A 53884-nucleotide genomic window follows, 5' to 3' on the forward strand; every position below is an offset into this window, starting at 1 on the left:
TTGATTAGTAGCGTACATTTAATCATCTAACTTTGGCCAACTCCATTACGACTTATTAGAAACTATTGACCTTTTTTGAAAAAAAAAATAAAATAAAACTTATAAAAACCTCTAAGTCAAAGTTTTAATTAAAAAGTTGAGAAGAATATTTAGAATAAAAGCATGACAATCTTCACTCCCACCCTAAGCCAATAACAATCATAACCTTCCCACTCCCAACCCCCCCTTTTAATCCTTTGAAATTGTTACCACCCCCTGCTTCAAATGGCAATCGCGTTTTAAATACTATTTATTCCCCTACAATTTCAATAACGACCTTGCGTCAATCCCCCCCCCCCCCACCAATCTCAGTGGTATCGCGAGTGAATTTAGTTCTAAATAAAATATTTAGTTCTGATAATATCAAATAATGATGCTATAATTGTAAATAATTATATAAGCAGGTGAAAAGCAGGGAGAGTGGGACCCTAAGGCTAAAGGAGGAATATTGATGAAAAAGAGAATAAAAGGACTTAAGCCACCTAATCTTAAGGAGCGGAAGAGTTAGAACATTATAATTTTAATAATTTAAGGCTTACGAAAAATATTAATCAGGTTTGGACGTCGTAGCGTAAATATAACAATCTCTTATTTATGGGCTTCGTTTATAACCGCGCCAATCGCGTCGCAACATATGATTTTCAAATTTTATCATAGCGTTTATAGGCGTAAAACGTCTCATCGCATCGCTCAGTCCTTATTGCCCATTATTTATTTGCTTATAAAAATTTACCCAGAATTTAAACAAATCGCGCGGTTTACTTCAAGCGAGATCTTAAAATTATAAATTTTCGTATTTTTTTAAAATGGTTAATTAGGCCGTGATTTGGCATAAAAGAAAAAAAAAATTTTTGACAAAAAATATAGAAGAAGAAAAACAATAAAACAAATAAATTAAAAATTTTTTTTATTTTTCAAAAAAAAAAAATTCAATAATTCAAATAAAATTTTTTATTTCAATTCCATAAACAATGATTATATCTTTTCTAATTTGAGCAATTTCTTTAGTTCCGGGCAAAAATGGGCAAAAAATTCTGTCGTCGATATTTTCTTCATTTAAGAATATGGGAATGGAAAGGGGATTGATCCATTCTCAGTCAGATTCAAAATAAATATCGCCCAAAAATCCAATCATTTAAATCCCGATAATTTCCTTTTTTTTACAATTTATTTATAAATCAATAATCCTTCACCCAACTATCCTAGTACGATTTTTAAATGAGATTTTAGGTCTATTTTAACCATCTCACCATTGTTTGCGGTTTTATAATTAAGTGTTTACTTTTTTTTCCTATATTTTATTTTAAAACTTTAATGTTTGATTCTCTCATTTTAAACATTCAAAATTTTGGAGTTTAGAAGTGGATAATAACATATTTATTCCCTATATATATATAAAAATTAAAAAAAAAATTAATTATTGAAGGTAAGAAATATGTAGTGTTGTTAAAAAGCTACTATTCGGGCCGATTGAGATTATAACCAAAAAATAACATCATGTAAGCCTAAAGATTTTGCTCATAGCTGGCAGAAATGCTGGGACATCAGAAGAGAAGAGAAGTGAAGAGAAGAGAAGAGAAGAGAAGAGAAGAGAAGAGAAGAGAAGAGAAGAGAAGAGAAGAGAAGAGAAGAGAAGAGAAGAGAAGAGAAGAGAAGAGAAGAGAAGAGAAGAGAAGAGAAGAGAAGAGAAGAGAAGAGAAGAGAAGAGAAGAGAAGAGAAGAGAAGAGAACATTGCTTATATACAATTTTATCTAAAATCTTAATCTGGCCGTTTGAAAAAATCGACCCAAATCGAGCTTTTTAACAACACTAGTAATATGAGATAATTACGAGAAGGTGTTGTTTTTGACAATAATTTTTTTTTTAAAAGTAATTAAAATTAATTTGATCTTAAAATTTAAAATTTAAACCAAATAATCGTGAATATTTATTTTATTTTAAATATTTTCAGAATTTTATAAATATTTATAATTAATAAAAAAAAAATATATATATAAATCTATAATTTATAATGTCAATATTTATTATTAAAAATAAAATATTATACACAATTTGTTATAAAAATTTTTTTAAAAAATATAAAATTACAAAATACAAATTTTTTATCAAAAGTTATAAAAAAATATAATAAGCAACTGTAAATTTGCTTAATAAATTTATATTTATATTTTTTTTGCAAATTTTAATTTTAATTTTTAAAAATATTCCATGTTATAAAAAGAATACAAAATTTAAAATAAAATAAATATTTTGATATGTGATATTCTTTTAGAAGAAGCATGTTAATTTTACAAATTCAGGTAAAAATATTTTTATAAATATTTATTTAAGAACTGAATATAAAGATATAAAAAAAAATATATAATATAAAATAAATATTATATAAGTTTTCCTAATGCTCTGTATGAATAGGTTATGCGACCCGGTTACTAACTAGTGTTGTTAAAGGGCTCGTTTTGAGCCGATTTTAAAAAATGGCTAACTCAATATTTTTTCCAGAACAATATTACGCAGGCCTGAAGATTGTGTTCATAGGAGGAACAATGGTGCAAGAACATAATATTATCGTAATCTCGAGGTTTAGGCAATATTTTTTTTTCTAGCTAAAATATTGAGTTAGCCGTTTTTAAAAATCGGCTCAAAACGAGCCATTTAACAGTTTCTGCATTATGGGCAATTATACTATAGATTTTCTTATGGTTAATGTATTTCATTGAGCCCTGCCCTTCCCTCCTGGCATTTTAGCCTAGTGATTTTTACCAATCGCTTATTTTGAATAATTTTCATAACAACCCTCTCCGAAAATACCACCAAGGATATTATTGGTTATCTTTTAGGATAAAAAAAACAAATTTTTTGCTATTACAGCTGACTGATAAGTCTATGATGTATCGAAGCAGGTATAAACTCATAAAAGGGGCAAAAGCCGAAATTCTGCCTGGCCCTTTTATTATTTTCCGGAAATAGATTCGCAGATTCTCAAAAATATGGAATGAGTAATTTGAGCAATCTTTAGTTGTTGATCAAAGCAGAATGATCCAGCCGGTGGTTGCAACCTTGAACCCTATACAAAGGGAAATAAATATAAAATGAGTGTTATACTGTGTATTTTTATATAAAAATGAGTTAAAAGATTTGTGATCTAAAATGAGTTAAAAGATTTGTGATCTAAAATTTGTCAAAATTTTAGGCATCGTAAGTTCGAAAGGCTAACCCTTTTTTTTAACCAAAAAATATTACTGAAAGAATGTAACTTTTAGGTATGATTACTAACTTTTCTAGATTAATCTTTATCAACATAAATTTCTGTCACTAGTTAAAATATTGAGTTAGCCGTTTTATAAAATTGGCTCAAAACGAGCCGTTTAACAACACTACATCGGGAAAGGGGTTTGGGAGATTTATGGGAAGGAGGGAGCTCTCTCCTTCATAAATTCTGTTGCCAGTGTTTCGACCAGATTTTTTACCGTACTTTGATAGGAGTTTTCAACTTAATTGAAGTTAATTCGATATAATATTATTTATTTTTTAAAAAAAATAGATATATATACTTATTGCTAAATATGGTAATTTTATCATTTCCTAAACCTATAATTTTTAAAATTAAATAATATTTTTTTAATTTTTATAAATAAATGATTTGTCGCGAAATTTTAATATCCAAGAATTATATTTTATTTTTAAACATAATTAGCTAGAACCTAAATAGGAAATTTTAATTTAATTTTTAAAAAAAAATTAATTCGTAATAAAATTACGCAAAGCTCACAATGGAAAGCAAAACGTGATAATAAAAAAAAGGATATTCCCAAAATTTAACAACAATTATAATTTTATAAAACAAAAAAAAATTCGCTAAAATTCTTAAATAAATAAATCTTTCTCTAAATTTAAGCCGATTGATAAGCGCCTACTAACACGGAAAGAGGGGTGGGGTATAGATATTGTCATTGAATTTTTAAGAGGGAGGTGGCTTAAGAAGGTATTCTTACACACATAGTTGGATCCATTTTATATCTTTGCTATCGGGAGAGGAAGGTGCAAAGTCCTTTACTGAGGGAGGAAGGGTGTCTAGCTATTTCACATACTTTGAAAAAAATAATAAAAAGATAGTGATGAGGGAATCTCATATAATGGGGCTGCGAAATGTCCCAAACAAGATAATACGTCCGGGAAATTAATTAGAGTCATCTTTTACATAACTTCGGAGCTTCTATAGAAACTTTATGAACTAAGGCTGCGTCCTCACTGGGGAATTTCATCAATTTAGCATCTAATGCTGATTTCTAGTTTTAAAAGCGATAATATGTTGAACATATTATTTTGAAAATTTTTCAAGAGACAGCATAGTATGGGAAATAGATCCTTCAATAAAAGTTAGAAAGGACTTACAAAGATAAATTCCTAAATCATGCGTTTTGTAATGCTCAAACTCTCAAATATTTGTATCCCTGGTCATGCGCTAAACTGCAGAGCTTGAAAAAAGTGAGCGACTGTTTAAATTTAACATTTAAATCTCATAGGACATAGTTTTAAATACAAAATTCTAGATCCCTTTAAAATCCAATTTAAAATTTAGTCCAAATCCACGTAAAATAATTTGAAAAAATAAAAAATTTTCCATTAAAATTCTTATAAAAAAAAATAATTAATGTTTGTTATATCAATCATTCTTAAACTAGTTTTTTTTTTATCCCTTATAAAATTCAATTATAAAGTTTTGAAGATATTATGACAGTTATAATAGCAATAGTTCTTACAGTGATTGATTAAAGGGCTCTTTAGTTTACGAAGGCCTTTTAATTAGCGGAAGGCGTATCAGGTCAACTTTTCAGGGCGAAAAAAACATTTTATGAAGTTATCTTCCCCTTCACGTTAACGGGGAACCATTTTTTCCTACCTTTTGCAATGAGTTGTCGATGGAGACTTCCGCTACGCCTATGATATTTAGAATTGCAAATTATAATAAGTAGATACGTTTTCAGGAATTTATGTAGTTTAAGGTCGAGCCTAAGCGTATTTGAATGCTATTTTTTGGTGAATTTATTACACTTTTCATCGTAGTTCTGATTTGAATATTTTAGGGTAAATAGCACATTACGGGGGGGATCGATATCTTACGTTTTAGTAGCGCCGTTATCAGGCGGAGTTGGGGGACTGAAGATTTTTTGAAATACTTTTTTTTAGATAAGGGTTTTCTTTACTTTGGCAAATTTTAAAAAGGAGTTTCCACAAATTGAAAATAAATTATTTATTTTTCTTCTCTTTCATTTTTTAAAAAAAATATGATTTCTTTATTCATTATTTTCTTTTTATTTCCTTTTCTCGCTTCCTTTTCGCATTTTTTTATTTTCCTTTCTTTTCTTTTCTTCTTCTTCTCTTCTCTCTCTCTCTTCTTCTTCTTCTTCTTCTTCTTCTCTTCTCTTCTTCTTCTCTTCTCTTCTCTTCTCTTCTCTTCTTCTCTTCTTCTTCTCTTCTCTTCTCTTCTTCTTCTTCTTCTTCTTCTCTTCTTCTTCTCTCTTCTTCTTCTTCTTCTTCTTCTTCTTCTCTTCTCTTCTTCTCTTCTCTTCTCTTCACTTCTCTTCTCTTCCATTTCTTTTATTTCTTTTTCTTTCATTTTATCATTTTCATTCTTTAGAGAACTGGTACCTTTTATATTGTTGTCTAATTTAAGCTCATTTCTAAAATAATATTTATGTGTAAGGAGGGAGAATAAGCGATAAAATTCTTATAAAAAGGGATAATAATATTATCAATTTAATTTGTTCAATTTTTTTAAAGAAAAAATATTTTATAGGTTTTTTTTTATTATATTTTATAGTATTGCGTTATTTATTGTTAGGTTCTTTAAATTATATTACCTTTCTTCTTTTAATTAAAATTAGTGTTATATACAAAAAAAAATATATAATATAAAATACATTTTATTTTCCTTTGAAATAGGGAATATAAAAAATAATATTTTTTAATTTTAATTAGTTTTTTTTAAATATTTTTTTTTGAAATTTAAATGATATTAAAAATAAAAATATTAAATTAAAACCTTTATAAAATATATTAAAAAATTTTTTTTTAAATATAAAAAAAAAATTGTTCCTTTTTTTTGTGTTAAACATTTTTAAAACTTTCTTAACTTTACTCATCATCAGCTTTTGATAATAACTTTTGTTTCAACTCAATAGTTTCATTGATTTCCTATTAGATTTATATATAAAATCGATATATGTTTCGTATTGGTGTATTATAATAGCGCAATGTTATAAAAGGGGAGTGTGTTATGAATTATCAGGGTATAATCAGTTATCAGGAATCATCACTTGAGGATTCGGCTGAGATTAGGAATATCGATTCAAATTTAGATCGCCTAAGGATGAGATATTTTTTTTTTTTAATTTTGAAACCAAAAAATGTATAGAATAGTACCTATATCCTATTAGATTTCGTCGAATTTCGCTATAAAATGTTACGTATTTTCTAATTTCATAAATAGCGCTCGTAATTGAACTATAATTGGGATATTCCGAATATCGTTATGAAAATTCGCTATAAAACCCGCTAAATTTACGACTTATCTGTGTCGTAAGTGTTTAGTGAGTCTGAGATTTTAGCCAGTGCTGTAAAACCGAACCCTTAATGCTTAATATTTTACTAAACCCGAACCCTTTTTTTAAACTTCGGGTTCGGGGTTCAAAATTTTCTTCTTATAAATTAAACTCTTTATTAAAAAAAAAATATAATAAAAATAATTGATATGTTAGTGGTAATGAGTTATTTTTTCAACTTTAAGTCATTTTTTGAGCGCGTTTTTTTTTAAATCATAAAAATTTGATTTTACCGGCAATGCAGTCCAGCATGATTAGATTACCTATCTACGAATCGTAGATAATTTTAACGTTAAATTTCGAGTCATTTTATAACTTATACGAAATAATCTATGGGAAAAAATTAATAATATAAATTATATTGAGTTCAAATAGTTCACGATAAAATTATCCGACATTCTTAGGGTAGGTATTCTAAACAATGATAGAATACATTTGCAACAAAATCCAATAACATCCTCAAAATATGAATTAAAGTTGAAGTAATAACACATTGCAGGAAAAAAAACACGATATCCGCTATCATATAATATATAAAAACAGGTAAACCATTTAACATATACCCAAACCGGGTTCAGAGATTTTTAACCGAACCTGAACCCTTGTTTTAGAAGGAGGGTTCGCAGCCGCTTTGTTTTAGCATACTTTGATACTAAAATCATAACTTCTGGGATATTTTTTGTAAACTCTGTACATAAAGTACAACTTCTATGTATGATGTATATGTATAGTAGACACTTTTGCCCTGAACTTTTAAACCATCATTAATTTGTATTTAGATTCTTATATTCGATTTCTATAATAAATTTTATAAAAATTAGGCAAAAACGACGAAATTGTCCGAAATTCACCGGTTAGTTAACTCTATTACATGCTAGAACACGATTTCGGTAAAATTAGATCTTTCAATCATTAAAAAAAAATACGCGCCAGGATTATTTAAGCGTTTAAATTTTGTTAGAGCAGAGTTCTGAGTTGCTAAAAAATCCTTACTATATTACGTTTTTTTTTACTCCTTATATATTTTTTAAATTTAAAAAAAAAAAATCCTGGAAAAACTATAGTCGACTCAAGCCTAATTAATCCCATCTCCTCCCACCTTATAAACCTTTCATAACTAGTGTTGTTAAACGGCTCTTTTTGAGCTGAATTTTAAAAAATGGCTAACTCAGTATTTCATCTAGAAAAATATTACGCATGCTCATAGAAGGAACAAAGGTTTAACACATAAATTATAGAAATCTCGAGGCTTAGGTAATATTTTTCTGGCTAAAATATTATTCATAACTTTATCAACTAAAATAAATTTTTGAGCAAATATTATGGTCTCAAATTATAAAATATACATATTTTTTTTTAAAATTATTATAATACTATATTTATAAATAATTACAATTAAATTATATTGTTTATTTTATTAATTATATTATTATCAATTATCGGAATATAAAAAGAAGTGAATTAAATTTATTATATACGATTTTCAACCTTCCTTTTTTTTGCTATATTAAAAATATTTAACATTAAAAATTTTTTTACAAAAAGACAAGCCAAATTCTCGACTTCAATATATCGTCGGCCTAGAATTGGAGTCAACATTTAAAATTTAAAAAAATATATTTGATCAATTTTGACATTAACTTTGGCAAAAATTAATATTTTTTTAATCTAGTTTTTAGTTTTATATATATTGGGAATGAAATAAGTTATTATCCACTTCTAACTCAAAAATTTTGAGTGAAACACTCCAACTCTAGACCGACTATATATTTATATTAAACAAAAAGTTTTAGATTAATTTTATAAAGTAGAAAAAAAAGAAAAAAAAATTATAAGGAACCTCAAGTATAATTAGGTTTTCCTTCTCTTATTTTGAATTTATATATCCTTTTCCCTGCTGACCATTTATTTTTCGTGTTTATTTTTTCCTTTGTTTTTTAATTACGTGATACGCGATAAAGCGCCTTCGCCCCTCTCAGCGTTGCAGATACAACATAGCTACGCTAGGTATTATCTCATCTCCATCTAATTGAATTTATAGAAATTAGAAGGGGGGGAGGGAATAAGAAGCCTTTTACAGATTTGTGGGTAAGCCGCATGCTGATTGACAGGGAAAGAACCCAAAAATAGACAGCCCACACCCATACCTACAGCCCTATTCGCATTTAAAAGTAAAAGGGACAGGCATTTTATTAATTTTTATAATTAAAAACGAAAATGAAAAACGAAAATGAAAAACGATTATGATATAGTAATTAGGTAATTTAGATTAGGCTTAGACACATTTCTCTTACAGCTTAGACATACACTCAATTGTCTCGTTCAATGTGGTTATAAATATATAAGACGCGAATAAAATTAATAAAATTATCCAAAATTTTTTATATTTAAAAAAGATTCTTTTTTCACACCTAGAACCGTGAGATATTTGAGTTATATAAAATTTACGGTCTGTTGGATATACCTTAACTCCCTGGAGTATGGTATGAGGCAAACGAACACATGTGCGGGGATTTTGCATAGACCTCATTGCCTTGTTTATAGTAATTATGATCTATTAGGAATTTGCCGAGAAAAGAATAGTCACACTTTAAAAAAAACTAACTGCTTGATTTTGAAAATGAGCGAAATCCCAAATCAAGCTCATAACTCAAAAGAGCCCCAAAACTGAAATTTCGAAAGTCTGTAGCTTTGATTGGCAATAGTTTTAAGTTATTTTACAAATGCCATGTCCCATCCATCACCTGGAGGTGTTTATTAACTTTTAAATCCTTTTATTTTGAAAAATACGCTTTTTTTTAGCTTTGTTACATTTGTAAAATAAAACATTTATTAAAGAATAACGACTTATAAACAAGACTACTGATAAAACTCGGCTTGACCACCTCTTAACTTAACCATAAATGACGTAAAAATTTTGTTATGATTTAGCTTCAATCCGTTTAGAATACAAGATAGACATCTATATGAACGATCAACTTGTTGTTCATTGTTGATGTCTACACTATTTATTTTTATAACATTTAATTAACGAAAGATAACCAGATGGAAACTAATATTAATTAATATTCCCTTATTTAATTAAAGTAATTTATTATCAATAATATAAATATTATATAATTGTTATAAATAGTTTTATTATTTTCTTTGTATGAGTCATGAAATATTTTTTTTTGTTTGAAATTTTATTTTTAATATTTTTTTTTAGTTTCGCGCAGTCATCTTGAACGTCATTATATAAATATTTTTTTGTTTGAAATTTTATTTTTAATATTTTTTTTGTTTCGCGCAGTCATCTTGAACGTCATTATATAAATATTTTTAATATTTATTATGTAAAAAAAAAATAAATAATAATTTAATATTTATAAAAAAAATAATAATAATCTTATATAAACTAAAAAAAAGTGGAAATTCATTATTATTATCAATTATATTTTTTTATTGTTTTAAAGAAAAATAAAACCAATTTATTCAAAAAAAAAAGGGGTAAAAAAATAAATAAATATACTGTTAAGTTAAACATTTCTGTACGGTGAAATTTTGAAATTGGTGCCGTGTTTATACAAAGCAACCTGGTTAGTGCGGTTGTCGTAATATCATATAGTGGTATTTGAGTCTTCGAGTGAAAAATATCATATAGTGGTATTTGAGTCTTGAAGTGAAGTGTACATCGTCTTCATCTACATCTACGGTAAAATATCATATAGTGGTATTTGAGTCTTCGAGTGGAAAATATCATATAGTGGTATTTGAGTCTTGAAGTGAAGTGTACATCGTCTTCATCTACATCTACGGTAAAATATCATATAGTGGTATTTGAGTCTTCGAGTGGAAAATATCATATAGTGGTATTTGAGTCTTGAAGTGAATTGTACATCGTCTTCATCTACATCTACGGTAAAATATCATATAGTGGTATTTGAGTCTTCGAGTGGAAAATATCATATAGTGGTATTTGAGTCTTGAAGTGAAATCGTCTTCATCTACATCTACGGTAAAATATCATATAGTGGTATTTGAGTCTTCGAGTGGAAAATATCATATAGTGGTATTTGAGTCTTGAAGTGAATTGTACATCGTCTTCATCTACATCTACGGTAAAATATCATATAGTGGTATTTGAGTCTTCGAGTGGAAAATATCATATAGTGGTATTTGAGTCTTGAAGTGAAATCGTCTTCATCTACATCTACGGTAAAATATCATATAGTGGTATTTGAGTCTTCGAGTGGAAAATATCATATAGTGGTATTTGAGTCTTGAAGTGAATTGTACATCGTCTTCATCTACATTTGCGGTAAAATATCATATAGTGGTATTTGAGTCTTCGAGTGAAAAATATCATATAGTGGTATTTGAGTCTTGAAGTGAAGTATACATCGTCTTCATCATCGACATCAGCTGTCCATTTATTTTTTTTTTCCTTTCTCTACTCTCTCAAAATAAAAAAAAAGTCTTATCGTACGGAAGTGCTGTCCGAATTTTACGAGTTATAAATCTGTTACACAAAATTTGTCCATTTATTTTTTTTTCCTTTCTCTGCTCTCTCAAAATAAAAAAAAAGTCTTATCGTACGGAAGTGCTGTCCGAATTTTACGAGTTGTAAATCTGTTACACAAAATTTGCCCAAATTTTTGTCGTATCTTTAGACTTATTAACTGTAGATGTACATGTGTATTATTGGGTTGTTTACACTATTAATAATATCATATCTATTAACATTACAAATAACAAAAATTTTTATTTTGAAATTAATTATAAATTTTTTATAAGGTCGAAATGAAAAGTTTAAAATTTGTAAAATACTGGGAAATACAATATAATATTTTTGGGGCATTGGTTATATTAGTAATATGGATGTGTAGCTTAATATGGGGAAGAAAGTTGAGAAGAAGTCGAAGTGTGAAAATAAAGGGGCAGACATTGACTATAGAAGGACATAATGGGGAAGAGGATGTTATGGGAAAGGTAACATGGTTCCCAGTGCAGGAGTTAATTAATGGGTGGACGGATAGCGAATTAGATAAATTAACCTATAGGCCTGAAAGGAGAGATTCATATACTAATCAGAGATTGGGGACATATAGGGGACCTAGAGAAAGTTCACAGGGAAGGAGAGGAGAAATGAGACCTAACTTTGATTCAAGAGTAAGGGGGAGAATGAATTGTTATAATTGCGGAAGACAGGGACATATGGTCAGAGATTGCCAAGAAACGAAATGTTTTGAATGTGGAAAATATGGACATATAGCCACGTTTTGTTCAGGAAGACGTGATAAGCTACGATGTGCAGGTTGTGGTCGATTTGGTCATAATAGGGAGGAATGCAATGTGGGTAATTTCAAAACTAGAGGCGGTTTTCCGCAGAGGGACATGGGGCAAAGTGCTCCAAATGTTAGAATTATAGAAAGTGAAAAAAATAAAGAGGTAGGAATACCATTTTTGGCTGTGAATAAAGAGCAGAATAGAATCTGTTTCCGTTGCCGGAAGGAAGGACATGGGGCGAGAGATTGCGAGTATTTGTGACTATATGATGGCAAAGAGCATGCCGCAAAGGTCGGGGGCTTTGGGCGAAAGAGATGGAAAGATTAGATTATAGTGAGAAAGATTGGGTATCAAAGGGCATATATATGATACAAGAGGAAAGGATACATGATCCTTGCCCTAGAGTTTGGATAAATTTGAATGGAAATATGGTATCCATGTTATTTGATACCGGGGCAGCCATATCCGTGATGGGATATGAGAAATATCAGAGTATTTGGTCGGAAGGGATAATTAAACGGGAGGACATCAAGATCCGTCAGTTGGATGGATCAGAAGTCGCAGTGATGGGAAGGGTGGAGTTAAAGGTGGTATTAGAGAATAGAGTGGAGATTTTGGACTTATGGATAGTAGATCGAAAAGTAGAGTCAGTAGTGGGATGGGATTGGATCACCCGAATTGGTCCAGATTGTGGTTTTTGGGGGGTATTCGCATGGTGTGGTGTATTTTTACCTGTTGCAAGATATGAAGAAAATAGAGATATGAATTTGTGGTATGGAGAGAGATTGCCAGGAATTGAAACCTTTTTGGAAGGGGAAAGGAGAAGAGAGGATAATAGGGTTGTTAGAGACTGTAGGGGAGGTTTTGGGGGGAACTATAGGGGAGATATTGGGGGGAATTTTAGGGGAGGTATTGGGGGGAACTATAGGGGAGGTTTTGGGGGGAACTATAGGGGAGATATTGGGGGGAATTTTAGGGGAGGTATTGGGGAGAATTATAGGGGAGGTATCGGGGGGAACTATAGGGGAGGTATCTGGGGGAACTATAGGGGAGGTATCGGGGGAAATTATAAGGGAGGTTTTGGGGGAACTATAGGGGAGGTATTGGGGAGAATCTTAGGGGAGGTATTGGAGAAAATTTTAGGGGAGGTATTGGGGAGAATTATAGGGGAGGTATCGGGGGGAACTATAGGGGAGGTATCGGGGAGAATCTTAGGGGAGGTATTGGAGAGAATTTTAGGGGAGGTATCGGGGGAAATTATAAGGGAGGTTTTGGGGGGAACTATAGGGGAGGTATTGGGGAGAATTTTAGGGGAGGTATTGGAGAGAATTTTAGGAGTTGTCGCGACTTTGGGAGAAAGGAAGAAAGAAATGAGACTGAAGAACAGAAAGAAATTCATGATCAAGGAAAGTTTGAAGCGGAGCTGGAGAGATTGGCAGATGGGAAAATAATGTTGCCAGAAGAAGAGACTAGAGAAGATGATGATTTGGAACAAGGAAATACTAAGGGAACACATAGCCAACAAATGGAAATGGATGGAAAGGAAACGAGACGACGGGAAGAGAGGGAATTGCGGGATAGAGAGATAGAATTTGGTATGATCAAAGTACAAGAGGGAGTGAGAAACTTGATGAAAAATTACAAGGAGATTTTTGATGAGAAGTTGGGTTGTCTCCGAGATTATGAAGTGGATATCAAATTAAAGGAGGGATATGTGCCCAAGTTTTGTGCATTACGTCGGATACCGTTCGAATGGCGAAATGAAGTAGACAAGGAATTGGAGCAGTGGGTGCAGAAGGGCATTGTTTGTCCAGTGGAATATAGCGAATGGGCAACACCGTTAGTACCCGTGAAGAAGGCCAATGGAAAGCTTCGTTTATGCGCTGATTTTCGGGTCACGCTAAACCCGTGGGTTGTGGAGATAAAATATCCGTTACCTCGGATTGAAGAAATATTAGCTAATTTAAGGGGTAGCATATATTTTTCAAAGGTGGACTTTTCGAACGCTTATTTACAATTGAAGGTGAAACCCGAGGTACAAAAGCTATTAACGATCACGACTCCGAAGGGATTGTATGCCTTCTGTAGATTGCCGTTTGGACTTAGCGTGTCGGCTCCAATTTTTCAAAGAACGATGGCGGCAGTTTTTCAAGGACTAGAGGGAGTATTTTACTACATGGATGACGTATTAGTGATGGGAAAGACTCCCGAGCAACACGAACGAAGATTGGAGGAGGTGTTCAAAAGGATCAAGGATAAAGGATTGCGGGCAAGCGTTGAAAAAAGTGTGTTGGGAGTATCAGAAATCGTATATTTGGGGCATAAAATCAATGGGAAAGAGGTCAGACCTTTAGACAAAAATATGGCAAATATAACAAGCATGTTGAAGCCTAATAATAAAGTGGAAGTACAAGCTTTCTTGGGAATGGTGAATTATTATCACCGTTTTGTGGAAGGCTTCGCGCAGATAGCGGCGCCGTTGTATAAATTGTTAAAGAAAGGAGAAAGATTTGAATGGAAGATTGAACAGGAGGAGGCTTTTGAGGAGTTGAAATTGAGGATTGGAAGGGAACCAGTACTAGTATGTTTTGATAACGATGTGCCAGTGATATTGGCCGTTGATGCTTCAAATAGGGGTGTGGGTGGAGCGCTATTACATTGTATAGACGAATTGGAGAGACCTATTTTATTTTTCTCAAGAATCTTTAGAGAGGCCGAGACAAGATATTCAGTGATCGAACAAGAAGCGCTAGCGGTTATATTTGGATTGACTAAATGTCGGGAATACTTGATCGGACGTCGATTTGTCATATATACGGATCACAAGCCCTTGGTTCATCTTTTCAGAAAGGACAACAAGGAGCTCATGTTGTCGCCTAGGTTGCAGCGATGGCTATTGCTGGTAGGCAGTTTCGACGTGCAAGTGAAATACCGACGAGGAAGAGAAAATTACTTACCGGATATTCTTTCTAGATGTGGAGCGGGAGAGGATTGCGAAACGAGTAGGTCGAAAGATATGGATGAAGAGGATGAGCACGGGTTGATTAGAGCGATAGTCGGAATATCTAAAGGAGGACCAGTTGCATGGGAACAACTCAAAAATGCTACTTTAAAAGATCGCGAGTTGACGAGAATCAAAGCGTGCATATTGGGTCGGAAGCAATGGCGAGATGGGGACAAGAAGTTCAAGCAAGTGGAGAAAGAGCTAACGATAGTGGACGAGTGTGTGGTACGAGGAAGTCGGGGAGTGGTGCCGTCCAGATTGCGGGAGGCAGTAAAGACAATGATCCATGCTGGACATCAGGGTATGGAACGAATGAAACAATGGGGGCGGGAATACGTATGGTGGCCTGGCATGAATAAAGAAATCGAGAATATGGTGAGAAGTTGTGAAATGTGTAATTCATGGGCAAGTATGCCTCGAAAGGACAAGAAAAGTATTTGGCCTAGGGCTACTCAACCATGGGAAAGAGTACACTTAGACTTTTTCGACTTCGAAAATAAAATATATCTCCTCGTAGTGGACGCTTACTCAAAATGGGTAGAGTATCAAGAAGTAAAGGGGTTAACAACGCAAGTGGTAATTAAGACGTTAAAAGATCTTTGGGCAAAGTTTGGGGTAGCGGAAATAGTCGTGTCGGATGGAGGACCCGCTTTTATAAAATGTCGGGGAGGCATCGGTGCATATATTGGGAGAATTTAACCGTTAGGATAAGTATTTATCGAGGATATGTTAATGAGGATGGGCGACCGATCTCGCCTTTGAATTACCGAAGCATAATAGACCATTCGCCTCCAATACGCCGAAACAGTAGATCGCCCCCGGTCCAAAGGGGAGTGTCCGGAATAATAACGAACAATTTAGATCACTCCGAATTACCGGAGCCCCGGCACCTCAGCATGCGCTCGAGGAGGAGACGTTCTTGTTACTTGTGTGGTTCGCCTAGTCATTTGCGAATGCGGTGCCCCCGTGGGCCAAATCGTAGGCAAGACTTAAATGATAATAGGGAAACGACGAGCCACAGAAGCCGAAGCCCGGGAAGGAGCGACGCACGCCCAGTTAGGACCATTTTGCCGCCTTTGACGATAGGGGCAATGCCGCAACAAGATCCATCCATAACTGCGATGGGGCGACCGGTGGGGATTATTGAGCCGTTTCGAGAAGAAACGCCGGAGGCGAGTCCCAGGGCCTATTACGCTGAAGAGTGGCCGATGGTTGATTTGTCGGCCTCTGAGATTCAGGAATTGTTGGAGGATGTAATGGGACCAGAATAAATTTTACAAATTTTGTAATAATAAAACAATTTTTTTTTTAAAATATCATTTTCCTTAATAGATTTTCGGGGAAAATACGATAAGATATTTTACATCATATATTTTTTTTTATTTATGTTAACATATGTAGAGAATAATAAATAATTACATTTTGATTTTATGTACAAAACCCCCTTGTTTATCTTTGTTAAACAACAATTTTAATTTTTTTTGTATGTTCAAGGGTTTTCATTTAATGGGGGCGTGTTATAAATAGTTTTATTATTTTCTTTGTATGAGTCATGAAATATTTTTTTTTTGTTTGAAATTTTATTTTTAATATTTTTTTTTAGTTTCGCGCAGTCATCTTGAACGTCATTATATAAATATTTTTTTGTTTGAAATTTTATTTTTAATATTTTTTTTGTTTCGCGCAGTCATCTTGAACGTCATTATATAAATATTTTTAATATTTATTATGTAAAAAAAAATAAATAATAATTTAATATTTATAAAAAAAATAATAATCTTATATAAACTAAAAAAAAGTGGAAATTCATTATTATTATCAATTATATTTTTTTATTGTTTTAAAGAAAAATAAAACCAATTTATTCAAAAAAAAAAGGGGTAAAAAAATAAATAAATATACTGTTAAGTTAAACATTTCTGTACGGTGAAATTTTGAAAATAATGAATTATAATTATAGTATAGTATAGTATACCACAAAATAAGAAAGAAACTATAAAAATAAAATAAATATTTTATTAAAACTGGCTTATACATTTTAAAACTTTCGCTAATTTCGTTCATGAACTTTGTTCAAACAAAAAATAAATTATTCACTACATCTAAATCCCTCGTTGGAGATCTTTAAACACAAGTTAAAATTAAAAACGGATATTTTACCATAATTCGAATACTTTAAGTTAAAACGGGGGGTTTTATTAACGTCGCAGCAGACTACTAATAATATCATTATGCGAGATTGAAGCGACAATCATCTAACCCTGAATTCATCACCAATAATACAAAAAAATTATAGCATATTTCTTATATATCCCAACGAATTCGCGCTAACTATAAATTCAGCGTAAGGCTATTTTTTAAAATACATCTTCTTTCTTTCTGACAATTTTTTTTAAATTTCTAATTTAGTTCATATATCACCCAAATAATATTTTATTTGTATTTCACTAATAATTAATTAAGTAGGGGGAAATTGGGGTATGCTGGGTATTCCATTTATAAATCTAATCTATTTTTTGAGAAATTTAAACCTTTTACAGAGGAAAATAGCGTTTTAGCATAAAAAGTAATCTAGCCAAAACGTTTATATTTATAAATAAGACTCTAAAAATCCCTTTAAGTAGATTTTTTTAGTAATAGGTGGATTGAAGAAATCATTTGGCGAGACCCTATTTTTTTTTTAATTCCTACAATTTTCCAGAATTCTAAAACATTGAAATAATATGAATTTAATTGAAATTTTTAAAATTAGGGGACAGTAATTATTGCATATTTATATTTAATTTTTATTGAAGCAAAAGGAAAATAATCTTTAATACTTTTTATATAATTTTTCATTTTAATAATTACTATTTTTTGTAATTTAATATTTTAATTGGTGCGTATATTATAATATTATTATCAGTAATAAAATTAAAAAGATAAAATTTTGTATCTCAAATTTACATTTTTTTTAAACAATATTAAAGATCTATATTTTATTTATTTTTTTTACAGAAATTCATAAAATTTTTAAAAAATTTCCATTTTTTAATTTAATATTTAATTTGTGCGCATTATATAATATAATATTATCAAAAAAAAAATTAACAAGGTAAAAATTTTTATTTTAAATTTATAGTTTAATCATTTAAAGACTATATATACATTAGTATCAAATTATTTTTTCCGGCAATTCAACTTTAAATCATTTTTCATGCGCCTTTTTAAAAAAATTTAAAAATCTGATTTTTTACCAGAAATGTGGGAGGTGCCGTCATGGGGGGGTCACGTTTGGAATACCTGCCCTATGAATTTCAGACAATTTTTCTAGGAAACTTTAAAACTTTAATATGGAAAATTTATGCAAATATTTTTTTTATATAAATTATAAATGAACCCAAAGGTTAACAACAAAATTATCTACAATTCATAAGATAGGTATACGATAGGATATATTTCCGGTATGAAACAGAGTTTTAAATTTTATAAAAACGCTCTCAAATAATAATTTAAAATTGTGAAAAATAATACATTGTCAGAAAAAAACGCATTAACGCGTACATACATATATATAAGCCGCCGGTAATTTTATTAACGTCGGAAAGGCCACTTAGATGAGTGTCGCGGCCAGGCTCGCCGCTAATATTTTTATGGCGGCGGTGTGGCGTGCATAATTTTTTAGAATGCTATTTAAATTAATATTATTTAAATTTTTTGAACATTAACATTAATTTAATTAAAATATGAAATGTATTATATAAGCATATAATAAAATAGATATCATTTACATTCATTATTCATAGATCATATTTCAAAATTACACAAACATTAATTGTATATTAATTTTTTTTTTATGAACTTACACGTTTTAATACCACCCTTATTTGTTTATTGCCGGCTTTAATTTATGTTTTATGAGTATCTTATTGATTGCTTGTTGATCTTAATATAATGTAAAACTTTATTTTGAAAGTTAAAATTTGTTTCATTTCAACTCTAATTATTTTTAATGTTTTTTTAAAAAATATCTTTTTTAAATATATAAAATAAACATTAAAAATCTAATAGGACGAAATTATGTCTTTATTTCTAATGCTGCTTAGATTTAATGCCATTTGATTCTATAAACAATAAAGGAATAATTGATTTTCTAAAGGTTTTAAAATTTAAATAAATTGTTCATAAATATATAAAAATATTATATTTGATTCCTCGTCAGAATTGCCTGATACGACCCATTTCGTCGGAGTGCACTAGATGAGGTTTACTCATCTATAAAGGCGCATGCTAAATAAAAATTATCTTCTATCATTTTTGATGATTTATGTACAAATCATTTCAAGCGTAGAAATTGAATCACGTTTTGTCTTCATGATTTAAATGAAAATTTAGATTTAAAATAGTGTGGATTGGCATTTTATGGGTCAATAAATGTCCATTGGTGAATGGACCAATTGGAGTAAAAAAATAAAGTTATTCAAAGAATTATGTTTATTTATCCTTTTTTTGTGACTTGAGTAAGCATGTTTCTATTGATATAATGAGAGGAAAGTAGTAGCACAAATATAATACTTGATAAGGAATTTAACCATAGTCCATGGTATAGTTGTGAGACCATCAGGTCTTCATCATCTGAAGAAAGGTAAGAGGTTCTAAGATATTGGTTATATTTAGGCGCTTAAATCTTTGGTTGAACCAACTATCACCTATCGTTGAAACAACATACCCACGCAAAGTACGCGAACATTGGTTCATAAAAAAATTTTTTAAATTAAATTTGCCAGAAACGGTATATTTTTTCTATAAAATATATAATATATAAAATATTTAAAATAGCCTATACTTTGGGAATTTAAGATTATCTTTTATTTAACCAGTTTTTATATTAATTGCATTTATTGAAATTCCGCTATGTTTTTTGTACACTTTCTGTATCTCTTTCTATTGGACATAATAGTTATATATTTTTTTCCACGAACTCTTATATAAATTTAATGAGTAGTAAGCTATGTCACTCCTTTTTATTTATATAAAAGTTCTCGAAAAAATAGTCTGAAATTTTCACGTGACAATGGATTTAGGTTAAATCAGATTTTTTTTCTTTCTTTAATATTTAAAAAAAAAATTAAGCAAAATGATATAAAATTGAGGGATTCCAAATAATCACGCAACTCCGATTCCGCTAGGACGTACATCATTTACTCTAACATTTTAAAGAAAGCAAATATTTTAAACATTTTTTTTTTGAAATTTTTTGCTGGGGCAAATTTGAGCCCTATGTATAATAATGATATAATTTTTTATTATATAGATATTTATGCGTCAAAATTAATAATACCCCCCCCCCCCCCCAGATCTTCTGCCCTTTAAACTAATAACGCTGAGCTACCCCCTCATCTCCACGATATATAATAAAATGGATTCGAACTATTTATGACTGAAAGGATAGCCACCTGAGTTGACACCCTAAAATCTTTATGATACTATTACATTTTACCCTCCCACTACCCCCCCCCCCCCACAAAGACGGCCCTAAGCTCCGTGTGCTCAAACTGGATTAGAATTTGCATTGAGATGACAAATGATCTATATAATGAGCTCATATCATACGTCATAACCAATCCTTCCAAACTTTCTATAAAAAATCTAAAACTTGATTTACTTCTAGTATCGTTAAAAGTAATAAAAAAAAATGTAACGCTAGTTACTTAATCTTACATAATCTTACACATCAAACACTCCTGCCAGTGTGATCTGCATAGGTCCTATTTCATTAATCCCGGCCCGAAATTTTTTTTTCTAGAAAAATTTGTTCCCGCCTAGATCCCGAAGAAATTTTTCTTTTATTTATCCCTAAAAGCCGGACCAGAAATAAAAATTATTTGCCGAGCCCGGCCCAATAATTTCTTTCAAATAAAAAAAAATATATTATCTTCTTTGTTTCTTACAAGAAATTTAAAAATATATCAATTTTTATTTGACAAAATGTAATGATATCATATTTAAAAATTTAAGCGCGAACCTGGTTTTACCCAAAATTTTTAAAAAAAATATTAGCCCCGACTTAACCCGAACCGAAATTTTTTTTATAAAATCGTCGGGTATGGCTCAGACCATGATTTGAAGATATCTAACTCCTATAAAAGTCTAGGAAAGTTTTAAAGAGAACGCTTTTTTAGACTGAAATTTTGAAAAGAAAAGCCCAATGATACATGAAGATAATTATTATATTATTATTTATTTTATTTTTTTTTTGTTTTTAATAAATATTATATTTGTAAAATTGTATTTTCATTTAAATTCCTTTGATTAAAATTTGAAAATCGCGATACTATATTAATCAAAAGTAACTTTTAATAACACTAGTTCCATGGACAGTTACTTTTTAAAATCAAATTATATTAATATTAGTTACTTTCCTATTGAATTTATATAATGCTAAAAAAAAAAATTTTTTATCTGAAAATGAATCTTAAACCATTTTATATTCGTTTACTTTTTAATATATATATATACACTTTATCTAAATTATGATATTAAGGAGAGTAAATATTAACAATGGTTCAGTTTTGGTAATAGCTAAAAACAGGTCAATTATCGATATACATGCACGGGCCAAATAAAATAAGCTACATTGATAAATAAATAAAAAATCCCAAAGATGAGGGTTATAGCTATCATCTAAAAATTAAGTTACCCTCTTTTATTTTAGCCTGTTAAAAAATTGATAAAAAGGAGTGAAATTATCGACAATAATCATGTATCTTTCCATCCCCAGAATTCTATGTAATATTTTACAATTATATCGCAATATAGGTATTTGCTTGCTTCGCATTAATTTTAACTCAAATATTACCAAAGTATTTAATAAAGTAATTTTTTTTAAAAAAAATTTGGATGTAAATCCCACGTTTAGTGCCTTTTTATAATAAAAAAATTAGAGTTGTTATTATAGCTTTTCTCCGTATGAATAGTTATAGAATTTTTAACATACAAAAAAAAATGAGTTATATATATATATTATTTGATAAATATTTTTCAATAATTCTGTGGTAAGACATTAATTATATTATATTATATTACATAAATATAAATATAAATATAATATTATTTTATATTAAAATAATGAATATTAATGTTTCATTATAATGAAGTATTATAAGTTGAATATTTATATAATAAATTATTGATGATGAATTATTATAATTGGAAAAAGAAAAAAATCATTAAAAAAAATTTTTTTTTTTTTATAATATTGATTTTATATAAGAGAGAAGAAAAATTACAAAAAAAAAATTAAAATCTTCTAAAACGTGTCCATCCTTCATTCCAAATTCGAGCCCGAATACAGATACCCGCAGGAAATGCTATTTCAGCTGCCGGCCCGGGTTTTGTATTTTCAGGCCCGGCCCGGATTTTTTAAAAGTATATTATTTTTTTTATATAAATAATAATGGCGATTTAAAATATTTAGTTTTAAGGCCCATATGATCGGGCCAGAACCATGCCTGCAAGCTCTGATTTTCAGGCATATTTATAACAAATGATTTTGATCTTCTTTAAAGAGATTTTCAATTCTATGATCGAAGATTCTTTTTACTCAAAATTTCGGGCAAAAAAAATTTTTTAAATTCTGTTGCGAAAGTAAACCAATTTAATTATAAATTAACCTTTCAAAAATGGACATTCTATATGAGACATAGACTCTAAACTGTAATTAAATATACCATATTAAAAGGTCTGCAAATGACAAAATTTTTAGGCCCGGCTCGATAATTTTTTTGACAAAGAAGGAGCGGATAGAGTTATGTAAAATATATATAAATTACTTATTTACAACCATAAAAACTACAAGAAAAATGAATTTAAAGAATTAGTTCAATTAAAGACTCAGAATCCAGACTTCTTAAAAAACCCGCTCCATTTCCATTCTTTTATAGTCCGGTTTATAATATTAAAAAAATTTTAAAAAACAAATATAATCTATTAAAAAAAATTTTGTATTGTAAAGTATAATAAAAAAGAATAGAATTTATGAAGGTTTTATGTAAGTTGTTGTGAGAAGCTGTACATGCCTATGACTAGAGCAATGAAAGTGACATACTCGAAGCTAAAAATTGGAAAGACGGAGATGAGAATGTGTATGGGTATCCTTGAGAGAAGCAAGAAATTTCCAGCTGGGAAGAAATTAATTTAAATGGTTCGGGCATTTTGAACGAAAGATGATTGGGAAAAGAAATGCACCTTGATATAAGTAATGGGAATCAAGGCAGTCATTACATATGGCATGATGAGAATAATGGATTCTTACAAATAGAGAGGGGAAATTGGCTTATCCTGGTAAAATTTGGAAAATCGCTAAACTAAGATGAAAAAAGATATCATATATATAATTCTATATAAAAAAAAAATTACATCTTATTTACTGTTAAATTCCATTTCTTTATTTTTTATTAAGACAACAAAGTATTCTTCGGTCAGTTTTTAATTTAAAATTTACAATGTCAAAAAATCATTTGATAGAAATCATTATAATTTTTTGGTGAGTTGTTGATTAATTTTCAAGATTTTAATTGATTGACTTAGGCAAAATTTAGAATAAATGGGCAGTTTAAATAGGACTCCTTTGAATTCTTTTTATTGACTTTAGGATTTAACATGTGTATTTTAATCAACTGAAAATATTTAGGTAAGCGTCAAATGTTGTGGATAAAAAAATTATTTATATAATCTTAATTTAAATAAGCTTCTGATATATAAATATATATAGAATAAACAAGTCATTAAAGAATTAAATTTACTGGAAAAATTAATTATAATATTTTAAATATATTATTTAATTTTTTTTTTAATAATTAGAAATCGATAATATTTTATTTCGCATGGTGGTGTATTTTTCTTTTAAAAAAAAATTTCCATTTTTAAAAAAAATAATTTGTTTGAAATGAATTTGGGTAGTGTTGTTAAACGGGTCGATTTGAGCCGATTTTTAAAAACGGCTAACTCGATATTTTAGACAGAAAAATATTGCTTAAGCCTCGAGATTTCGTTATTAGATGTCTGACGCAAATAAAGACTAATAGCGCTAAGAATAAGAATATGTAAGTCTGGTTTCGTTTGCTTTAGAAATAAATAATAATGATATCTCCAAATAATAATAATAATGTGATTAAATTTATTCTTTTATTAGTGTTTAAATAAAACGCAAATATATATATATATCAAGTCGTTAAAAAAGTAATTTTTATTAACAAGTAAAATTATCGCGTTCTTTTTTAAATCAAAAACTTCAAATATATATATATATCTAGTTAATCAATTTAAGGTAAATCAATTGATGGTTTCAGGCTTCGTATGTAGAAATAAAATAATATATTATTTAGTGAATGTTTTTGTATATGTAAATAGTCATAGTTTAAGGCTTCAATTAACTTTGTATATTATGATATTAAATTATATTATACAACAATGTCCGAACCTTTGTATCATCTATGAGCAAAATCTTTAGGCTTGCACAATATTTTTCTGAATAAAACATTGAGTAAGCCCTTTTTTAAAAATCGGCTCAAATTGAGCCGTTTTACTAAATTTGGGGTTAGGGTTAGAAGGATTGTCAGTAGTGTTGTTATACGCTTCGATTTTTAAAAACGGCTAATCCAATATATCTGCCATTTATGAGCGAAATCTCCAGGCTTGCGTAATATTTTTAGGGCTAAAATAGTCGGGTTAGCCGTTTTTAAAAATGTAGCGTTTTTAACAACACTAGTTGCCAGATATGGGGTAGGATTGATATAATTTTTTTTTTAAAAAACCAATAAATTGCGCCTTGTTTGGAGATTTTTATACCCGATTCAGTTGATTATAAACCTTTAATGTTTTTGGCGGCGGGTATTAAATATTAATTTCTACCTTAGAGATATGACAGGAGGTTATATTGTCCATAAAAAATTGAAACGCTATAGAAAAAAATAAGACTTTGCAATTTTTTCGAATTGTTTAAAACGTAGTTATATTTATTTTTAAAATATATCTCTAAGGTAGAAATTAATATTTAAGAAAAAAGAAATCTTTTTTTTTTTAAAAAAAATAAAAATTTAAAAAAATTATAAAAAACATCCGGGGTATCTATTATCCATACGCATCGCGTGTCATAGCGCTTAAAAAAATTTATATAAAAATGTTAATTCTAAGTAAATAAATATAAAAATATATTGCCAAATATGTAAAATTTATTAGGCTCATCTATATTTTATGTATCACCCGGAAATTGTCACTTTAAACTGTCATATAATTTACAAAAAAAATAAGTAGTCAATCATCTTCATAATGTCATTAATAACCCTAGACAAACTAGTGGCTTCTAATGTTTTTAATAAATATAAGTTGAATTTTTTTATTTATTCAAAAATAATCCCTGCTTAAAAATGGCTAATACCTACCCCACCAAAACCTTTCTTAAAATTATTTTCTTTTATACTATTTGTATAATATAAAAAAAAACATTTGAATGACACCCTTATGGGTTAAATATTATAATATTTTATTTTCTTATTCCGATTATTTTGAATATATTTTGCATTAAAATATTCGATTAAAATGAGACATAATTTAACAAGAAACCAATAAGTTTAATAAATATAGATTCCTCCCTAATTCTTTTATATTTATTCCCCTAATTTTTAGCGTCCTTGGAAACCCCGGTCCCCAATCCCTAAAGTTCTTAAATCAATTGGGTAGAAGAATTTCGTTAAGGACAGGGGTCAAAAACGAGTCCCTATCTCTTAAACAAAAAGTCCAATTTGAAATCCTAAAGGGGAACTACAAATGTTTCTTCGAAACACTCCCATTTCCCTCCTAGTTTATCAAATATAGTTATTTATTATATATTAAAAACTGTTTTGTTAATTTCATTTATATTTTACATCGCAACTATATTTAGAATTTAACCACAAAAAAAATATTTTTCGTTATAATTAAACAATTATGTTTTAAATATTTAATATATATATATATATATTTTTTTTCTCGATTATGTATATCATATTATGTTCAAAAAAATTATACGATTATAATAATGATAAAATTAATTTATATATCGAGTATATATATTTTAGAAGACCTGAGAAATCTGAACTCGATTTAAACAGAATTTTATAAATAATTCATAAACCTTGATAGTATTGTATAAATGGCTCGATTTTTAAAGACTAAAACTAATCCAATATATTAGCTAAAAATTATTTACGCATCCCTGATGATTTTGCTCATAGTCACAGATACAAAAGTTTTGAAGTTGAGCACCTGAGAAGAGAAGAGAAGAGAAGAGAAGAGAAGAGAAGAGAAGAGAAGAGAAGAGAAGAGAAGAGAAGAGAAGAGAAGAGAAGAGAAGAGAAGAGAAGAGAAGAGAAGAGAAGAGAAGAGAAGAGAAGAGAAGAGAAGAGAAGAGAAGAGAAGAGAAGAGAAGAGAAGAGAAGAGAAGAGAAGAGAAGAGAAGAGAAGAGAAGAGAAGAGAAGAGAAGAGAAGAGAAGAGAGAGAAGAGAAGAGAAGAGAAAGGAAAGGAAAGGAAAGGAAAGGAAAGGAAAGGAAAGGAAAGGAAAGGAAAAGAAAGGAAAGGAAAGGAAAGGAAAGGAAAGGAAAGGAAAGGAAAGGAAAGGAAAGGAAAGGAAAGGAAAGGAAAGGAAAGGAAAGGAAAGGAAAGGAAAGGAAAGGAAAGGAAAGGAAAGGAAAGGAAAGGAAAGGAAAGGAAAGGAAAGGAAAGGAAAGGAAAGGAAAGGAAAGGAAAGGAAAGGAAAGGAAAGGAAAGGAAAGGAAAGGAACAGGAAAGGAAATTAACAAAATTTCGGGGCTTGCGGTAATATTATTTTGGCTAAAATCTTAATTTAGGATCGGCTAAGTCTTGTGATTTTGCTCATAGTTCATAGATAGAAAGATTTGGAGTTGGACATCTATTAAAAAAATTTTGAGGCCTGCGATAATAGTATTTTGGCGAAATCGAGACGTTTAACAGCACTATAACTGCAGTATTATTTGCCGTTAACTCCATGTATTTGCACTTGCTGGAATTTTTTTTTTATAATAAAGAGCTTTAACTTATTATATATTTTTTTTTTCTATATTTTATAATAGAAACTTATCTAATTTTTTTTTTTTAATCGACTTGAACTTTTACTATTTATTTATTTTACTATGCTGTAATTTAGAAGTATATATAAAATATGGTTGTAATTTTGAAGTATATACAAAAATATGCTTGTATTTTGGTATTCTTCGCCGCGAATTCGCGCTAATTGTGAATTTAGGGTAATATTTTATGAATACCGTTTGTTAATAATAAAATAATTTCCCATATTGATTAATTTTCTGTCCAAAAAAAAAAAATTCATAGCCTTTTTATTGAACGAGATGTGCCTTCATTATAGAGGTCGCCTCGGCCCAAACCGACCCGGTAAAATTTTTATAGCGTATTTTGGCCCGGCCTGAAATTATTTTTACTCGATCCGATTCCTATAAAAAATATTTTTGTATAACTTATCCGACCCGACCCGAAAATATTTTTCCTCCGAATAAATAATTAAAGTTTTTTTTTTAAAATGGGACAAAAACTTAGATTCCAGGTTAGGCTAGAGATATTGTTTAAATTTTATTATATAATATCCTAATAATATAACTTTTTTTTAAAAATCTGACTTAAAATTTAATTTAGTTTTATAAATATTTCTAAACCTCTCTTCACACACCCCATAGTCAATGACAATATTACCCGCTACCCTCCTTTTACTCCCTATCCACTTCTACCCACACCCCTCAAAAAAACCCTTATCTCCTAACCTTAAATCACAATGACGATTTTGTGTCATACCTCTCCCCCCCTTGGCAAAGGCGCCTGGTAAATTTTCATTTTTAACCAAAATGCGAAAAAGGAAACGCGGAAATAGTGATGGAATTATTTTTTTTACACGCCTAAATACGAATACATATATATTTGTAACAAAATCGTAGAGTTTTGACTGGTTTAAAAAAAATAAAATATAAGCGATCAACATACGTGAATTAAATTAGATATTATATTTATTTATCCCCCCCACTCCACTTCTCTGTTCCCTTTTGGGATATGGAAATCCTTTTTGGGATTTCTAAATCTTCACTCGAAATATTAAAATTTTTGAAAAAGCCGATTTAACCCATAAATGCACTCCAACATGTGTTAAGAGTATGCCTACCCTATAAATTTTAGATAATTTTATTTATAGAAGAAAATAAAATTCATATAAAAATTCATCTTAATGAACGAGTAGTTTATAAAGTTCGCGACAAAATTGTTTGAAATTCATTTTTAAAATACATTTACGGTCCATACTTTCAAAATTTAAAAAAATTCTCTTAATAAGTGATATGATATAAAATAGAGAGATTCTGAATGCATAATATACTGTATGCTTCTTTTGCAATAAATTTAATGAATGAAAAGGCAAATTAATAAATTATAAAATAAAATGAGTGGATCCTATATAGCGCGGAATCATCTACGATGCAATCTTTTCCGTCGTGGTTGCTAGGTTAATGATAGGTATTACCTTGAGGTAGTACCTATCAAATTTGAAATTTTGTTTATTTTCCATTTGGATAGGTTACTACCAAATTTATTTATAATATATTATATATAAAAAATCGTGAATTTTGAAATGCGTCTACGCGTCGCTTACCAATCCGATGGTTTAGGGTTCTAATCCCAGCCAAGATCTTGTTTTTTATTTCTTAATCCAACTTGGTGGTCCCGTCCTTGGGGAGGGGGGCGATATAAAGGAGGCCTAACTTGACCACGTGATTCCGTTAAGTAATAAGGGTCTTATTTACATTTTAATAAATTTTGGTCGGTATTTTGACTTGGTAATATCTATCATTAACCTAGTTGCTAACTCACCCCCCTCCTCTTTCCCTTTTCCGGAAAAGAGCTCACATACTTAGGATCTTATTTTTCTTTCAACAATTTTTTTTTTTGATTATTTTATTTATTTTTAAAACTTTTTTAGATATCGATTTTTTTTTTTTTTTAAATTTAAAAAAATAATAAAAACGTTAATGTAATATCATCATAATAGTATTTAAGTACATTATTATTATTTCTTATTCTGTGTTATAATGCATAATTATTATATTATCTTAAATCTGTAATTCTAAAAAAATAAAACACAATAAAAAAAACTTATAGTGGTATTATCATGGTATTTAATAGAAAATCATTTATTATTTTTTTAATCTTTGACAAAACCTCAAATTCATTTTTTTTAATGTTTTTAAAAATAATAATATTTTCTATCTACTGCTTATTATTTTATAAATTCGATTGATTTTTAATAACTGATCTTACGCAAGCCTGAAGATTTTACTCTCATAGATGGAAGAAAGGTCTAGACACATATTATGGCAATCTCGAGGACTTGGGTAATATGGGGATGAAAACTTTGCCTAAACTTTCGAATGATAAAAAAATTTATACTTTATTTTTCCTATCTTATATTGACCCCGAATTAGTAAATTATTCGATTCATTTTGAAAGAAACGAATACGGATAATTCGTTATTCGATCCGGTTATTCGTTTTATTTTATAGGGGTATGCGAAGGGCGCGTTCCAATTATCCGTGTGTTACATATTATAATATATATATTATTTTTTTTTCTTTTAAAAAAGAGAAAGCAGAGCAAATCGTGATATTTTTTGAAAAAATGCATTATTAATAATGTATTTAAAAAAAAATTAATTTTGAGATCGGGAGAAGATTTTTAAAAAAAAATTTAATGAGATTATAATTTCATTTTCCCTCTTAACTCTTAAGTGATTTGAATTTTTTTTGTTAAATTTATCATTTTTTTTAAAAAAAAGATTGATATCGATATTTTTTTTAAAAGATTCTCAATATCCAATCAAAAATACAAATCCAGATCGAAATCGGACCCAAAAATGATTTAAATTGATGATAAATAAACCCTTAAATTAGATATAAAACTTTAATTTTTTTATATTTTTTATATAAAAAAAATTCCTACAAAGAAAGACTAAAAAATAAATAAATAAATAATGAATATAAATTCTTATCAAAGCGTATTATATAGGAGAATGGCCATCAATAATATGGAATTGGAGGATATCCAAAGGAAATATTACGTGCAATTCAAGCATTCTTGTTTCCTGTCCGGGCTAACGTCGCTCACTTTATACGGGTTCTTTCAAGTTCTGATCCATCTCATGATCCCCAACATCGATATTGGTCCCGATACAAAAAGGTTAGGAGAAGTGAACGAGCACAGACCAACTATCAAATCAGTAGGTTCTTATAAACAATGTAACATTGATAGATTAAATGGATGGTATAAGAAGTTTAAATATTTTTGAGATTCACAAAATGTCACATTTATTAGAAATAATGAGGCGAGAAACTTTATTTTTAAAATTTTTCTGGGTTTCTACCTGAAATATTTCAGTTTCCAGGGAACCGTTTTGAGACAAGAAAAATCTAAGGGGTAAACGAGATTCGATTACTTCTTGTTTTAGAGGGAACTTATTGTATCGGAACAGAAAAAAGAAATTATCTTCTAGTTTTAAGGATTATTTCGGGGGATATTAATCTATCTCTCTTAACATAATCTGGATTTTATTAAGAAAAGTATCTTAATTAAATTTAATATTTTTCTTTGTAAGTAAATATAATTTCAATTTTTCATAAAATTTTAAAATTAATTTTAAAAAAGCAACGACCGGTGGGTCTCCAGACATTTTTGAACTACGAAATCTCCATCAATGTAGCTTTGGTACTTTTATCGATTTTTATTCTGGGAGTATCGATACCTAGAAAATTATTCCTAAAATATTTTTGGATGTTGACCATTCTAAGTAAATTATACTATATATAATTATCCAGTACTGTTAAAATATCTAGGATAAATGTATCTGTATTTGTATCTTAATATGTTTTGTTAGATATACTCCCCCCCCCCCCACTCTCATAAAAAAAATACTTTTTAGAGTTTTCCCCACTAGGGGTCCTTGACTTTTTTTTAAAAAATATTTTGATAAACTCAAACTTAAAATTTGTTTATTTTATTTTTAAAAAATAATTTAGTTTTAAACAATCTCTAAATGAGTCTGACCTTATTTGGCTCAACCTAAAGATACATAGTATTTTTCCTTATTCATAATTGATTTTTAAAAACGGCTAATTCAATATTACACCCAGATTTTGTTGGTAGAAGGAACATAGATCTAGAAATGTACTATCGAAATCTAGAGGTTTAGGCAATATTTTTTCTGGCTAAAATATTGAGTTAGCAAAACGAGCCGTTTAACTACACTATCATAATAAATCAAAATCAATCTTAATAGAGGATTCAACAAAACAAATTGTTTTTCATTTATTTTTTTAAAATTAAAAATTTTTTATAATTATTTTAAAATAAATCAATCACGCATGATTTATATAATCATTTTGAAGAAGAAAGAAGAAAAAAGAAAAAAGAAGACAAATAAATAAAGGAAAAGATGAGAACAAATAAAATAAAAATATAACATTAATAAATAAAAAGAATGTGCTAAAAATTAAATGAATGGGAGTTAAAATCGATATTATAGCTATATATGTATTAATTGTAAAAATTTAAAAATTGTAATTATTTTTATTTTTTTTATGATATTTTTTAAAATATACTGAGTAAAGAAGGTGTTAAATATTTTTTTTATCACTTTTCATGATATAGTAAATTGGCAATTTTTTTATTTATTTTTTTACCACAATATTGGCAAAGAAATTAGATGTTTTAGGGGGTGGTTGGGTATGGTAATAATACTAATACGCTTAATAAAATAATGTATATTACTAATAAAAATCAATTTTAATTTGTTAAATTATAAAATATTTTTTTTAAATTTTCTCCTAACTGATAAAATTGTCAATTATTTTTCGTTCCCTATTTTATATGATAATCTAATCCTTCCTTCCTTTTCTTCCTTATTATTATAATCTCTTTACATTTTGCAATAATATTTTAATCTATTTTTTGAGGGAGTAAGGAATTCGGCAACGCAACAATAATCATTTTTTTTCTATGGGGAAGCATTAGATGGACCCATTTTTATACGTATGTTAAGCGTCAACGTTTTTTTTCCGGCAACGCGTTATTTTTACAATTTTAAATCAAATCTGTTATTTACCGGAAATATATTCTATCATGTTTAGAATGTCTATCTTCTGAATTGTAGACAAATTTGCTGTTAACCTTTGAGTCATTTATATTGTATAAAAAAAATATATGTTCTTTCTTTCTTTCTTTCTTTCAGGTTCATGGAAATATTGTCTGAAATTCAAAGGGTAGGGTATTCCAAAGATTGGTGGAATACAATTCCGGTAAGAATCAGATTTTTAAAATTTAAAAAAGCGCGCTAAAAAAATGATTTAAAATAGTTGAAAAAAATAACACATTGACGCTAGCATATATATATAAATATATCGCCATACCTCTACCGCCTGACTTTTTTAGTCATGGCTACGCCTTCCACCGATGTTTGAATCGACTTTTGGCATAGGCAGATGGTATTATTATAATGCAATTTATAAATTATACACGAATATTTGTATAAATATAAATGCTTAATAATAAGTGATGTTGAACAGCTCGATTAGAGCCGATTTTTGAATACGGCTAACTTCGATATTTTATCCAGAATAATTTTAAAACCAAGCCTTAAGATTTTGGTCATAGATGGCACAAAGTTTTGGACTTCCAGTAGCGAAATCCCAAGGTTAAACCGTTATATCAATTTTTACGGGAACTCCGTTTGAAATATTATATTTTCGGACTAACTTAATTTATTTTAAATTTACAGGGAGATACAAACAAAAAAAAACTTATTTTTTTTAATATTAAATGTTACATAGGGTAAATTCAAATTTAAATAAATATATTAATAAGTCACATTTAAATTTATCCTTTGTGACATGAATATAAACATCCGAGAAATATCAAAAATTATAATGGTTTATTAACACAGATAAAAAAAAGATAAATAAGAGTTCTAAAAATTTTATTAAATCTTAATTGCGGTATAAAACAAAGAGCAAAAAAAATGCGTTTTTTTTTGTCTTACAGTTAACACCTTAAATAAATATTAGCAAATTTTGTAGAAATAATAAATACTCTTTAAAATAATCCAACAAATCTTATTATTATGTGTGGTCTAGTGTTGTTATAAAAAACGGCTAACTCAATATTTTAGCCATAAAAATATTACGCAAGACTGAAGATTTTGGTCATAGATAGCACAAAGGTTTATGCATCTATTAGAGAAGTCTCGAGGCTTAGGGCGATATTTTTCTGGCTAAAAGCCGTTTTTAAAAATCGCTGAAATCGAGCCGTTAACATTAGCGTAGTCGAGTGAGGAAAACGTTCACAAATATCGCTAATTACAAAAATATATTCTTACACACCCCATCCCTTCCCCCGAAGTCACCATAAACAATTAATTCATATAAATGACTATAATTCTAAATTTTTCAGAGAAAAAAAAAAGTAAAAACCCAAAGTATCCAGGGCCAAAGTGTAAGTGCTAAAGCCTTTCAATGAAAATTTACGGGCAGAAAATCGGCACAAAAGCTCTCCCAGAAAAAACTCCTATTATATCTAAGGACCACAATTATATTATTAATTAATTTTTTTAAATTTAAAAAAAATAATAACATAATAAACGAAGCCTGGATGGGATTAACATCTTACTTGGTAGCCGATCACATATTCAGTAGCACCATTTTGCCCTCGCTCTCTCATTCCGCCAACTCATCCCGACCGTTAGCATCTTCGCCCACGATAAAAAATACTTCGCTTTTAGTAGGCACCGATATTCATCAAGCCTTCTACTTTATATTGCTGACGTACGCCTTCCTCCCGCTCAGCAGAGTGCAAGCATGTTGTTCGGGCATAATCTTAAGCATTATTTACTTGGCCGCCACCTTGTTTTACCAAAAAAAGCTCAAATCGGATAACGATTTCGCTAATAACTTATCAGGATACACTGTAAATTCTGGCACTCTTAAAGCATACAAGTCTATCGTTAAAGATAGGAGTATGACCAAGGAGGTTTTCCTTATTATATAGTGGTTATTGAGAGGCTCTATTGTATAAAACATTTTGCAATGTAAAAAAAAGAGGGAAGGTTAGGGCAGGTAATTCTACCAAATGACTGGCAGGGGGGGGGGGGAGTAAAAATTAATGTAAAGGAATTGGGCGGGAAGTATTGTGATTTTAGATTTAAAGAAATAAAGAAAGAAAGAAAGAAAGAAAGAAGGAAAGAAAGAAAGAAAGAAAGAAGGAAAGAAAGAAAGAAAGAAAGAAAGAAAGAAAGAAAGAAAGAAAGAAAGAAAGAAAGAAAGAAAGAAAGAAAGAAAGAAAGAAAGAAAGAAAGAAAGAAAGAAAGAAAGAAAGAAAGAAAGAAAGAAAGAAAGAAAGAAAGAAAGAAAGAAAGAAAGAAAGAAAGAAAGAAAGAAAGAAAGAAAGAAAGAAACAAACAAAGAAACAAATATTATAGGCGGTAGTAGGAGGTTAATATCGTTATTGGTTTGGGAAAGTTGTAGAAGTGCCTGGGATATAACCAAATTATAAATAAGTTTGCTTGGTAATATCATTATATAAAATATTAATTAAAAAAAAAATACTATTAAGATTCTAGCGGCTGTCATCATAGTTGGAGCCGCTAATCTTATAGGTCTTTTTCAGAACTACATGATATCAGTTTCCAGGAAAAAAATCTTCAACGACGCTAAGAAGTTTCTGGAGTACAGGATCAAATTAGAAATCGAGAAAGAACAACAAGTAATTTCCATTTTTTTGAAGGGCGGAGGATTAATTTGCTATCATGTAAAATATTTGATCAGAATATGATTTTCCTACGTTACCCCAATTTTTTTTTAAAATATAATATATAAGCATTGTAAACCTATTAAACTTGAATTTGTCTATACCAATTGACATTGACATAGCTAGTGTTGTTAAACGTTTTGAGCGGATTTTTAAAAACGGCTAACTCAATATTTCATCCAGAAAAAATATTACGCAAGCTTGAAGATTTTGCTCATAGAAGGAACAAATGTCTAGACATATATTATCGAAATCTCCAGGCTTAGGCAATATTTTTCTGGTTAAAATATTGAGAACGAGCCATTTAACAACACTAGACATAGCAAGGAAGGGAACAAAAAGTTTCTCAAGAGATCTCTAAATTTGATTAGAAGCAAATTTAAATAATTGAGCATTCCAAAGTCCAGGGAATATAATTTTTTAGTAATTTTACTTCTTTATGACTGTTAGAATTTTGGAGCTTAAATTTAAGTCAAAGTATATACATATATCTTTTTTATAAAAACGGATAGATGCTTCACAAAGTCAAGTTCTTCGAATAAATTTTTTCTAATTAGAACTTTTCCTCGCTTCTCTTTTAAATTCAACGTTTTAATTTAACATATAAAGTTTGTTTTTTTTTTAATTTACTTTTTTGGGCTGTGGCCTAAATATAAAAAATTAAACTCCGAAACTTCCGTAACTTTAACAAAAAAAAAGAAATAAACTATTTTTAACATGAAAACAAAAACATGTCCTAAAAATAATTCTAGAAAATTTTTATAAATTTCTTTAACTTAACATATGATTTGAATAAAATGTAAAAAAACTTTACAAAATTTTTTTTTTATATTTTCGCAAAATTTACAAACCAGATTTAGGACACAACATAACCAAAAAATTTTTAAATTAAATTAAAGGAAAAGCTCCTTCTCAGCGTTATTCCTCCGTATATAACGGAAGAGGTTAAGCAAGTCATGCTAGAAAAACTTAATAACAAAACCACGTCTCGCAAATATTCTATACTGCAATCCCAACAATTCCACGAGATGTACGTTCAACATCACAAGAATGTCAGGTATAAATTTTTTTAGTTATATATAAAACGTGTGAGGCCAAGTTCCATACAAGAGACAGCATAAATAGTTAGAGCCCCAATATCAAATATTTTTTATGGTTTAAGAGGTGAGTGGAGATGCATGGTAAATAAGAGTTTTCTTTTTTTCCCTTGTTCTGGTTATTTAGATGGCTTACACTCGTAATATGTCAACGGTGGCGCTAGATTGAGGGGAGAAATCTCAAAATTACAAAAAAAAGATATGTTTGCTCTCTTCTTGAATGAACAAAAAAAATAAAGGAAAATTTCTAACCTAAAAATTAGCAAATTTAAAAAAAATTCCCAGAGAGAGCTCTCCCAAAATATTCTTGTTCATAAAATTAATGTTTAATTATAAGTAAAAGGTAATGTTATTATAGTGAGCACAAATTGAGCGTTTCAATCGCTCTGTTGCAAGCGCAATTTTCTTTCTTTCTTTCTTTCTTTCTTTCTTTCTTTCTTTCTTTCTTTATTTCTTTCTTTCTTTCTTTCTTTCTTTCTTTCTTTCTTTCTTTCTTTCTTTCTTTCTTTCTTTCTTTCTTTCTTTCTTTCTTTCTTTCTTTCTTTCTTTCTTTCTTTCTTTCTTTCTTTCTTTCTTTCTTTCTTTCTTTCTTTCTTCATCACTTTTTTTTATTCTTCGCTTTGTAATATTATATAAAAATGCAATATAAATAACTTACTTATATCCTAAAAAAGGAATATTTTAGAAATTAAAAGAAATAAGAAGGCAGACGATAATATAATTTTCAAAGATAAATCCCTTTTTTTAGAAATTATTTAAAATTTTGAATCGACGATATTAATAAAAAGGCAACCTCAAATTTAAACAAGGAACGCGTTACTTTTTTTTTATTTAAAAATTACGGCAAAACTTAAACGCTCAATTTGTGTGCATTCTAAACATTCCGTTATTAGGATTTTAGACAAAATAATATTATGTAAGCCAGGATGCTCATAAGTAGCCGAAAGGTTTGGACCTCTATTCGCGCTAAATCTCTAGGCCTTACATAATATAATTTTGGTTAAAATCTTAATAGGGCCGTTTTCAAAAAATCGCCCCATATTAAAAAAAAGGGTGTTATATACATGAGAAATTTCGAAACTATCACGAGTGTCTTCTAATTGTCACTTATTTGCTGCAAGTATTCTCAAAAAAAAAGTAAGGCTGGAACAGGAAGGGGGGGGGGGAGGAGGGAGGAGGCTAATACTCTTCAAATTTTGTAATCTGTTTTTTTTAAAGACAGGTATTATGACTTTTGCACGAAATTATTTTATATATATATATTTTTTTAAAAAGATTCGAATTGTTTAACTTATAACAGCATCCTTTATTCGGACATCGTAAACTTTACTCCCCTATCTCAAGAGCTATCGGCCGAACAATTGGTTAGAACATTGAATGAATTATTCGGCTCGTTTGACAAATTAGCCCAAGTTTTTTTTGAATATATTTTATTGTACGCTAAAATCAATTACTAGAATTTATAACTTATTTCTATAATTCACTTCATAACACTTATTAACTTAATATAATTTTTGCAAAATTTTTGAATCCTATTTTATTTCCTGTGCATTTTTTTAAAAAATATATATATATATATATAAATGTTAACTTTATTATTTACGAAATTCTCAGAAGAAATTTCTCTGAATTTGATATTATTGGATTTATTTTTTTTTTTTTGCAAATCATCTGACTTATAACTATAACATTTTTATTAAAAATACCTTTTACATTTTAAAAGCATAATCAATGTATGCGAATCAAAATACTCGGAGATTGTTATTATTGCGTTTCGGGTTTGCCTATATCTCGACCCAACCACGCTTCCAATTGCGTTAAAATGGGTTTAGACATGATTGAAACTATAAAGTACATATTTTTTATTAACTCGTCAGAGAGTCGTTTTGGAATCGAGTTTTAACAGAGAAAAAAAGGGATATTTGCTTTATCCTATATTGAAAGAATCAGGGAGGTTTGAACCAAGTCCTTAACCGCTAGACTGGTTTAACCCCATTTTTACGGCTAGCCCGAACCTAATCACAAAAAAAACCAGATTTGTTTTGAAAACGTACACTTTACTCTTCCCCTGCCATGAGTATAATTATTGTTTCGGCCCCTGAACCTTGATCGATCCACAGCTTCATTAGGACTTGAACGGTAACCAAAGTTTAATCCTATATTATATAGTGTTGTAAGGATTTTGGGCTTCCCTAATTTTGGTAGTCATTTCATTGAAGTTTCTTGCAATTTTTTTGGTTTTTTTTAACATATAAATTTATAAAATAATTGTGATAAAACTTTTTTTAACAAGCGTCAAAATATGGGAAATTTTTTTTTTGACTGGCCTAAGTTCGTTATTGATTTTTAGGTCTCCAAGCCCGAACTAAATTTTCATCTTATCTTTCGACCATAGCTCGGCTGATTCCGCCAAAGTTTTACCCGTTCTTAAGCCAGAACTTGGCCCAATCAGAATTTATCCCGGCTCGGATAAAATTTTTGATCTATTTTTATGGCCTATCCCTGTTTCGGACCGAGTTGGCTATCGGGCATGGTTAATAAAATGAATAATATATCAACCTATTCTCAATAGGAATGACCTTTTCTGAAAAATGTCAGTATTGAAAAAATTATTTCAATATTAAGTTAGGGTTCCTCACGTCTATTTTATTTTCGATTCGAAGGCCTGTTACTAAAGATGTCAATAGGTTATTCACAATGCTGGATATCCCGTCTAGTGAGCTGTGCCATCACTCTTCTATCTATTCTTTTACTTTTACTGTTTAATATTTGTTTTGTTCAGATTTTTATTATATTATTCAATCACATACTATAATTTTGCAAAACCTCGTTTAGAATCTCAACATTACTATTATGTTGATACTTGTTTATTACGTCAGGGAATTTAACTTGTTTATTCTTTAACATTAAAAAAATAATAATAACTATCTTTAACCTTTTTTTCTAGCATTAAAATCTTATCATTGAAAGTTTTGCACCTTCTGCAAGTTAACATAAGGTAATATATAAATATGTAGGTAATATATAAATATGTAGGTAATATATAAATATGTATATATACAGTGTTCAAAGTAACAAGCACTTCTATACCACCTAAGTCAATAACGAAATTACCTCCCTGTCTCTTCCTACTCTCTTCCCTCCCATCACTAAATCAAAATTGGTAAAACTCTCCTCCAGGGTTTTTAACATTTGCTCAAAATTCAAAAATCTTCATTGTTCTTAAAGATTATCTTCAAATGCTCATTTAATTTTTTTTGTTAAACCCTACTCTCCTCAGACCTCGTGACGATCTTACGTCTTAATCCACTCCCCATAGTTGAATTTCCTGCAAATTAGAAGCGATTTAATTTTATTTTGCATATAATAACAAAGAACTGTTAGAGAATCCACGGGAGTCAACGTGGATATGAGGATAGGTATCCACTCCGGAGACGTTTTGTGCGGGATAGTTGGTCTGCTCAAATGGCAATACGATGTTTGGTCGGACGACGTTTCTCTGGCAAATAAGGTCGAAGCGGCTGGATTACCTGGGTACCATTGGATATTTTATATAATGTTATCACGTGATAGATTCCGTTTAAAATCAACCCCTCCCTATGATTCAAAGTTGGTGATTTTAGGAGGATTTTCCTTCTCAAGTTAGGAGTTAGCAAAAGTTTTCATAGCTCTTTATACATTACGAAATAGACCAGTGTGGTCATGCTATTCAAAAAAATAATAAAATATACTTCTTTTAAACAGGGGGAGTTAATTAAAATAAGTTACTATATATTTGATTGGCCCATTCTGCCCCTGAATTGTAAAAATTATATTTTAAAATTATTAATTTCATACAAAATATATATCTTTTGTTTTGTCGACAGTTTATATGCCTTTAAAACAAAAATTAAAATAAATAGTTAATATCTCAGTCTAAGAAATCACGCTCTGATGTATAAAATAATAATATCTAGCATATCAAAAAACTCTCCAAATCACATCTAGGAAGTTTAACTATAGATTAGTCCTTTGTTCTCGTAGTTTATTTACTTAACCCTTTTATGGGAAATGAATTTGTAGCGGAAATAAACCAAAAAAATGTATAGTTATAATGTAAACAACATAAGAAATGGGGAGAAAGGGTTGAATGGGAAAAACTCAAATCGGATTATTTGCACTGGATATATAGAATAATAGTAAAAATATTTATAAGTAAGGTACACGTCACTGGAGCCACTTTGGAATATTTGAACGGGGAATTCGAAGTAGAACCGGCCAACGGTCAGGATAGGAGCGAATATTTAAGAGAAAACAACGTCGACACATATTTCATAGTCCCTTCGAATGTATATAATATAATATAATTATTTAATAAAACATATGGTAAAGCCCGACGAGGACCTCCGATTCCGACCTATCCGAAGTTAAATTTAACCGACAACCGATTTTGCTTCGGGTCGATAAAATCTAATTTTAAAAAAAAGAAGGTCAATAAGACCGGATAAAAAACCGCCGGATATCACCTGCTAGAACATCTCCAATATATAACCTACCTTTCAAATTGAGATGATCTATATTCAAAAATGATCAGAATATATAAAATTAGGGGAATGATTTTTACCTTTAAAAAAAAACTTGACTATGGGGCTAGCAGATTAAACTTGAAAAAAAAAATTCCGTTTGTTTGTTTTATTTAGCTGACTGCATCATTGCTAATATAGTGGTTGTTAAAAAGCCCGAATCGGGACGATTTTAAAAAAACGGCCTTCCCGGTTAAGATTATAACCAAAATAACATTATGTAAAACCTAAAAAATTTGCTCATAGCTGGCAGAAATGCTTAGACATCTATTCGCCAAATTTCGACCCTTATATTATTTTTAGCTAATCTTAATCGGGGTGGCTTTTTAAAAACACTACTAATAAGTAATCATCTAAAGAGAACATAATACTTTTCTATTTTAAACCCTTATTATTTTTTAAAAATGGATTTTTATTTCTTTACTATGTAATAATTTTATTTTAACAGAAAAGAAAGAAAGAAAGAAAGAAACTAGAAACTAGAAACTAGAACTAGAGATTTAATAATAATGATTTTTCGTAGTAATCATATCGGGTATTAATTATTATTTATATATAATCATTTGAAGATGTTGCTAAACAAACAAAACGTCCAAAAACATTACGAAGATAAAAAGTTGTCCATACAAAGCTTATCCGATAAAAACAGGGTATCCAGAAGTGGGAACGTGAAATATGTGGAATCATGGGGCGGCACCAATTTATTCCAACCTACCATCAATATTAGCCAGAAGGTTTTATTTTAAGGCTAATGATATTTAGTTTCGTTATAGATTTAAAATTGAAATAAACTATTTTCAGTTTCTAAATTTTGAACTTTTTAAAATTATATATATTTTTTTTTTCTTTATTCTTCTTCAAAAATAACTCATATATGTGTTGTACCGTGTTATGGAGTCAGCGGGGATTCTAAATCCCTTAATTTTGATTCATTAACTCAGAGGGATTTTCTAAATTTTAAGGATCTGACGTGATGACTGAGAATCTATTCCAACATGTAAAGAGTAACTTGCACTGTAAATTTTGACAATTTTAGCCATTTAATTTATTTTTTTAAACTATTTAAATTTATATTAATTTTTGTATATACATATATATATACTTTTTGGTGTTGTTAAAAAGTCAGTTAGGTCGATGTCGATTTTTACCAAATATTTTAGCCAAAATAATATTATGTAACCTTCGAGATTTGGCAAATAGATGTCAGAAGTGTAAAATCCTTTCTGCCATATATGAGCAAAATGTCCAGGCTTACATAATAGGATTTTGGCTATAATTTTAATCGTGCTTTTTATCAACATTCATATTCTTCATATATATAAATAAATTTTCGAGCGAAAATTGTGTAAAATTTATATGATTGGTAGATTCTCTACGCAATATTGGAATCCATTTCCGGTTAAATCCGATTTTTTAAAATAATTTAAAAATTACCCTGGTTAAAAATGATTTGAAATTGAGAAGATTCCATATCCCAATACCAATTTAATTTTTTATATTTTAAAAAAAAATGCATTATAGACACTATCGCTCTTCGAAAATAGCATGTTCACCAAAAACAATTTTTGGAATATCAGGTGAAGAATAAATATAATAATTCTTATAATTTAGAATAATGATGTATATATTAAAAGAGAAAACCGATGTTATGTTAACTCTCACACAGGAAATCTGCTATCTAAGTTTTATTTTAAAAAAAATTTCTTATTGATTTAAGACGTGTATGTCTATGTTCTGATTGGACATATTATTGATACTTATTTGTCATTTAGCTTAGGCAAAACAGCTTTTGAACTAGTGCACGCTATTTTGGATCGTTTTAAGTGTTTGAAGGAATTGTTGTTTTTTCTAGGCTGTTTAATCTAAGATATATAGCCGGCTAAACAGCTGGATAGGAAATAATTCTAACCAGGACACAGTGGATTCATATTTTTTATAATTACACTTTTAATTTGGTTTTCCTTCTCAAACTAACGATGCTACTGAAAGATTTATTTTATTTATTGATCTTTTTAATAAAAAAATTATATGAAAATTATATAAAATTGCTAAATTCAATATCAGGGGTTGGTTCAACTATAAAGATATAAATCCCGTCTTCTTGTTTTACAAAGATGGCAGATTAGAAAAACGCTATTATTTTCAATCGACGGATCCTATCATCAAAATATCGCTCGTATTTTGCCTCTCCACGTTTCTATGCGTCCTTATGACTTATATGCTAATTTTTCGAAAGTATATATATATTATATATATATATATGCGGAAATTTATATGACCAATAAGTGGGCGGAGACCTGGAACAAGGGAATCTCCTCCTTTCCGGTTTTTGTTTAGTTCACGTAGTCACGAGAATTTATGGAACACATTTTTGCACCCTCGGAACATAAATCCTGTTATTTTCTAAAATAATCTGTCTGTCCTGATCCCATTCCATTGTTTCTCTCTAGAATAAAAGTTTTCAAAACGTTCCAATGTCCCCTGCTTCTTATGTTTAGAGATTTTATTTTAATATTTTATTAATACCGTCTAGTTATTTTAAATTTTATTTAATCCGCCAGCCCGCCAAATATTTGAAAATGATTTTAAATGGCTGACTTGGCTCTTTTATTCGTTTATATAATTGTATTTTTTTAATTAAATATGTGAAATATGCAATAATAAAAAATCGGTTCTGTTATTTCTCCCCGAAAGAAATATTTAAAAATTTACCAACCCATTTGTTTTAAAAATATTTATTTTTAACCAACCAGCTACCCGCTAAATGTTTAAAATATTTTTTAAAAAGCCCGCCTGCCCACACCCACCCGACCTCCCCATTGTGGACCTCTAACACCGTCCTTAAGTGAAATTCTTTCTAAATACAATTTTTCATTTTGATATAACAGAAATTATATATTGACCATCGCTTACTACACCTTCGGCCTGTACATAATTATACTCATATTCATTTCCTATTCGTTTCCGTTGACTAAAGTAAAAATTTTAAAATAATTTATTCATACTTAAAATTTAAGACACTTTGGCGCAGCTGACTGAGTCACGGATAATGCCTAGACTGGCAATGCATTCATAATAATTCATTTGAATGCGTCCTTGAATGTTGAATGCAAATCAGCTGGATCAGCCATTTTGGGCAATTCATATAGTGTATTATTCTCACGTTAAAAACTACTAAATTAAATTGATTACTTGCTTCCTTGTTATCTCGATGATAACACAATTCTTTAATAAAGTTTGCGTCAGACATAGGAATGAATTGGTATCTCGTTTTAAATTTTTAATAATGATATGGGTAATCAAAATGGCCTCCCCAGCTGTTTTCATTGATGTAAACTTTTAATGAATGCATCGTCAATTTAGGTATTATTGTATACCATTGGTCACAACCAAATTTTATCAAAATCTTTAAAAAAAATAAATGTTTATATTGACCCTATCCCCCGTATCTTTCTGATCTTACTACCCTCTCTATAACTCGCAGCTAACTGCTCATATGTTGGATTCAGATGAAATTATCATCCATAAAAAGAGGGGGAGGGTGGATGATTTAAAGAATAAGCGTCAGTGAAGTCGGGCGTGCAATAGTAGATGCTCCTCTATATTGGTTAACTCTTTCATTAAAAACGGTTTTTCTCTTTTGTACTCTTCAAAGTGCAAATATCGTTACTCACAGGAATATAAATTTAATTAGAAACAACCTTTACGTATATAACAATAATGAGCTTACTTCATTGGTTAGGGTTAATTATTAGTAATAAGATATTATTATTTTGTCTCTGGGTTATTGTTATTATACAGATCTCAACATTAATAAATGAGATTTAAAAAAAAATAAATAAAAGATGAATATTATCTCCTTGAGATATGCAGATCTAATTTTATCTCTATTCCCTCGGCTAATCCCCGCACGCAACTATTTTTTTTTGAAAAAATATTTTAGTTATATTTATAATTTTAAATATATTAATTTTTTTTTTATACCATTTGAATTATTTGAATATTTAAAAAAAAAGTTTAAGTTCATATTTAGATACATTCCAAACTATCGATATAACTCGTCAATTAAACTTTCAACTAAAAGAAGACAATACGTGTCGAGGGTGTTCGCTTCCTTGAGCGTCATTATCCCGTTGAACTTATTGATATTATCGACTATGGTTAGTTTTATTTATGTATGTTGATTTTACATCGTAAAATATCAAGGTAATAAAAATATAACAGGGGGATTTTAATCATTTTTACAAACATGGTTAATCGAAAAATGTCGAAGAAATTTGTTTTGCAAGATCTCCCCAAGAAATATGCCTTGAATAAAAAACAAGATATTTTGTATTGTAATGTATACCCAGAGCCGGTATTCAGTAAATTGGGAGCAATGAAAATATTTTCTCTTTTTCTTTAGTAAATTTTTTTATAAAAAAACTCAACTTAAATACGAGTGTTTACTTCCCTAGCATCTATTAATATTAATTTATTAAGAGATATAAACCAGATTCCCAATTTTTGATTTTGAACGGGAACCAATTAAGAGATGGGAGGAGCAGGGAACAGCTTATTTGGGAGTCAATATTTAATATATACTTATTTGGTAGTGGGAAGGGGGGGGTTGTTTTTCTTTCATAAACAATTAGAAATAAATCTGGAGTACACATTTATTAAAAATTAAAGCAGCAAGAAATTTTGAAGGAAAGTTTCATAGATCACAACAGGTGATATTATAGCGAGCCATCTTAACTAATATTCTCGATAAAATGACCATTTACCTTCTTTAGTTTTTTTTTGATTTATTATTCTAATTTTTATTTTCTTTTATATTTTAAAACAATATTCTCTGCCTACTTCAAGTTTATATTTTACACGTCCGACGCTACGCCTCGATATATCATGTTAAGGACTTCCGTTCATCAGTATAAAGATGTTTCAAGGGAAACTTATTACGAGATCTTTCGGTATTTCAATGTACGAACATATTACTTACTATATGCATTTTCTTTCGTTTGTTCGTTCGTTCCTCCGTCCGTTCGTTTGTTCGTTCGTTTGTTCGTTCGTTCGTTCATTCTTACTACTAAACAAATTTTTTTTTAATGGTTTATATAAAAAAAAAACCCTCAAAAGTACGTCATATCAATGCTTCTAATGGCCGTTTCCGCGTTATCCTTTTTCACTCAACACTCTTTCGTAACTAAATTAGTTTTGACGGTCGTAATTATGGGTTTTGACGTAGCGACTATATTCGTAGTAACGGCGAGAATTTTTAATCCATTTTCCCAAAACTTTATTCCTATCATCGACTCGGCAGGTTTGAATTAATATAATTAGTTTATATTATATTTTAGAAAAAAACTGGCGGGTGAATAAAATAAATGGACAACACACACGTGATTGAACACCATTATTTTTATGAAAATACAAGAATTCTTTATAAATCTAACCCATTCCACGTCATCTAGCACAGATTAACCCTAGTGGTCTATATATCTGGCCTATGAAAATAATGATAATCACGTGATTCATTTTATTTTTACACATTTAAATTTTTTTTTTAAATTTAATAAAAAAAAAAGATTTAAAGGATGAATATGAATCCTTCATACAAACTCTATTCTATTCTTCTTTATATTTTTTTGTTTTAATTTTGTCTGGATGAATATGAATCCTTCATACAAACTCTATTCTATTCTTCTTTATATTTTTTTGTTTTAATTTTGTCTAAGTTTTATGTTCCTTGAGGATCTGAAGATTTCTGTTTCGCCCAAAACGTTGAGCGAAATTCTCTTATTTAAGATCAAAATATTTTTAATTTTTTTGCATCGACTTTGAAACTACTCCTTTAGAAAATCACGCTTATATGTATATCTCAGAAAAAGTAGACACCCAAGTCAATTTTTCCTCTAAATTATTAATATAATGATAATGAATGAAGTTCTTTCAATACCACTCACTTAAATTAATTCATTGAAGTGAAAATATTTTAACCCTAAAAACCCATACATATGGCCTTTTAAACCTCAACCACTTTATAAAAGGTTGATTTAAGAAAAAAATAATATTGGTCAATTGTTAATCGAACAAAAAGAAAAAAATATTAAAACAAAATATAGATAGGAAAGAAAGAAGGAAAGAATGAAAGAAAGAAAGAAAGAAAGAAAGAAAGAAAGAAAGAAAGAAAGAAAGAAAGAAAGAAAGAAAGAAAGAAAGAAAGAAAGAAAGAAAGAAAGAAAGAAAGAAAGAAAGAAAGAAAGAAAGAAAGAAAGAAAGAAAGAAAGAAAGAAAGAAAGAAAGAAAGAAAGAAAGAAAGAAAGAAAGAAAGAAAGAAAGAAAGAAAGAAAGAAAGAAAGAAAGAAAGAAAGAAAGAAAGAAAGAAAAAGAAAGAAAGAAAAAAGAAAGATTACGCATTTATTTCATTTAGAAAAATTATAATTGATTTAATTTTTAAGGGAAAACCATCTTACCCCATATGGAGTTGTCAAATATCAAGACCGACATTTATCGGAATTCTATCAACTACGGAAATCTTACTAACAACTTCTTAGGGAACGATAAAACTACTTTACCCTTTTCATTCACCGATATACCTAGTGGCGAGTAAATTGTTTGTTTGTTTTTGTAAACGAATTAAATAAAATCTATATATAAAAAAAATATTTCCCCAATTTATTCACTCTTAATAAAAACTTATGTATTAGAAAATATAAATTTTGTATAAATTTCCCCTATTCCTAACCCAAACGTTAAATTTGATTTAAAAAAAGATAGTTTAATCGTTATGGTAATTCTCATCTAATTTCGTATTATTTACAAAATGATGAGGATAAAACTAGTTTGTATAGTAATTCCCCCTTCCTATTTTTTTTAAAGAATTATCAATTTTAGCAACCTTTATCATGCTAATTAGTCTTGAACTATCGACTAATTTTGCCACTTAAAAATAACATTTCGAATTATTTTTTTTTAAAAGATTTCCAGAGGCATCCAGGTCCTACAAAGCTTTCATTAACTACTTCAGATCTCATTCCATCATATCCATCCTATTCCTATGCGTAACCCTATGTTTATTCGACAGAAGGGTTATTGTATTATTATATCTACTTATAATTTTATATTTAGAGCCCTTCCATCCGACCTTTTTATCTGGGATATTTAGATTTGATTCCACCCGGCATGGGCTTTGGAATGGGCCGACTTTTATGTGTCTTTGCAATGCTTTACATTTTTTTTATATATAAGTATATATGTAACCGCCACTGTTTTTTTTTCCCGGCCGGCCATGTGTTATTTTTTCAAATTTAAATCATTTTTTTGAGCGCGTTTTTTTTAAATTTTAAAATCTGATTTTACCGGGAAATGTATTCCGGCATGTTTTTTGAATGCCTATCTCATGAATTCTAGACAATTTTGGCGTTAGACTTTGTGTCATTTATAATTTATACAGAAAAATTTATGGAAAAACGTTATTGTGATTAGGTATTCCAAACATGATGGAATACATTTCAAATATTCAGTTTTCTATTTCCTTCTCAAGAAGATTAATCGTAATAATAAATATTGCTGAATTAATGTATGCAGGTAGAATACGATAATCGTCTTGACTTTTTCTGGAAATCGAAATTCAAAACTGATAGGGAAGAACTTGAAACGATGGGTTCCCTAAACAAGGTGCTATTAGAAAATATTTTGCCGGCCCACGTGGCAGCCCACTTTCTCTCGCAAACTCGTGGATTCAATGTATATAACACCTTTAAATAATTTTTTTAATTCAAAAAGTAACGGCTTTACAGATACTCCTTAGGGAAATTGATTTTAAGAAGGATTAAAATTGTCTGCTCATTTTTAAAAAAAAAAAAATCACTAATCAGATATAAAAGTCAATTTTAGAGATTTAAAAACAAATGCTCAAATAATTTTATAAAAAACGTTTTTTTCCCCCTTCCCCCTGTTTTTTTTTAAAGAGTTTATATTACAAGCATCACGACAACGTGAGCGTACTGTTCGCGTCCATTCCCAATTTCAAAGAATTCTGGGATGAAAATGACGTGACAAACAAAGGATTAGAGTGCATGAGATTGTTGAACGAAATCATTTGCGAATTCGATAAGGTTTTAAAGAGATATTACATTATTTACACTAGACGGCATAATTTATTTTTAAAAATGTCACCACGTAAATTTGTAGGGTATTTTTAAAGGTTTTATCGATTGAACAAATTAACGCTCAATATTCAAATATAAAATAAAAATGCTATCTAGGTTTTTAGGTGTTAGAACATATGCTGAAAGCGCTTATGCTTAAAATTCCTTTTTCAATAAATATCCATCTTTTAATGGTCCTCTCATCTAATATTAATATACATAGTTTATCCATCATATATACAATTTATTTATTTTTCCTCACATCAGATTAATTATACATATCCCCCCTCCCCCTCCCCAATAAAAAAACAACTTTTTCAATGTATCGTTACTTTTAGTTACTCCTTAAACCAAAATTCAGCTCGGTCGAAAAAATCAAAACGATAGGAAGCACTTACATGGCCGCTTGCGGACTTAGTCCCAAACGTGAATCCCAGGTATTCTTCATTAATATTATATTGGACAACAGCTGTTAGTGACTAGAAAATATAGCATTCGCCCATTAACACGAATGTGGCGATTTAAAAGAAGAGATTAAGGTTCAAATACTTTAAATTCTTTTTCGCTGAAAAATTTTCTCGACGCGTACTTAATTTGCGACCAATTTTTTTTGAAATGAGTCATACCACCCCCCCCCCTTATCCAAAAAAATTATTTTGGGTTTTAAGTAGTTTTCCCATGTTTCGCAAAAAGGTTCTAACAAAATAATTTAAATTATTTGAACCTCTAACCGGGTTCGAATTCCTGTTAGATTAGTTGAATCATTTGATTTTTTTTTTAAAAAAAAAGAATATTACTTTAAATGAAAAAGAACTGGCCAAATCGAAAATGAGGAATTTTTGAAATATAATGTAATTTTTTTAAAAAAACCCTTTTTCTTTCGGGAATTGATTGAAGAATACGTTAGCTAAACGAGAATCTCAGGTTATCATTATATTAGAATTTGCCCTAGCGATGATCAACAGCCTAGATCTCATCAATAAAGATTCCTTCAACAATTTCCAACTTCAGATAGGTATTTAGATATTTATTCCTTTTTTCTTAAAACAAAAAATGTATGTAATTGAAGAAGAAAAAAAACTATTGTGGAAATCAGTGACCTAAACCGAACCGTTAAACCGCTATTGTTTAAGGAACCTAAACTGTCACCCTAACCCTGAATCGAACTGTTTAGATCTGTGGAGCGGGTTTTAATCCTTTGTTCTTTCCTAACTCTTCCCCAAGGATTATTGGTAATCAATTTTTATTGACAAGTATCATCATTTTGACCTACTTATCCAAATTAGCGTAGTGAAGTCTTCACAGCCATAGCAATTCTCTCAACCTTATCTATAATTTGATAGAAGAGAATTTTTGTTTTACAATTGTATACTGCTAAAATATTTTATTTCTTTTAGGGGTAATTTTTTTTTTAAAAAAATTATGTTTGTTTTACGAAAATGTTATAACCAATTTTTGAAGGTTTAAACCGAACTGTTATTGTTAATTTTTAAGAACCGAGCCTGCTCCGCTATATTAAGCTTGAACCGGGACCAATATGCTTTAAGCTTCGGATCCCTAGTTACAAGATAAATATTTCGATTCTTCGTTGTTGGTGAACAAAAATTTGTTTTTATTTGATAATGATATCATAAGTTTGAGGTTACTCTTAGACTTACTTGTCACTGATTTTTTTCCTATCCTCCAGGATCTGCCCAGTTTTGTTAAAAAGGAAGAAAAATACCATTTGGTTTAGCTTAAGTTTTTAGAAAATTTCTGATTTTAATCACCTGTTCGGGTTTTACAATTTCCTGGAACGGTCCCTAATACAGTTTCTTTTAAGTTATATATTTTTTTAAATACAATCAGGAATAAATTATGGGCCAGTAATCGCTGGTATAGTCGGAGCTCAAAAGCCTCAGTTCGACATATGGGGTAATACGGTTAACATAGCTAGTCGAATGGATAGCCATGGCAAACTCCGGAGTATTCAAGTTATTTTTTAAAGATATAAATATATAATATAAATTTTAGCTTATATAATAGTAATTAATAAAATAGAAAGAAAGAAAGAAAGAAAGAAAGTAAGGGAGGATGGAAGGAAGGTAGGAAAGGAAGGAAGGAAATAAGGAAGGAAGGAAGGAAGGAAGGAAGGAAGGAAGGAAGGAAGGAAGGAAGGAAGGAAGGAAGGAAGGAAGGAAGGAAGGAAGGAAGGAAGGAAGGAAGGAAGGAAGGAAGGAAGGAAGGAAGGAAGGAAGGAAGGAAGGAAGAAAGGATAAGGAAAGAAGGAAATAAGGAAGGAAGGAAGAAAGGATAAGGAAGGAAGGAAGGAAGGAAGTGATTTTGCTCATTTTTTATTATTATTTATTTTTTTTTTTAAAAACCAATAATTTAGATTACGGAAGCTACCGCTAAAATTTTGATATCTCATGGTTATAAATGCGATCTCCGAGGTCCAATAAAGATCAAAGGGAGCGGAATAATGACAACATACTTTGTTTGTCTGGAGGGATTGAAAAATAGAGAATCTCGAATTGGATTAATAAGCAATTATTAAATTGGGTGTCCATCATCTTATTTAAAAGACTTTTGCGCCATTAATGTAACGCGATTTAATTTTGTGTATTACCAGTTAATACCATTTCCATTAGTAACAAATTTCTTGTTTGGAAATGAAGGCTTTTAAACCTGATTTTCACTGTCATCTCGTGCTTAAGCAAAAAGTAAAACCAAGCTTTAACACTTAATTATTTTAGGATCAAATGAAAAATGTTAAAGGTAGAATGGTAAATAAGATAAATGAAAAGAATGTCGCAAACACCAAATCTAGCCAATACCTGATTATATATCGATTCCAAGCAAAAAAAAATACAATTTATAATATAGTTTAATTTTCCTTATTATTATTTATTATACAAAATATATATGTATTATACAATAAAACCTGTCCTTATTATTTATTTAAACAATGCATATTCGAAATTTTATATATAGTTTTATAATTATTGAAATTAAATAAATGTGTTTAAATTATATATATATAAATTATAATTTTATTTAAAAAAAATATAAAGCCATATTACAGTTATAAATTATGATTATATGCTTTAAGACTTAAAAAAATTCAGAAAATGGTTATAAAGTCTTAGCCATATATTCGGAAAACATGTTCCTTTATAAGATATATTAGAGTAGTTGTGTTTTCCATTTTTCCTACTTAATTTAAAACTTACTCTTGTAAATTTGCAATTACCATTTTCAATAATTTTATCCTAGATTTAAAGTAAATATCATTATTATTTTTTTAAACACTTCAATTTGGAAGCATGACATATTTTTTTGAATAAAAGAAAATTCAACGTAAAATTCAGCATCTAACTATGAATGCACTATTAGGCCTTTTTCAATTTTTTTTTTTAAATGGAAAGGATGTGTGTTTGTATTATGTTATTAAAAATATTTTGGGGAATGAAAACGAGATCATCTTGTTTTTCTGGGGAACTAATAAACTTTAGTTACTTGGCCTGGTGAATGATCAGGGGTTAGCCATTTATTTTGGATAGTATATATCTTTCTGCGGTCCTAATCCTCAATTCTTCCAACTTTTGAACCACCCCCCCCCCCCCCACCAAGAGTTTCAGGTTCGAAGATAGATAAATGTGACTTCTGTAGTATCCTTTATAATGATCCTAATAACAACATGAGAAATCTCATGCGAGAAATCTCACCATTTTCCATTTAATAAGTAATAATGCCTAAATTGTCATCATATTATTATGATTTGCTTAATACTCTTTAAAAAATATCAAAATAATATAAATAAACATATTTAAATCTTATAGTACGCTTATAATCCCTAAGGCTAAGGAGCAATAGCGTTTAGCCTTGTTTTTTTTATTAAATGCTTCGTTGTTTAAATTGAACTGGAATTTTTTCTAAATGGGCAGAAATAAATTTTGAAAAAAAACACAAAATATTTTGTGGTTTTTGTTATATTTGAATGTTTATATATATTTTAAAAGGTTACGCTATTTGAATTATATATTTCTTACATTATATATTATCTTGTGGAGGTCAATGTAATTGCATATTAGTAGTAGTTAAATGACAAAATATATAGGAAACAATTTTATAAAAAAGAATCTATTGTTTTGACTATGAAAGTTTTATGAACTCAAAAAAACTTATTCATTTACACGATATCATAATTTGAAATAAATCGTATAAACATATGTGTGTTGAATTTGGGAACACCATTAAAAGTTGAAAAAATTATTTTACGTTTTTCCAAAAATCTCATACAAAAATAAATAAATATTTTTAAAGTTCTAATAATTGGTTTGTAAAGTTATCTTTATAAATATAGCAGCCCTAATATAAAAAATTCCAATATTTGATTTATATTTCTTTTTTAAACTCTAGTGCCACCTAGCGGGCAAAATATTTTATAATTTTAAAATCGATTCACATGGGGCTGACAAATTATATATTATTCTGATAAAAAAGGTTTACCAGTTATTGCACAATTTATTTGTAGTTCCTGCCCTAGAATTATTTATTTAGATATAAAAAATGAAACACCAAAAAATAAGTAAAATTTATACTATATTATTTAAATAAAAAAAAAGATTAACATAAGTTTATATAATATATATTAACAATTATTTTTAATATATTAACTACAGTAATAATATGATTTGTTGTAACATTTCATAATGTGAAAAAACATTCTTATATAGTTAAATAACTTTCCATAATTATTGTAAAAAACATTTTAATAAAAATTTTTAAACTTTAATGAAGACTAACATCAAAGTTATGAATCAAATAGTTTTTTTTGGACACAAGTTTAAGTGGAAAAATGAGAATTCAAAAAAAAATTTTTAATAATAAAGTTCTTAAATTTTAATGAAGACTAACGTCAAAGTTATGAATCGAATATAGTTTTTTTATGTTTTGGACATAAGTTTAAGTGGAAAAATAAGAATTTTAAAAGATATTATAAAAAAAAAATTTTCTAAGATTTTTACAATACCTTTTTTAAATTTAAAGAATTATTCCAATATTTTAATTTTACTTTTAGCTATCCAAAGAATGGAAATCAGGATATGAAATTTGAATAATTTCTTAAATAAACATGAGTGAAAACTCGAATTTAGGGTTTTCAGATAATTCTTATTTGTTTAGAATTTTTTATGATCAATTCGAAACACCAAAATAAAAAAAACCATTTATTATTTATTTATTCTTTGTAAATAAAATATTGCACAATATAAATCATAAACAAATTCAATCATTTAAAGGAATGCATCGAATT

General features: G+C 29.1%; 1 protein-coding gene across 4 annotated transcripts; it reads left to right on the top strand.

Moving 5' to 3' along the window:
* Nucleotides 1-2214: 2214 nt before the first annotated feature.
* Nucleotides 2215-51528, top strand: LOC135925118 (adenylate cyclase type 2-like). Of its 4 annotated transcripts, XM_065460303.1 has the most exons (26): nucleotides 2265-2340; nucleotides 7464-7532; nucleotides 30010-30220; nucleotides 30646-30787; nucleotides 33638-34020; nucleotides 34603-34752; nucleotides 35697-35854; nucleotides 37195-37306; nucleotides 37618-37745; nucleotides 39270-39428; nucleotides 40090-40222; nucleotides 41026-41190; nucleotides 41978-42033; nucleotides 42521-42691; nucleotides 43345-43432; nucleotides 44473-44616; nucleotides 45305-45418; nucleotides 45575-45758; nucleotides 46897-47044; nucleotides 47418-47526; nucleotides 48026-48184; nucleotides 48409-48555; nucleotides 48927-49025; nucleotides 49486-49603; nucleotides 50437-50561; nucleotides 50963-51528. In XM_065460303.1, exons 3-26 carry the CDS (start codon nucleotides 30014-30016, stop codon nucleotides 51122-51124), a joined length of 3561 nt encoding a protein of 1186 aa, XP_065316375.1. In that variant the 5' UTR covers nucleotides 2265-2340; nucleotides 7464-7532; nucleotides 30010-30013; the 3' UTR covers nucleotides 51125-51528. The 4 variants fall into 4 exon arrangements, with proteins under 4 accessions (XP_065316374.1, XP_065316376.1, XP_065316375.1 ...); XM_065460302.1 differs by lacking the exon at nucleotides 7464-7532 and having other exon boundaries at nucleotides 2215-2340; nucleotides 29998-30220; XM_065460304.1 differs by lacking the exon at nucleotides 7464-7532 and having other exon boundaries at nucleotides 2223-2340.
* Nucleotides 51529-53884: the final 2356 nt, after the last annotated feature.

This window comes from Gordionus sp. m RMFG-2023, chromosome 2 (genome assembly GCF_954871325.1).
Source record: "Gordionus sp. m RMFG-2023 chromosome 2, tfGorSpeb1-WG-v2, whole genome shotgun sequence".
In the NCBI taxonomy this organism is placed as follows: Eukaryota; Metazoa; Nematomorpha; class Gordioida; order Chordodea; family Parachordodidae; genus Gordionus; species Gordionus sp. m RMFG-2023.

Excerpts from the sequence above, each read along its gene's own strand:
- LOC135925118 (XM_065460302.1), top strand. The coding sequence starts at position 30,014 with ATGGCCATCAATAATATGGAATTGGAGGATATCCAAAGGAAATATTAC. Across the intron at positions 30,788-33,637 it reads TTGGATGTTGACCATTCTAA|CCTGGATGGGATTAACATCT; the intron begins GTAAATTATACT and ends TAATAAACGAAG. Across the intron at positions 47,527-48,025 it reads TATGTTTATTCGACAGAAGG|GTAGAATACGATAATCGTCT; the intron begins GTTATTGTATTA and ends TAATGTATGCAG.